Consider the following 71548-nt stretch of genomic DNA (forward strand, 5'->3'; position numbering starts at 1 on the left):
GATGGCAGGGTGAGTGGTAGACAAAAGTTTTGGAGTCTAGTGGCTTGCTCTGTCCCTCAGCATCTGTCTGAACAACTCACCAGATCAAAGAAAAATTTAAAAAGCCATTTCTGTCTCTGGTGGTTTTGATTCTTATGTATTAATTTTTTTTTTTTTGCTGAAGCCAGTGCATGCATTGCAAAAACACTGTGGCTGTTCACCGGATGTGTGTGTGTACAGCTCAGTAAATTAAACAGGGAGAGTGTTAATGCTGGTGTAAGTACTGTGATTCTCATCACACCCACTGCCACTCCTAAATGTGTAATTTGACTGATAAAGAAGCAAGCAGACGGAGAGCAGGCAGAGGAAGTGCTGTCGTCAGTGCAGATGGGTAAATGTGATGCACAAGTACACTCACCTTGGCAGAACCCTAAACCTGCTCTTTTCATTACTCTTCAGGTCTCTTGTTACAGGGATTTCCAGCAGGTTTCTTTTCTGACTCACTCATACAAGACGCTGAACATGACAGAAGAGCTGGTGAGAATGGGGATGGTGAAGAAGATGTTGGGAAAACAGTCATACATGTCTGAATCAGAGACCAATAATCTGTCTGTTGGCAAGTCATGTTTTTGTTCACTTGTTATTATGAAGCTAGAAGTTTGTTTTCTGATATTCAATTTTTATTTTATTGGTGGCTTTTGTGTTTTTTTACAAACAAGCCAGGCAATCAGGAGAACAAAGCAAGATTGTGATGAAGAAAGAGCTGAAATGCAAAACACCCTTGTTTTGCTGGGGTCAGACCCCACTCAGGTCACTTCACCTGTGCCTTAGCTCAGCTGTGCCTAAAATGCAATAAAAGCTTTCCTTGTGGAAGTGGCTTGATGTGTTATTGCTGTAAAGCAACTTCATCTTAGGGCTCATATAGGACTTACAGCTAATAACTGCACAGGGAGTTATTTAACAACATTAACAGCAACGACAGCATTAACAAATCAGTGATGTGTTCCACAGAATTCAACATTTTTCAAAGGAGGAGAATAGTGAAGCTGCTTTGGGATCAGCCTTGTTTTCCCCCCATCCCCTGCCCTCTCTGGCCTAAGATCCTGGAACCAAACTTTCCAAGCAAAGTTGCTTTTCTCGTTACTTTAAAGACATCTGAGAGCATACCTATTTTTCTGCTTATGTTTGTCCAACGTGCTTGTTGTTTAAGCAAGAGGACCTTTTCCTACAGCTTAGTGTGTTCAGAAGGGAGAACTTTCTGCCAAATTGCATTTCCTCCCTTCTATTTAAGTTTGTAAAGTTGTTGGTGTAACCATTAATAACTGGTCAATGGTTTCCTTGGGGAAAGGAGCCCTGATCACTTTCAGTGCAGAGGTGCTGTATGAAACCTACCTCGGACTTGCAGGTTTTGGGGTGCTCCTGCCCCCATCTGTAGGCTGTGGTGAGTGCTGGTCAGAGCTTGGCATCCCTCTGAATGACTGAGGTTTTCCACTTTCTGAGATCCTCCAGCGAAGTGCGCTGGTGGCCTGAAAATCCAGGTGCCTCCTCCCTATAAAAGCAACCTTCATGTCCTAGTTTCTCTCAACCCTGCACTTGGGTCACAACAACCCCTTGCAGGGCTACAGGCTGGGGGCAGAGTGTCTGGAAAGGTGCCCAGCAGAAAATGACCTGGGGGTGCTGCTTGACAGCAGCTGAACGTGAACCAGAGTGTGCCCAGGGGGCCAAGAAGGCCAGTGACATCCTGGCCTGGATCAGCAATGGTGTGTCCAGCAGGACCAGGGCAGGGATTGTCCCCTCATACTCAGCACTGGTGAAGCCACACCTCAAATTTTGTGTCTAGTTCTGGGCCCCTCACTACAAGAAGGACATTGAGGTGCTGGAGCATGTCCAGAGAGGAGCTTACACCTCACCTTACACACACGGACTTTCTCAGCCTACCTTTTCCACCTGTAGGTACGTGCACCAGCAGAGGCATCTTCCACCCAAACCACCTCCAGCTTCTTATGAGCTGCAATTTTAAATTTGCCCTTCGTAATGTGGCCTTGGCCAGAGTAGTGTTGGCCAGGTCCTCTTTAAAGCCCAAATTTGCCTCCCCCATGGACATGAAGACAGCAGCACACTACCCAAATGCCTTGCCTACCTCTTGTTCATCCCTAAGATGATGATACACTTAAAAAGCTCTGTGGTCTGTAGAGAGAATGATCAAACAAAAGCTTCTGAGTAAGTTAGTTGTGGCGCAAATATATTGGCAGATGTATGAGGTTTTTAAATCCTCCTGCCGTAGTGAGAGGATAAAACTCCCAACACAAATGGCAACTCTGCAGCAAGATTCTGACATAATTACTGTAATTATATTGTCTCTGCACTCTCTTATAAATCAGTGACAGTATGTATTTAATGAGCCCTTTCCTGTTCAGCAGGTTGCTCCCAGCCGCTCAGATTTGCAACTGCAATGCAGAGGTATCTTAAAATAAAATTAACCCTTTCTGCAAGGATTCTGGAGAGTCTCTCAGAGACTGGCACTGCAACTGGCACTGTTCCATGGCTGGAACACACAGACAGGTGAGTAAAATTTTGCCAGTGCTGCCGGAGTGAGTTGGGTGTGGTGGAGGTGAGCGCTGTCGGAGTGCAACCTGCTGCATCCTGCTCGTGGGTGACACGTGCCTCAGCCCACAGATGTTGATGCTGCAGGAAAGCCAAGGGGTGCTGTGACTTCCCCTAAGGTCTACTTAAAACACAACCCCACCAACCAAGCAGTCTTGCCCCCTCAGCTCCCCTAAATTGGGGAGTTCAAACTCGCACCACAAGGTGCAGGTTTGTCCTGAGGAATGCTGGCACCTTGCTTTGGCTTCCTGCAGCATGGCTTTTCTCCTTGCATCTCAGCTTGTCAAAGGAAAAAGGAAGCAATTTCAGCAGACACATCTGGGCAACTCAAGACTTACTTAAGCATCAAAGTACCAATTCAGAGTTCAAGGCAAACACACACTAGCCTAAAATCTCTTCCTGGACTATATTATATTGTCAGACCAAAATTTTAGACATGAATTAAACTATCCCTTAATATTTTTCCCCTTGCTAGTAACCAGATGTTCAGACGCTTTGCAGATTAAGGGGTTTCTGAGGCTTGTACTGGACGTGCAGTGACATCTCCTGGTGCCCCACGAGGTGAGGTCTGGCTGCTGAGTGGCACAGCCCCAGACCCAGACCTCCCTCCGGAGCACAGAACTGCTCAGCACTGACCAGCACACACCTCCCTGGGGACACAGCTCCACCTGGGGGGAAAACAACACACACCTCCCCCTGCCACATCCCTGCACCTTCGCCTGCAGCACCAGGGGAGACTTCAGAAATCATCATTTTAAGCATGAAGGTAAATCAGTCATGAAAACCAGATCATTGCACGGAGAGCCTGTGGGTGTGCTGTACTTGCCTGCAAAGCCTTGGTGCTTTTAACTCGAGACAAGGAGAGGAGTTAATCTGTCTCCTCCTGTGTCTGTGTCTGTCTGGGACTCACATGTGAGCAGGATGTTTTGTGCTTCACCACTTCTTTTGTTGTGACTCTCAAACCATTCCCCACTGAAAACCAACAGGCTTGCTGTTGGCATCTTAGTAGAGGATATTAAATCCGACATTTCAGTGTTATCTGATTTCACATCCCTGCACACCACTGTATAATTTCACCACCTACTCATTCTTTTTCTTCACACACAAGTGCATTTAGAGAAAATATAATTGTTGAACGAGTACTTAGTCAGAGAAAGGTTGTAATCAGCTCAGATAGAAATCAGACAGCTTATTTGCTTGAAAAAAAGGGGAAAGGAGGAGGAAATTAAATGGAATAATTTCTTTCCTGTGAACTTAGGGCACCAAAAAATTGTGTGGCAAACTATAACAAGAGAAGAAAAACAACTGAAAAACTTAACAGGTAACAGTATTCCTGAGCTATTGCACTAAAAATAACAGGGAAGTCAAAGATCTGATTCATTTGATGTCTTCTGTGCTCATTTAAAAAGAATTTAAAAGTTACAACAAAAGACTCACAAAGTTTTCCCAGGGCAAAATAACTGGATGTCCCCTGTAAATCATCAGGTGTATCAACACTTACCATCAGAGAGGAAGCAACTGAGTCGTGCTGGGAGAACATGCACAATGCAGACACCTAAGAACAAAACTGGGATTTGAAAAGTTGCTCCATATTGTATTATCCATAAAAATACTCAGTCCTAGGAAAGAGGACAAGTGTGGCACACTGCTAGCACCTCGGGCACTGAGCTTAGGGAGTCCACAAGTCCATCCTCTCAGGCACCTTCCTGCAGCTCTTTTGCCGCAGGGCCAGCACAGGCAGCAGTGCGGGGCAGGACCTCACCCTGCTGGGGCTGCAGGCACTGGGCCCGGTGGGGACAAGGACAGTTTGCAATCACATTGCATGCAGACATGCAAACACTGAGCTCCACCTCATACATCCCCCAAACTGAGACTGGGTGTGCACCAGGAGCTCAAGTTTAACAAAGGCACATGACCACAAGTGTTAGGACTGTCACCTCTATTTCTTTTTCTTGACTATGTATAACTATTCTAACTTTCTCATAGACATTTTTGCCTTGGAGGTGTTGGTTGATGAGAAGTTTAACATGACCCAGCAATGTGTGCTTGCAGCCCAGAAAGGCAACAATATCCTGGGCTGCATCCGGAGCAGCATGACCAGAAGGGGAAAGGAAATTCTGCCTCTCTGCCCCACTCTGAGACCTCTCCTGGAGTGCTATATCCAGCTCTGGGGCCCCCAGCACAAGAAGGACATGGACCTGCTGGAACAGCTACAGAGGAGGGCATGAAGCTGATCAGAGGGCTGGAGAGCCTCTGCCATAAAGGCAGGCTGAGAGAGTTGGGGCTGTTCAGCCTGGAGAAAAGAAGGTTCCAAGGAGACCTTAGAGCTCCTTCCAGGGCCTAAATGGGGCTATGAGAGAGCTGGAGAAGGACTTTTGACAAGGGCATGTAGTGATTAGACAAGGGGGAATGGCTTCAAACTGACAGAGAGTAGGTTTACATTAAATATTAGGAAGAAATTCTTTACTGTGAGGGTGGTGAGGCACAGCAGAGGCTGCCCAGAGAAGTTGTGGATGCCCCCATCCCTGTTCAAAGACAGGTTGGATGGAGCTCTGAGTAACCCAGTCTAGTGGGAAATGTCCCTGGAAAGTTGGAGAGCTGGACTAGATGAATTCTAAGAACCATTTCAACCCTCACCATTCTATGATTCCAGGATTTATGCAAGTTTCACAGCCATTTAAAGCCTAAGACATTATGCAAATATAATGAGCAAAACTTATCCAGTTCATTTCAAGTATGAAATAAGTCAGGTTCTTCAGCACTTCTTGAAAACAGGATAGTGTGGTCAGTCCTCCACTCCAATAATTTTTGGTTCATACTACTTTCACAGAAATAAGAGAAAGCCCATCTGGGGAGAAGGTCAGGAGCTGGTGTAGGGCAGCTGCCTGCCCCACGGGAGGATTCACCTCTGACTAACACATTATCACCAAATATGTGCCTGATTGCCATCTGAAGAGACCCTCTCTGAAACATCTTCCAGTGCTCCACGATCTTTCCTGTTACATAGTTCCTCCCTAGTGACTAATCTAAATATTCTTTGGTTAAATAAGCCTATTATTTTCTTGTTCTATTCACCATGAACATAAAAGACACTGAAAAGATGAAAGGAACAAATTGTTCTCTTTCTATCTTGACACTTGTATTTCCTTATGGTATTCTGTAAGCAAAATTACTCAAATTCCATCAATCTTCTTCTATTTCTCATTCTCATATACTTACATTCTCACATTTTCTAGATTTCTGTTAAATCTCATTGCTCTTCTCTGAACTGTTTTTTCCTAACAAGCATGACATATAAAACTAGACCTGCTATTTCAGCTGATGCCTCTCCAGAGCAGAACAGAATGAGGTATTTTGTCATATGGGTGATTCAATCTTTATACCTTTCTATGTTTATCTCCCTTTTGCAGGATCACTGTGTTGTTAGATTGGGTCACAAAATGAATGCCAGACAAATACCTGACCTTTTTCAGATGTGTTGGCCTTTAATTCCTCTCTGTTCTGTTTTCAAAGTTTCCTGGTTCTGTCCAATTCCCCAAGATGATTTTGAATCCTATTTCCACCCTTTAACATATTGGCAACCTCACCTGTCTCAACATGAAACAACACTGCCTCTTTTTCCCTCCTAAATATCCTGCCTAAAACAGATCACAAAGCAGTCACAAAACCTTGTGCATATGTACCCTGCAATCCAACAATCTCTCTTTATGCCCTTTTTATTCTGAGCCCCTCAATTAAAAAAAAAAAAAAAAAAAAAAAAAAAAAAAAAAAAAAAGAAAAAAAAGATACACAGTCATCTGTTTAATTTTTTCTTTAAAAAAACCAAAGCACATTTTTACTGTAAGGACTGGTAAGAAAATACAGAACAGTAAAACTTCAGACCCTCTTTCCAACGGGGACAGGCACCTAAGGCATGTTTGCAAAGTGTATGTGCTGTGAAAGTAATCTCTACTTATAGAGAGTTTTAAAACTGTTTTGTAATTATATTTAAGACAGTGCTGAGAAAATGGGAAGACTCATCCAATGTTTTAAGAACAATTCTTTTTCTCTCTGACTTTTTTTTCATTTTTACATTAGGAGAAGCAGGATTTGAACCCGTGTTAGAAACAGCTCTATATTTCAATCAATGAAAAGAAGTAATTATTTCATGTTGTTTAGCAAAGTATTTCCTCTTCTTTCAGTTTTTAAATTTGACTATAAAACTCTGCTTACATCAGAGTCCCACAGCTGGACAACACAGTGCTCTCGAACTGTGCATCAAAGCTGTTGATTCCTACTGTCCTGACTCTAAAAAGTGTTAAAGGGTGAATCTGACATCCACAGGGATGAAGTTACTGCAAGCTTTGGTAAAGATGTTAAAGCAAAAAAGCGGGTGTCCAGTACTTTGATTTCTCATTGAAGTAAAGAGGGGAACTAAAACCAATGCAAAAAATAAATACAAATTTAAATTACAAATTTTCTTAGTTCAGGTCCTGTCATTTATTCATATGATTCATAGGGCCATTTTCCCACCTTTATAATTTAACTTCCAGCTGCATTTTAAGCAACCAGCAAGCTGGGGTTAAGTTATGCAATAATCTCACCCTGTTCAGCTACACTGGAGTCACACCAGTGCTAGTTCTGCTCAGTCATGCCAAGGTAAATACCACCTTTGCTCACACTGGCATAAATTCTTCACTCTGTCAGAGGAAAGAGACAGACAACTGCCCAACTCTGAGGAGCTCCCTGGGGTCCAGCAAGGTATCTTGGATAACTGGGACCAGGAACTGTTCTGCTTTATGGATTTCAATTGGAATGGAAAGGTTCCTGGTGACTTAAAGGAGTTTGTCCCAAACAGGAATATCTGTAAACATAATGATAACTCATAGAAGATCTCTTGTGCAAGAAAAAGGGGAAAGGGGCTCATATGGAGCAAAAGAGAAAATCAAAGAGAGCAGTAGAAATGTACATCAAAAGTATGCAATACCTCAAAGCAGTGAAAATCTTTGATAAAGACCTTTCAGAGAGTTGAAGCAGGTGAGATAAACAAAGCATTTTTGGTCCCAGGAGATTCCATGAATCCTAAATACAAAGTGTTCTCACAGTGACATGATTAGTTAGAATTCTGTGTAAAAATTCAAATTCTGACCACAGAGTTCTTTATGCCATTGCTAATTTCATTTAGACACAAATTAATATTTGGCAGCTCTGAAAATACTCTGTATTGTGTTGAAGTAATAAAGTTTGAAAGAGTGAAAAGTATGAAATTTGGTTCCTAGCAAAGAGTCACAGAGAAACTCTTTCAGACTCTGCAAATTACAATTTTACATTATTTCACTAAATGCTGTGTGCAAACAAGCCAGTTCATTACAGTGGCACAGATTATTTCCATAACCAGAAATAACTGGTGACCTGAAAAAATCCACAATCCGTAGAACCCAACGCTGAGCTGAGCTGCAATTGCCTGACGAGCTGAAGGAATACTTCACTTACAACACTGAAGCTGCTGATGAAATAAGTCAGTGCCTTCCCTGGCTGGGGAGGAGGAACATTTCCCCCTGCACTCAGAGTCCTTCAGATGTACTGCTCCTCATCCGCCCCGTTTATGAGCAATGACCACTTGCCCCCTTCCTCCTGGATGAAGCCATTGCATCTGGGCAGCCTGTCTGAAGCCAAGGAGGAGAGGGACACTTGGCTTGTCTGGTCCCAAGGAGATGGCTTGGAAGAGTCCCTCCTCCTATCGTCCATTCCAATGTGAACACTGATTTGAGAAGGAGTGAGTGGCTTCATGTGGCCTTGAGCTTGTGCTTCGTAACTTTCTGTGTCTGGCTTCTTGTAACTGAGAAAGAGAAAGAGAAAAGATATTTACAACATGAGGTCAATGTGTAGAAGCATCTGGCACTGGAACAAATCAGAAACTTCTGATAACCTAAATGTATTGAAAGTGTTTATATAGAAAAAATAACTTTATAGATTAATTATATATGTTTAAATTAAATTTCCTATCTAATAGCTCACAATTAATTTAAAATGTGTGGTGCCTAGAGGTGTAAGGGTCTCAAAAATCAGTTACAGAATAGTAATTTTTATTACTACTTGAATTTTGAGCCTGCCAATTCTCTCAAGCCAAGACAAGCACAGAAGGATAGGGGAGGATGATGGGGAAATGCAGAACACTCCTCAAGATGTTTCTGATCTGAATTTTCAGTCATTCAAGACCACATACCACTGATTGAGCACTCTTCTGTTGCATTTAGGGACACGGTTTAGTGGTGGACTTGGTGGTTCCAGGTTAAAGGGTGGACTTAATGATCTTAAAGGTCTTTTCCAACCCAGATTATTCTATGATTCCATGCACTTCAGGCACAGTGTTATATAGCTAAGAGTACTCATCACATGGATTTAAAACATTTAAATAATAAAAGAGAGGGACTCTCAAGGTGAGGTTCTTTAATAAACATCATGAGTTTACTGAATTATTAGAATGTTCTATACCTTCTAAGACAATTGCAGGTAAATGGACTCAATGACACAAAAATCACTTTCTGATTCAATGCATACTAAGTCAAATCCCAGAAATGGCAAGGATGTGTGGTCTTCTTCACATATATATATGTGCACCATTGTGTTCCTTGGAACATGAAGCTCTATTCACCTCATCTGAGGCTTCAAGAAAGATTATTGTCCTAAAATGTATACTGTAAGAGAGCTTCCATAAGTCTGAAGCCAAATATTATTAGGGGGTTCTCAATATCTACCTAAAATGGTGTGTGACACTTAATTAAATTGGCACAAGGTCAAAAGAAATGGGAGAAATTAAGGAATCCTGTTATAGAAATGTCTCATCCTTTGGATAACTATACACTGAAACCTTTTAGGATGAAAATCCTGTAGTGGTAGGGCTGACTCTGCAAACAGACTTTTATGTATGTCATTTGTATTTATATTGTGATCTCATTGAGCATTTGCAGGATTAGAAACATGATGTAGGAACAGATTTGCCATATTTGGAACATTAGTTTATACTATACTGTACTGTACTATACTGTAACATACAGGAGACCCCAGCTACAGTAAAAATATGTGAAGGTTTGGATCAATTTCTGACACCATAAAAAGTCTTATTCTTGGAAGGTGTTTGCTTTCTACGCTGTTAAGAAGAAGACGTCCACTGTAACTGCCAAAAAGGGTACCCAAAAAATGTAGCGTTAAAATGAATTAAACTTGAAAAATCTTGTTGTAGATCAGAAACTGGTTTGCTTCCAAAAGAATAGAGAGATGCCTTATCTACAGCAAGGTGCAAAAGAATAAATACACTGCTTCCCTGTTTCTCTCTGGCTAACTTAAATAGACAAAAATAATAACCAAACAGGTACAAATATTTTTTTTCAAAAATCTATTGTTACCTTATGGAGAATTATCTTTCCAACTAGTTGTTCACTTGATATTCACAGCAAAACCTCCTGATCATTACTTTACTTGGTATTGAACCAGATCTCCACCACATGGTCCCAGGTGACATCCAGTCACACTTTTAGCTGCTAGTTAAAGCACACTGCATACTGTCTTAGTCCAGGTAAGTTCATAATAGTGACACCTGTCTCTTTTGGAGCCAAGGATCAGACAGAGCAATCCCAAGCCAATGGAGTTCCAGGGACTTTTAGATGTAGAAAGCCCAAAGGGTGTCTCACTTGAGCCCCAGCCTCAGTACTGCCACAGCTCCCCAGCTGATAAACACAAGACAACTTGCCATTTCAGCTGCAATGAAGACAGCAGGACAGACACAGAAGAAGCTGCCATTGCAGCTGACCCCATCCAAGGCTGAAGCACGAGACCAACAGGCATGAACACACCTAGGGAAAAAATACATGGACATGAGCCAGAGCTGCTCATCCCAGCACAGGCATTTCCACCCCTGCATAGCACAGAACAGATCAGCAGGTCTACAACACAACTGCTGAGACCTCCAGAAACACAACTGGATCATTATATGTATTTACTCACTCACTACTAAACATGTCCCTTCCATTGCAAGGGATGACCATTGCACCCATACAGGTACAAGACTGCAGCCACAGGGCAAGACTATTTGTCCTTTCCAGGTATTCTGCACATATGAAACACAGCAAAGGAAACAGAAAGACATGGCAGTAGTACAGGAAAAGGAGGGAGAAGTTACTCATAAACAAAACAAGGAATACTTGAAGGAAGTTTTAAGTGGGAATTTAGAGCATGAGAAAATGTCTGACAGAGGCATAAAGACTACAAGCAGTAGGAGAGAATATGTGTGATTAAGGGCAAATAAAAGAGGGAGCACCCAAAAGTAAGATGGCACATCTGATTAGAGCTGGGTTTGAATATACAGGAACTAATCCCCAAGTATCACTATATAAAGTAAGAAAGTAAGAGCATAGTTTTAATTTCATCTAGAAGTATTTCTTCCTTAGAGGCAAGCAAAAAAAAAAAAAAAAAGAATGTATTGTGTATCAATTTCACCCTCCTCCTACCAAATTTTAAATAATCTAGAAACCTGGTTTTGGTTCCTTGAGCAGGTAAGCAAATCCTGTAAGAGGCACCACAGAGACCAACTGTGCTGCTGTCTGACAAGCTGAGCTCTTGCAGTCACATACCTGCTGCTATGGGTATTCCAAGAAGATTATAAATTAAGGCAAGAATCAGATTTATTCGTATTCTTCGAACTGTTCTCTTGGATAAGTGAATACTGGCAACTACATCCAGCAAATCATTCTGCAAGACAGAAGAGCACTGAAAGTTTTCCACATGCAGTCTTCAGAAAACTAAACCAAAATGAGGAGTGTGAGTGATAAAAGCGGACAGGCCAAAACTGTAGTGCTCACTCGGATAAGAACAACATCTGCAGCTTCAATGGCAACATCGGTGCCCGTTCCAATTGCAATTCCAACATCAGCCTTGGCTAGTGCAGGGGAATCGTTGACTCCATCACCAACCATTGCAACCTTCTTCTTTCCATTTTGGAGCTCCTGGACCTTTGCAACCTTGTGAGAAGGAAGAACCTCTGCAAAGACTTTTTTGATCCCAACCTACGTACAAAGAAAGACAGCCCATGTTGGTGACATGCTTCATGCTGGAAGGAAGAAAACTGACTCTGGTGAAGTCAACATTTGCAGGCTACACAGAAAACTGAAGAGCAACATACCTTTGGCATAAGAACAGGATTGATAACAGCACCCTCCTATAGCAGAGATGCTGGCAAACCATACTCTGCCCTTCACATCAAGCCCTGCTTGGCTTCTGGAGCTCCACTGCCCCAGCAATAAAGATTTGTCTTTTAAATACCTTCAGGAGAGGTGACTCCACCACTTCCCTTGCTCCTGCTGGCCACACTATTGCTGATCCAGGCCAGGATGCCATTGGCCTTCTTGGCCCCCTGGGCACACTCTGGCTCGTGTTCAGCTGCTGCTGACCAGCACCACCAGGTCCTTTTGTGCTGAGCAGCTTTTCAGCCCCTCTGCCCCCACCCAGCCTGCAGGGCTGCAGGGGCTGTTGTGACCCAAGTGCAGGACTTGATACTTCACCTTTTTGAACCTCACACACCTGGCCTCAGCCCATCAATCCAGGCTGTGCAGATCCCTCTGCAGGGCCTTCAAGCAGATAATGCAACACACGAACCATGTATGATCAAGCAGTTACAGCAGAGGAAACGCAGAGACAAGAAGTAAGTGCAGGTCTCAGGGAAATTATAAAAATGAAGCAAATGGCTGGCTAAGTGCTTCTACCCATCCACATGGTAACTTGTGTGGAGTTGCTAGCAATGGCTCTACTGTTGTAGTAGAAAAACAGATGAGTATATTAAATAGTGCTGGGATAATGCCCTTTGTTTGGCTGCCTCACCAGGCAGAAACAGCTTTTCAACATATGAAATACAAGCTCTCTTTTAACCTTTTAAAAAGTAACATTTTAAAACGTTTCAAAAACTGTTTATAATTTTTTTCCATTGTAAAGAATGTTCCAAAAATTCAATGAAAATGTAGGTTGACACAAAATAAGCTTGTTTAGAACATTCATCTCTGTTCCTGGAACCATAAATTCAAGCTTGTTTCTGAAAACTTTTTTCCTTTGATGAAGAAAATTGGGTGGGAAAGCACTTTATCATAACTGAACACAAAAGCAAAAGTGTAAAAGCCAGAAGGAGGAGGATTAAAGCATCACATGGAGAAACAAAACAGACCTCAGAGCACAGAAGAGCATGCATAGCACAGTGGTGGCTGAGTCAGCTGTGTGGTGGGATACCTGAGGAAAGTAAAGTGGCACATGGTAAGAGGTTAGAAGTAGACCAATGCAAAGGGAAAGAAGGAAAGGAAGATTGAGAGGGTGGAAACATAGCAAGGTAGAGTAAGAATCTGACTTTTCATTTATAGTTTGCCATGGGGAAAAATATGAACCCAACCTCCTTTAGACTGCTATGCTTCTTAGCAATAATTCATATTGTTATGTTACCCTTTAAGATAATGAAAAATCCACACTGTGGACTCCCTGACTGACCAGGACTGGATCTTCAAGGATCACTAACCAAAGAGGCCTGCCTTTCAATGAAGGGAAACAGAAGACTTCAGTTCAGCAACCAATTACTGCAAGAAACTTCATTACTCTGGAGAAGTACTGACTGCATGTCTACAGTGGGATCTTAACATAGCCACTGCCCTCTACTGTGCCATAGCACTTGACCTGATTTTCAATCCAGTTCAAGAAAAAATTGTCTTCATTTAATATATCCAGGGAAACCACAGTTTCAGGGAAACTGAAGCTCCTGCTTCAAATTCACTGGGGCAAGCAGGAGTTCCAGAACGTCATCATGTAGCTTTTTGAACCACAGAGAAGCAGATACCTGAGTAGCAATGGCTTTTGCAGTTTTCCTGTTGTCCCCCGTTATGAGCACCACGTCTATTCCCATGCTCTGCAGCGTGTGCACAGCAAGGGCTGCCTCCTGCTTGACAGTGTCTGCTATGGCGATCATTCCACACAACGCACCTGCACCAATGGAAACGCCCTCCGTCAGAGAGAGCTGCGGGAGGCAAAGTGGCACCAAGGGAACAGAGCTCCCCCTCCATCCCACTGTGGCAGTTTGTGAAATAGCACATTCTGAGCCACATTGTGTCTGCAGCTCTCTCACTTATGGTCTCTTCTTCTTATCATTTCCCTGTTTCAGATATTTAGGGATTAGGAAGATGAGGAGGAAAGTAGCTTTTAAACAAGCCTGACTTTTATGCTTTATGGCATGGATAAATATGATAGTTGGTCAGAGAAAATGTTGGTATTTTTGCTCAGGTCAGATGTTAAAGCCACTCCTCCAAGAGGAAGCATATAGAGTCTGGTTTTATGTCTCCTAGTCTTTCAGGGTGGAATCTCTACTAGAATTAATTACTTTCATTGAGAAGTCTTGCATCTGCCTTCCAGTACATTGGCTCAAAGGTGCATCCATACTTCCTTCACAGGTAAATGCCTTTCAAAACTGCTCTCTAGGGGCACCAAGAATGTTTGTTCAGTAAATGAATCATTAGCCTCATTTCAAGATCACAGGTGTGCTGGCAATCTGTCACCATCGTAATGATTTCTCATATCAAGGTATTGTCTGGGATCTCTTTTTGCATGGTAAAGAACAGAACCCCACTGGCAAAACTCATTTGACTGATCTAATGAGCCACCATGTTTATTCATGCATGTTTATTTATGCATGTTTTGAAACCAGTGATGTGATAGGTTGGTAAATGATCCTTAACTGATATAAATTAAGAATTGGACATGGCACCATATTGGCACTGCTTGTTTGAACAATGATCCTAGACAACAGTGGGTACAGAAATTAATTCTTAAATAAAAACCTACACAACAAAACCTCATAAACACCGTTCAGTGGTAAAAGCTTCTTTTAAGAACACCTTGATACTTCACAGTATACAAGCAGTTCTGCACTAAAAGATTAGTAGTTTCTTAACACTAAGCCAGTGATCAACTGCTTCAGATTGTTTTCATCTGTTCTGCAGTAGGATTGACTCATACTTGCTAAGTCACTCAAAGCAAGAGCAGTTACCATCTATAGCCACTAGTATGGCAGTCTGTCCTTTCATTTCATGGTTTGTCATTGCATCATTCACATCATTTGCAATATTCAAGCCATTGCGTCGCATCCACTCACGATTTCCGATCAACACCGAGTATTTCTGAGAAGCTGATGGACCTTTGTGCACAGACAAAAAGAAAAATGAGCATCTCAAAAGCAGTGTACACAAGCAGAGATGTTTGAGGAAGACAAGTTCGGTGGAGGCACTGCCTGAAGACAGCCTGATAAAAGTTTTCTCTGTCAAGACTCAGTCTGTGCCTCTTTACACACAAAACTGTGTCATGTTAATGGAAGCACTTGCTCGTGTTTGCCTTTGTCAGCTGGCATTGTTTCTCTGAAGAAGCACAGTACACACATTTAGTTAATGCCATCCTGCTTTGTTCTCACAACTAATGACTTTCAAATATAAAAGCTATTTCTGACAAGAAAAAAGTAGTGTAGTTCTAACAAACAATGCACCTCATTATGAATCCAATCCAACTTCACAAGAACCATATAAGCAGGTGAGAAAATATTACATTAGCACCATTCACAAATGGCACAGTTCTGATGATTGAAGTTCTCATTCTATTTAATTCTTCTAAGAGCTTTCTCAAAAAGGTCAAGAGCACCACAGCCTTCTGAAGAGAACTGATGAGCTTCTTAAGGAAGGCTTTAAATACCTTTTCTTTCTCTCCTACACTACAAAATAGCAAATTGGCATCCAGAGAATCTGAAACACACCTGAATTTTATTGGCCTAATCAAAACTATCAGGCACTAAAATAAGTTTTCAGATATAGCACATTTTGTTTTGCATCTGCTGAATAGGTTTGAGTTTGTTTGTTTTTTTTTAATTAAGTGCTTTGAGAGGTATATGAATAGGAGACAAAAGGTCCAAGTTAATATGGAACTTAAGAGTAGGATGTAAAAGTTGCAGTAAGATAATATATGTTAAAAGCAACTGCTTTAAATGGGAAGATAATGCAAACTTTGCTGTCTGCTGGACCATTTTTCTGTCCAAAAGGAACATTACTGGGTATGCCTTTATTGTCCATGTATTGTATGGAATTTTCAAGTACTCATCACTATATCTAATTCTCAATTAAGTTTCTGAATTGCAGAGAGAGATCAAGAGTTGTGGAGAGAGCTTCAATTTTCATTAAAGCACATTTTTGTCCCTCCTGTTCTTTGCCTTCTTCTGCCCCATGTCCACCTTTCTTTTGCACATAGCCTGGTAGGTGGTCAGTGCTGTTGGTTCATTGCAGCTGGCACAGGGGCAGCACAGGGCAGATAATCACTTACCTTGTGGTTCCAAGAGTGGGATAACTCCATCATCTCCCAGAGGAGCACTGCTGTCCCCAGTCCTGTTAGCATCCAGCTTATTGGGAGCTTCCTCAGCTGTGCCAAGGACGGCCTCAACTCCTCCGACCTTGCAGCTGATACCACAGCCTGGGACTGCCTGGAAGTCGGTGCAGTACCCCAGGCTCTCAGTGCCAAGCTCCTGAAGATGTAACCAGAGGCCACCATCAATCTGTGCTGCCCATGTGGGGTACAAACATTAGATAACTCTTGCCAAAAAGAGGCCTCATTCCTCCCCTTGGCAATGACTGACCAACTGAAAACTAGCCTGGAGTATCAGTAGCACAGAACTAAAAATAAGGATGCTCTGGGTGTGCTGTGGCTTAGACTTCTAGAAAGGGGCAGCCATACAGATCACAGCCAGGCCTCAGCCCTAGCAGCAGCAAACCACAAAGAACAGCTTTTTCTGGTAGTTCAAGGATGAAAAAATTAGATTGGTGGTTCATTACTTTAGCCAAGACTAGGAATGAAAAAGAAATATTTCAACATTAAGCCACTCAGCTTACAAATGAGGCAACTTCTAATTAACCTCACAGACATCTGCCTGTGGTGGATCAGACCTTTTTGTAGATATGTAAGAGTACAGTGAAAAACTGTATCTGATTCCTGGAGGGATCTGTCTGGATGTTAGGGAAACTAGGTTTTTCTGTTGACTTAGGGAGAGATACCAGTGAGTACCTTCAAGATGAGATAAAGGGATTATCAGGACCCTACAAGCTACAAAAAATTTGAGAAAATATTAATTTGTAAATAAGTTATTCTTGGTTGTCTCTGAAAGCTGGAACTACATGTACCTCTCAGTGATCTTAAAACACAGGGATGACAAGGCAGGAGGTAAGAACATCAGCCAACATTATAGCATTACAATTCATATAAGCCATGATCCAGTAATAACTTCTTCATGGGATGACTACAAAACAGTCAGGGTACTAAAACAAATTTTAAATTAAAAATGTAAAACACTGGAAAGGAATTGGTTTGTTGCTTAAATTCTCTTTTTCCTTCTAAATTTATGTTTTTACTTCTAAATTTTATCACTGAAAGATCTAGCAAATTTGATATATTTTTAAAACTATTTTTCCCTAAATCAATTAATGATTTTTCTTAGCAGACATAAATTGTTTATTTACATAGGCTTCCTATTTTCACTGTGACTCGTGTTTTACTTCTCCCTGAAGCTTGAGGCACATATGACATATATAAATGACCTCTGAGGACATGTAAAATTTACAAAGACTTGAGTCATTGATCAATTCATTTGTGAAACTCGCAAATATTACAGTTTAATATTCAAGCTTCAAAGCCTTTTGAAGCTAATTTATTCAGATGAGCAAGTGACTAATAGAAGTGACTATTGTCAGATAATATAAATGTCATCACACACATTTGCTTCATGATGTTATTTTAAGTATAAGTATTCCTCCTGCATATATTCCTTATTTTCTCTTTAGTTCAAGATAAACTTAGCAAGATCTTCCTTCAGAACTCCACGTTGTTCCCAGAAAAGCACAGCTTAGATAAACACTGTCTGGTAATGTCCAGAGCAAGCTGCACCACCATGCAATCTCCCAGATTTCCAGTCTGTTACTGTTCAGGCAGGCTCTTTCCTCTGGAACCTGATCATTTTAAACAACATTGCTGCATTTTCACTGATGCCTTCAGGCCCTGGATGAAATAGGAAGGCTAAGTACCTCTTTGCAGTATTTAGTGACAGCCATTCCTAAAGGATGCTCGCTGCTGGCCTCTGCTGTACCAACAACAGCCAGCACCTTCTTCAGGGGCAGCACAGCTGTGTCTCCCATCAAAAGCACCCTCATGACTTTAGGAACTCCATAGGTGATGGTCCCAGTTTTATCAAACATCACAGTCTTGATCTGCAAGAAAGAAACACAGTTACTGCCTAAACCCTGCAAGTGCAGGGGTGCTGGTATGTTTATGGCACAAAAATACAGTCAAGACTTTAATGAACAGTTGACTATAGCCACACAAAGACAGAATAAATCTACAGAAGCAGGGATTCCTCTAGGTACCTTGAATTATCTGTACAGCAGGTCTCCTTATGCTTTCTTATTAATTCCTCATAAAGCTACAAGATCATCCTGTGTCCATATCAGGATTCCAGGCAACAGTGTAGGACTGAGATGCATACACAAAGGACAGAACATGCATTCACGTGCAGGAGTCACATAATGGCACCTTAATCACTTTTACCACAAGGTATGTGATGCAAAGAGGGCTTTTTGAATGCAGTTCTAATCAACAATGACACTGAGGAAAGGGTACTCCGGAAGTGTTTTGGTCATAAAGAAGATGTAAAGGGTGCAAGAAGTTCAAGAAACAATAACCTAAGCAAAATTGATGTCATGCTATTCACCAAATTCAGCCATCAATTGTCAGCCAGGCCAATGGGTCTTGAGGAATCAGAAATGAAGCAAAAAACACAGCCCCACATAGACTGGAACTCAAAGATAAAATAAATCCTAATCATAAACACAGCAGAAAGAAACACAAACTCCACAAACTTAGCAAAGTAGGCACTTATTCCATATCCAACTAACCAACACACCAACCTTGCAGAATCACAGAGGTCACCTAATTTTCAAAGCCCTGACCATAGCCTTGCTTGGATCCAAAAAGTAAAAACTTCCAGCCTTAATTAGCAGTCTTTTTTATATTTTCCGAGAGACTTGGAAAAACTTATGATCCTTGGAAAAACTTGTGATCAAGTAATAACAAGAATTATCAGTCTGATTAACTTGCTGTTACCATCCTCCTTCCTTAAAGTGTTCTGCATATGTCTAATATAGCCCATCACAGTGTGGTTTTGATTCATTTTCTTTTCAGTGGCTGTGGACATGTCAAACCTCTTTCTGCTTCAACCTCTTCCTCCTCTTTGCATAATTTTTGTGTCTTTGAAGGTTTTTTTCTGCCTCCCTTCTGTCTTTTTTGTCTATACACTAAAACAACTTCAAATAATTATTTTTTTTCCTTCATTTAAAATTTTTAACTACAGATCATTAACAATATGCATTTCATGAAAGATCTCAGAGGAAAGAAAAAACTCACTGGATTATTGGCTCTTTTGCAGAAGAGGATTAGCATGAAGAAGATTGCCATGAAGAGGATTATCAAACCCACAGTCATGAGATTGTAAGGTATGTTGGCTCTCAACACTTTGCTATGACTACTTTGAAGAAGGTTCATTTTATCTTCTTAATCTCAATGAGCAGCAATCAATTAAAGAAAAAAAAAAAGACCAAAAAAAAAAAAAAAGAAGGAACAACTTTCCACCATCTTTCTTTGAACATGCAGAATTTCCTGGGGAATTATTATATTTCATATAGCAATATCTGGGTAAGCTACAAAAGTACAGAATGAACTGTACTAACCTGATGTGCCATTTCCAGGGGTTTTCCACCTTTGATGAGAATTCCATTCTGCGCAGCCACTCCTGTGCCCACCATTACAGCTGTGGGGGTAGCCAGGCCTAAAGAGCAAGGGCATGCAATGCTCAGCACAGTGATTGAGGTTTGAAATGCAAACCTCAGTATTATTTCAGCTTTTGAAATGTTTTTGCTCTGATTCTGCAAGAAGAGGGAAGAGACGGGGGGAAAATGAAAGAAAGATATGTAAGAATGCCGACAGCAGATAACATAGGTGTACAATCAATCACAGTCATTTCAGGAAACACATTTATCTGGAAAACTTCAGTACAGGAAATCAATCTATTATTGTTACTGTAATGCTAAAGAAAGGTCAATGTTATGAATTGTTTATTTTCTAGATTTTTTGCTGCTCAAGCATACAAATGTTTGTTTCTGCTCTGAGTCTCCCGGATGTCACATAACTTGTGGGAATTTCCTTTAAAGTTTAGCAAAGGAGAATGCTATTTCCAGATACACAGACTCCCCCCCAGTTGCTGAGCATAGAAAATACACATCCTAAAGATAACAGAAGCTCAGCTTCTTTCTCAAGCCAAAACCACTATCTGCCATCAGAAACAGGAATGCCCACAAAAATTTCAGACATAACAGGAATGGCTCAGCTCCTTGCAATGCAGCTATAGATAATGTTTAGTCCAGAAATGCTGTGAATAATTTCCATTTGTAAGAACCCCACACAGAACTAAAGGGTAAATGCAAAAATATATTTATACCTGAAGAGAGATTTTAAATAGCATCATTATCTGCTCTGTGTAGAAAACACCATGTTTAACAGAAGTATTTACAGAATATTCTGGGTTGGAAGGGACTCACAAGGATCATCAAGTCCAACTCTTAAAGTAAAAGGCCCATAGAACCCACAACCTTGGCGTTATTATCTAACCAACTGAGCTCCTCTCAGGGTGATTATAACATCAAACCCCACATAGAAAAAGCATCTTAATTATATTGGAAGATATCCCAACACAAAAATCCAGTTATAATAATAAAACTACTTACAGGAAAATATTTTTTAATAATATCAAAGTTTACAAAACCAATTGTGATCCATGCTATCAATGTCACAGTTGAAATGATGATGATAAATGGAACAAAGTATCCACTAAATTTATCTGCCAGTTGCTGGATAGGTGCCTATAAAAAATAAACCCGGTTATTTGCATGTTTGTGGTTGAAACACATAAATATGCAGAGTTGATGAAAATACACAATAGTTCTGGAAAAACACAGTTTGCTGAAGTATACAAGTATCAAAACATATAATCTTTTTATTATTCAATCAAAAGCTGGGATCAAGGTTTTCTTCTCCATTATTTTTACCTTTGACATTTGAGCTTCTTCCACCAATTTCACAATCTGTGCCAGAGTGGTATCACTACCAACATGAGTTGCATTAACAAGAAGTGAGCCATATGTATTTATAGAACCAGCAATCACTGTGCTCCCAGGCTTTTTTATGACTGGCATCGGTTCCCCTGGAAAGAAAAGGTAAGAATAAATGAGCCAATACCCCTAAAAGCATAATCCATTAGCACACAGCTCATTCTATGTTAGCAAAATCAGTAGGCTATGCAATAATGACCAGAAATCACATACTGGCTATCTCTGACTGGTGAAGACAGAGATAGGTAGTGTTATATTTTTATAAACCTTTTTATAGGATTAATTTCAAAGGAAATGCTGTTTCCTTGATCATAACTTTTCAGTAAACCATCCCCCAAAAGGGCAAGGAACACATTGGTTGGAAAAAGTCCTTCTAGGAATTTCTCCAGTAACACCTTGTATAGCAAGGGGAGTTTGAGAAATCTGTTTTTATCTCCATGACCCTGAGTTTTCAAAGACCAGAAAGTTTTTCTGTGGAAAAGCTCCTGTTCTCCTGCTACCTCTGCATGAATACTAGCTCTAGAACATCTTTATTTTCTCTATTTTTAGTGGTAGTGATAACAACTGATTCCCTGAAGCTAAAAGAGTCCCTGTTCCCAACTACAACAAGTAATCCAATGCCAATGCAAATTTTTATATCTTTTACTTTATTTATAAGAATTGTACAATGCATTGAATCCTTACTATATTTACAAAATGAAATTAAAATTTCAGAAGATGTAAAAATGTCCTGTGACCCTTAATAAACATGAAATTTCAAGGCTTTCTTTCTCCCTCCTTGCTCATTGAGAGAGCCCTGTCATACAAACTCCAGCATCTCATCAAGACTTCCACATCATCCTTTAGAACTTATTTCTGAGAAGGTATCACCTCTACAAATACATTCCAGGAGAAACTCCAGCCAGATCACTGGAATAAGGACAACAGTGTTATGACTCTACCTATCCTATCAGTAGGTTAGTAAGTGGCCAGACTGAGTGGAAAACCTTCCATTTTTTAGGGTGTGCACAGATGCAGGATTTTAATTCAAGCTTACAAAGCCACAGCATCCATTAAGACACAGCATCCTGTGGCTGTGGGAGGCATTCAGACAGCAGTGTTTGGGTTGGGTCTGCTCTCTTTTCTTGTAATAAAGAGTTCCAGAAGATTTCACTTCTTTGTGTAAGGCAAGGGAAGTTACCAGTAATGAGAGACTCATCTGCCATAGAACTGCCGTCAATGACCTTTCCGTCCACTGGGAACTTTCCACCAGGAACAACTTTAATAATATCACCCCTTTGAACCAGTTCAACAGGTACTTGGTCCTCCCTGCAAAAGACACGTGCAGAACAGGCAGGTTACTTATGCTATCAGCTTTCAGGTTAACTGCACCAAGCCTAGTCTGTGACCCAGGCAGGCTAAAGGGAATTTGATTAATAAATACTTACCTGACAATAGAGTGGCCAGGTCCAAGAGTCACCACAGTGGCTTCTGTGGCTTGAAGAGACATAAGCTTAGCAAGAGCTTCTGAGGTCTTGCCCTAAAAAACAGAGATTAATGCTTAAGATACGTTGAGATATATAAATCCCGATATGTACTTAACACAATGAGCTCTAAACAACCTTTCATCTTACAGACTACACCAGAAACAGCTGAATTCAAAATTCCTCTGAATAGTTTACTCTACTCCTGTCATAAATAGACAACATTTGTGTGAAGATGAGTTACCTTGGCTATGTGTTCCAGCCATCTGCCGAGCGCAATGAACACAAACAACATGGGAGGAGTGTCGAAGAAAGTGACGGGGCTTTTCTCTGCCTTTTCAAGGATTGCTACTATCAGGATCATGCAGGAATACACATAAGCAATCGTCGTGGCCAGCACGATGAGCACATCCATATTGGCTGTCTTGTGCCTCAGGGACTTGTAAGCTTGTACATAAAAATACCATCCACCAAGGAACTGTTGGTGTGAGCAGGGACAGACTCACATTGAGATCAGTAACCACAGAGTACATAATACTGCCAGAGCAGAATTAAAACCATGCAGTACATAAGGGAAGGCATTGCTGACCCAAGAAAATTTTATACTGATACAACTTCAGGTCTACTAGGAGACTCCATTGACTCCATTGACATCCTCTCATTCACACTTCCTGGTTCTCAAAACCAGCAAATATCATCCTTTTCCTCAGCCATGCAAAGTACACAAGGCAGAGAAAATGAAAGGATTTACCTACAGCTAGCCAATTAGTTTGCAGATGATCAGGCATCTCTTTATTTTAATATTACCTTCTCCACTTGGTAATTATCTGATGCAACTTTGACAGGAGGAAGAGCTATGAATTGAATAAATACAAAAAGGATAAAAAAGAAAAGTGCCAGTTTGTTCTGCTTAGGTGGTACAGACAAGAGGGCAGGCCTAATCCACTCAATCTTTCCATTTCTGTCTTTATCACATCAGATCACATAAATGGGAGATGAATAGAAAGCAGACCCCTGGGAAGCAGTATGGACATACCTGAACAAAAGTGCACAGGATAAAAAAGAGAAGATTCAAAATAGATAATCCAGGAATGAGGTTCTGTTCCAGCACCTTAGACCCATGGTCTTCACCATTGGGTATTTGCATATAAATCATTAAGACTACAACTGGGATACCAAACGCTAGGCTGTACAAGAAAGATTTCCTCCACCTGAAAAAGAAAAACTGTAAATCCATGGGTTTTTTACACCCCACTCAGGCCCAGCTGTGCTGGTAGTGCAGGGCTGGGGTTATTAGCACTGTACTAACACACAGCTTTGGATATTTGCAAAGATCCAGTATTTTGGAACAACTTCAGGGTCTGCAACATGTTTAACTGTATAGACTTCTGGCAGTTAAATACTAAAACTAATGAAAGCAATAAAAGTACTTGAACCAAATGGCGAATGGTAAAATTAAATATGCTTTACACAAGAATAATCTAATTAACTGGGAAGAGTGCTGGGGGTAGTAGAGCTACAAGATATGATCTAGGCATGTTCTTTAGTGAGAGAGAAAATAAATACTTACTGCTGTATTTCCTTTTTATGACTCAGGTTATGTGCATTTGGAGCTCTTTTAGCCACAGAAGCATGAAAGCCAATTTCCTTTTCATTGAAACGGAAGGGAAGATAAGTTAGTTTCGATGAAGCTAACCATATTACTTAAAACACATTTAAATTACACTATTTTTAGAAGAAATGTCAGAAAAGGACACTGTTCCATGTTTAATAAATTCCAACCATTCATTTACTTTTTGATTCTGCCAAAATGAGAGGATATTCCAGTCGGTAGTCAAAATTTGGACTGCAAAGGACTTCTGGTGCCTATACATGAACAGTGTATAGATGCAGTAAGTGTCCAAGCTCTTAGGCACAGGGAGCCACTGAGAGGTGGAATTCTACTCCACTCCTCTTAAAGAAAAATATGTGCCCTTTCACCCCCACTGGAATAATCAAGAGATATGGGACATACAACAAAGTAAGTTAAAATGCACAAGCCACTGGGAACTTGACAACCTTATGAGCAAGTCCCTAACACTACAGTTTAATAAATACACCTGAAGTTGAAAATTAAAGTGTCTGAAGTTAGTTTAAGCCCGAGGACAACAAGCTGCAGGGCAAAGCAGCCCAGAAACAAAACCAAGCAAAAATCCATCTTTGAGTCCCTTGGGTGAGTTACTGGAGTAGAACCATGCCTCCTGCCCAAACACACAAAAACCCAAAGCACACTTGCAAGAACACTTAAACTTCCTACCTGCATCATGAAATGCTTCTGTGGCAAAGTATGCTTTAGAGAACTACTCTGCCAGCCTGAACAGTCTACTAGTTAACATTTTAATAACTGCAGCTGCATCAGTTCTGTGGTCTAGCAGCTCTTTTCTGAGTAAATACTCTAGAGCATGGAAGACAAACACTCTCTGCTGTCCTCCTGACTACTCACTGCATGCACCTCATACAGTATGATCTCCTCTCTTCTGGTGGGACAGAAAAGAAAAAGGTTTTGTCCACATCTGGGCCATCATACCAGTACATCTTATGATCTGTGATTACTGGTAAACCAGAATTTTTTCATTTAATATCAGTCTGTTTCCATTCAAAAAGATGCAGGGATGAATGCAAGCGTGTACAGAGATATGTAATGCTTGTGGCATGAGCTGTGGTAAAACTTCTTTTACAGCTTTTTTCACTGTCAAGAGAAAGAAGTACTTTTTTTCTAAATTATCAACGCCTCACTGAATTAACTGTGATTGTACACACAGAATTTCAAGAAATTAATATATGACACTTTTGCCAGGTAAAGATAAAAAAAGGTTCATGTTGTAGTTTCTAGTGTGTGTTTTTAGAGTAACAGCTGGGAGCCTATGCATTCCTGTGGAACACAGCAGCCTCACCACAAGAGCATAAAAACATGGCAATAACTATGGCTTCTACAAAATCAGTGAAACCTCTCAAATATCAACTGCTTTATTTCCTTCGAAGTTTCACCATGTAATTGTCCATATATAAAAACTTTCCAAAGCCTACCTTGATTACTTTTATAATATCTCGAGGTCCAATAATTTCAGGATCGAACTGGATGTGAGCTTTGCTAGTTGCAAGTGCAACTGAGGCAGAGAATATGCCATTTGTTCTCATGAGTTTGGATTCAATATTGTGAACACAAGAAGCACAAGTCATCCCTGTAATCTAAAGAAATACAATTTTAGGTAGTTAGCAATCCCCCACATTCACCCAGTATTTGTGGGTGTACTTGAGACAAAGCCTCAGCATAAAGGTTTTAAAGGTTTTATAGAACTGTCTTAAATGATACAAAGCTGAGAACATAACTATCCACTTTTATTACAAAATTGTGCAAACAGCAGATAAAGTCACAGCCATGTATTTGCATAGTAATACTCAGACATGCTATTAACTGTAGAAGTATAACTAATTTGATTCTATCAAGATTGCCAGAGCCAAATTCTGCATGTGTAACTTCATCTCTCTTGAATTTTCCTGTGGCTTCAATAAGGCATGTTACTACTTTGTGATCTATTAACACAGCAGCAGACTGATGTTCTCTGTCTTGCAGTAAATATCTGTCAGAGAATAAAAATTACTGTTTGAGGAATCCATCCTTCAATAAGAAATTTACTAATTTTACTGATTTTACTCAAAGCTCCTAGACCTCTATGCAAAGCCTTTAACATTAGCAATGCATATTTATTGACAAATTCTCAGTTACACAGAGTCTGTACTGAAGTGCCTTAAAGGAAAACTTCTGTTTCATTTCTGATTGCTAAGAAAAGTCTAATCAGTACATGGAACTATCACTTTTTATTTCAGAGCTTTTGGATAGGTCCTTCTAAGACAAGTTGATTTTGTCTTTTCAGCAATTATATTAAAAAAAAGTGTCACCAGCCAGAACTGAGCTGCGAAGCCACAACTGCTCAAGCAAAGCTATTTGCAAGAAAATCAGTCTTCCAGACCCAACTTTTCCATAATAAACATGTAATTTCAAACACACATGACTTACAAGAAGCTCCACTTGCCCTTCTGTTTCTGCATTATTTTCCATGATGGTAGCTTCAAAACCCAAATTCTGGATCAGCTGTGCTATTTCAAGAGGCTGTATGAGTTCTGGCTTGTATTTTATCTCTGCTTTACCTGCCATCAGTGCTACCAACACTGAAACAATTCCTGCAGTGGCAATAGCAAAAACATTAGGTAATGTAGCTCCTTTGAGGGAAAGAAAAATAAAATATTACAAGTGACTGTCAGTGAGGACTGTAACAACTTAGAGGTATTATAAGCCTAATGATTTCTCTCTGCCTCCTTCTAGTGTTTTTGTCTAGTCACAACAGCAAAGTTTTTACAGAGACCCAGCCACACTGAGTCTCCCTTTAGCAATGAGAGGAATTGCAAGATTTACACAGGGAAGGAGGTGAGTTTTGCTGTGATCTAACAGCAAAAAGGATGTTTGGAAGAAACCTTTACATCCACTGCAGGAAGATCTGCCCTAGACTAGATTGTAGTTTGAAACAAGCCCTGCAGCACAATGCTATACCTTTTATTTTCCTATCCTTCACCCCTCCTCATTTTTTTAATAAATAAAAGCCCACAGAAATCTACATTAAAATTGAAAATCAAAACATAAAGATCACAAGGCAAAAAAAAAAATTGTTTTGAAGAGCTAATGCTTTTTTTGATTTCTAAATCAAGGCAGTGAGACCACCACTGGGAGACTGAGGAGAGAGTAATCAATAATCAAAACTCCCCAAAGGCATGCTGACACAAATGAAATCAGACATTGCTAAGGCTCATCTGTTAATCTTCTACATGGCCAGAGGAAAGGCAGCCCCAGCCTGCAGACTTCTAGACCAGTAAACACCACTGTGCCTAAGCTCACCCTGGCAGTGGAGCCATACATTTGTTTGCACCTGCTTGTGTAAATACGCCCGAGCATGCCCAGCTCTCAACGGCTCTGGAGAAGATGGGTTGCTTTGTAAACCAACAAGGCCCTGAAAACTAAATGATAACAATTTCTCTGTTCTTGTCTTCAGATGTATTTGAATTTTTTTATCGCTTTACAACCTTTTACAAGTATGTTCATGATGTTTGCCCACCAGTGCAATAGGATAGTTAAACAGTGACATAGTTACATTAGCACTAAGACACTATTTAACTTCCAGATGTTGTATGACAGCCTCTTCTTTTAATCTCATAGAACATCTTTTCCATCCCATCATCCCTTATCATTAGACTCATTATAGGAATCTTAAATTTATTACCATCTTCTTTCTGCAAATTTCTTTCAATGGTAGACACACACGATGCACAGGTCATTCCTGTGATCTGTAAAACACACTTTTCTTCTGTGGCTCTACTGAGCTGGTTTGACCCATCAGGGTGAGGAAGAGCATCTGAGGCATTGCCTTGGTGAGGAGGCTCTGGAGCTCGAGGCTGCACAGCAGCTTTGCTGGCATCAGGCTGGCCCCTGTGTTCTCCAGGGGCGGTGTCTGGAATAAATGCACAATACACTGAGCTGTTCACAGTGTGACTGGGTGACGCAAAAGTACAAACAAGTCACATTTATCAACCACACAAACACTCACAGTTGTTTGGAAGGTGACACAATAACCTTGGTCTCTATGTGGAAATAATATAGGCTGTTACCATGCTTACAAAAATACATATTCACCAGTGCCACTTCCATGACCATCTAACTCTACAGAACTAGCTTTCCACATTCCTTCCAATTTCAATGCCTAGAGCTGTCAGCTACCTCCACTTGATAAAGATATATTGGTATCTAGAGGGTCCTTATCCAGCACAGAGAATGGAGTCCAGTCATACCCATTCTGTCATTGTTGCCATCTATGCAGGACTCACATAAATTCATCTCAAACAAGGAAAACAAGTTTCTCAACAGGGTTCTCTTTATGGCACAGTATTCACACTGCAAGTACTGCAAAATGAGTCTTGGAAGCACCCCATAGACCTGAACACAAACAGGCCCCTTGCAAACATTTTTATTCTTTGCCAGATATTGAACAGACACACAACAACTCCAGCTGTGTTCACAAACTACCTCCCATGGGCAGAGGTTTGTGTGAAGGAGCAGGAATTGCTTCCAAACAGGTTAAACACAGGGGGGTCCCTCCTTTTCCAGATGGAGTTGGAACTCTCCCACCAACAAATTATAAACCAAACAAATGATAATTAAACACCACATACAGGGCCCTCCTCATTTGTAGTAGTACCACAGATTCAAAGGGATTGGACCCATGAGAGAAGTGAATAGGATGTAGTTTTTTGTGATCAAACTACTTAGTTTCAGGTAAACTGCATCAGGTATTTCAAAGCAAATATGTTTGGTTGAGGCAGGTGAAAATTGCCACATTCAAAATTTGTGAGAGAGGAGATTCTGCATCAAAACAACTTTTTAAACATTGAGCACATGTACAAAATGCATACACTGATGCAACTGAAATGCAAAAGCAGCTGTTCCCCCCAAAGAGTACCTGTATTTTGCCACTGACCTTGCTTAAAGCAAGGTTTAGTGAAGTAAGGCAGGCAAAAAGAAGAAATAAAGTTCAGTACTGTAGTACTGAACTGTACTGAAGAAATGAACTTCAAAGGCTAAAGACATATAAAGGGGGTTTTAGCTAGGTAAAAAGTGGTTTTAAATGATACTTCATGAAGTTTGTAAGTTTTAGTATTCTGGAACATAAATGTAAACATTTGGTTTGATAGATCTACTTAAAGCAGCCTGTAGACATAGGAGGAAGCCTACTTCAGGGGGGAAGGGGATGAGCTACTTGAAAGGCTTTGTACCTCAAGCCTTTTGGCTTCGTACCTCAGGCCTTTTGGCTTCATAATGTAACTCAGCTCTTACACCCACTGCTGCAGTTATTAAGGGCTGAAACAAGGTGCCTTACAGCTGAAACCTCTCTCCCTTGCTAAGTGAGGTCAGATCAGGCCAGGCATTCAGAAGAGACAATGTCAATGCGATGCTTTAAGTGTTTCTCTCCAGAAAGGAATCTCAATGCAGACCTTGTATGACCCACCCTGGCACGCTACCCACAGAAGAAAAAACACTGTTACCTGTCAGCACAGAAGCATCAAATCCCATGTCTTCTATGGCAGCTCTTAACTCTTCTCCACTAGTGACAGCTGGATCATAGTGTATCGTCCCAGTACTGCCAGCTAGAGAAACTGTTACATTCTTCACTCCCTGCCTCTGTGATATAGCCCCTTCTATGGACTGTACACAAGAATTGCAGGTCATGCCATCAATCTTAATAACAGCCACATGTGTCGTGCCTTGTGGTGGCTGTCTGATGACATTGCATGTGAAAGCACCTGAGGGAGATGCTGCTTTATTTGCTTCTGAACCACTTAGGAGGCTTACTTTAAAGTTTCCAGGTGGAAGGGATTCGATAGCTTGCTGCAAAGCTGACAGGGTGATTAAATCTGGGCTGTATTGTACCACAGCACATTTTTGCTCCAAAGACACTTTAATACTTTTTATGCCAGGAAGATCTGATATATTTCCTTCGATGTTTCTGACACAGGACTTGCAGTGCATGCCCTCTATCTGTACAGTCACTGTTGCTGTGCTACCCATCACGGGGACCAGCGGATCCAGCCCATCACTCTCAAGATTTGCAGGTGTCTCCCTGGGGTTTGCATTCTGCAAGCGCTGGAGATCAAGGGAACCCAGCTTCAAAGGGGCTGATTTACTTTTAATAGTGCAGTCGTAGCCCAGGTCACTGATGTGTCTCTTGAGGTCATCAGGCTGAATGATGTAAGGATGGTAAGCAATAATTGCTTCTTGGTTATCAAGTGACACCTTGATTTTTGCCACACCGTGCAGTTTCCTAATCTTTCCTTCAATGTTGGTGACACAGGACTGGCATGTCATGCCTTCTACCCGAAGCTTAGCTACTGCTTCTTTCAAGGTGGGCAAATTTGCAGTTGCTGTTGCCAACTTCTCTTCTGCTATGCTGGCGTCAAAGCCCATATCCAGAATTTCCTGGCAAATCTCTTCAGGGCTTATTTCTGACTGCCGATACTTGATAACAGCATTGTTCTGTTCAAGGGAGGCTTTGATTCTCAAAATGCCCTTCACCTTGGAAATTCGGCCTTCTATCGACTGTACACATGATTGGCAGGTCATTCCCACAATGTTGACTACCACAGTATGCTCTTGGGAAGGTGGAGAGGGCATGGTTTCAGAGCTTGCCTCATAGCCCATGTTATCGAAAGCAAAATTATGTCTCATTTTAGGCTTCAGCTCACAACCTGGAGGAGAATCGATGTTGGACAAAGCCTAAGGAGAAAGCAGAAAAGTAAAAATAAATACATGTATCCTCAGCTCTGTAAAAGCAAAAACAGTCTTCATATGCTCTCAAGCACATACTAGAAGTGCTCTCAAGTTAGTCTATATGGCAAAAACCTTTTCCAACATTATTTTACACTTTGAATATATCACCAGTGAGTTATGCCCATGATGACGAATCAGGCTTCTGACAGTCTCTTGAGCAGCAATTTAGAAAATCCTGACTAGGGATATAAAAGCAGAATTGACTCAATATTCCTACCCCAACCAAGTAATTTAAAACTTGAGTTCTCTGCAGCCACAGGACACTTCCATCACACAGCCTGAGCTGCTCTTCAGAGCACACTGTCACTGGCACAGGGGGTCACAGCAGAGTGTGCTCACTGCCTCTCCAGAAAGGTCATAAACTGGCCCAGTTTGGCCAACCTGCTATTTCCCACGAGGAGCTCAAACCAAAACAAAGAAAACAAAAAAGCCCAAGAAAACAGAATCATGACTTTTCCAGAAGCCTGAAACAAGTTGGTGCAGGGAGGGTCAGCTGCATGGTATTTGAAAAGATATATGCACACACAAAAATGTCTGGGCTGTCTGCATTTAGTATACAATCCTTTGAACCTGAAATCTGTATCTAACAAAGACCTTGAAAGACACAGAACTGTAAGCAGATATTTTCACTATAGTTTAATTTTATTTACCTACTTGTGAGGCACCTAGGACTATAAATTGTGCTACAGTAACTCACTGAGTTCATCCAAGACTGATTTTCAGGATGGCCAGTACTGAACTAGGCCAGCCAGAAGTGGCCTCTCAGTCAGATCACAGCCTCTGCAATACTGGAACTCTACAGCTGAATGCACTCAATTCAACTGAAAATGAAATATTTAAAAAAAAAAAAAGTGCCAATGCTTCTTACAGAGCAAGTGCTGAGAGCTCCAGTTGCTGAAGCCATGTGATGAGAAAGATTGAAAAGGGCAGGGACAAGTCCTACATGGTCAGATTTCATGGAAAGAACATGAAAATTCATGTCCATGATTTAAGACAACTTTAAATACTAGAGATCTAGATGAAAGCTACTAGGATAAAACTATTCTCTTGCCTGCAAAGCCTTGGGCTCTCTGACATTCAATAAAACAGCTGATGCTGGGCATTACTGCAGGGAGAGCCTGGAGAAGGGCCCACTGGATCACTCTCAGTATTGCAGATCCTGCTCCTATGACCCACAAGAAAACTTCTTTCTCAATACCACAGCATGAATGAGAGGCATTTAGGCTGCTTAGTAACACCAGACTGCATCCAGTTCATTTGATGCAGTATTCAAAATTCATTAACTTGATTTTGTTTCACGCTTAGACAGCTTGGGAATAATGAGGTCTGGGGCCACATAACCAGAAAAAACTTAAGACAAAAAATTTGTTTTCAGAATTTTCTATATTGTATTTGTTAGAACAGGAGGAGGAATGAGCAAGTTCAACTCTTCAAGATGGTGGTGCAGCCCCTCAACTATCCTGACAGCAGACTCTCTCCCCTGCTCCCCCTCTTCTGCTTGGCCTCATGGCTGCACTCCAGGGATGCTGGGGAAGAAGAGTCAGGAATATTTTAGACCTGGCATCCCCTTTTGCCTCCTCCCCCCACCAGCCTGGCAGCACCCAGGACACTGTTCTCCTTGCACTTCCCCTCCCACAAGTTCGTGAAATCCCCAGCATGTAAGGAAATATGCCACAAGCACCTCCTTTCAAAACAAAGCATTAACAGTTAATCAGACTTCCCTGCGAAGGTGGTGCCCTGTTTAAGCACCACACAAAGACAACCAGGACATCCCCATTCTTGTGTCCTCCTATTGTTGTGACTTCCCACAATTAGAAATAATAACCTGGCCTTGTGTATGGGAAAAAAACCCTTCTGAAAACAGTCTCCCATCCACCACATTTCAAACGCGGCCTAAACTCAAACTCGCATTGTTTGTCAGTTCTGCCTGTCACAGAAGATAAGAAGCATTAGGTGAACATTGTCTGTCATCCCCTCTTCCCTGTCCCCAGTCCCCCAAGGACACTGCTCACAGTGGCCTGCTCTTATCAAAAACACTCAGTGCAATCTGCAGTCACAGAAGCTCACTCTGTGTATGTACTTTGGTTTGCAGGACAAAGGTATTTTGCCTTCTGCATCCTTTGGTGAAACAGAGCACAAATGGAGGAGATGAGCATCCTCCACTCTCTGCTTCACTTGTCTGTCTGGCCACCTCTTGCAGATGAAACTCTGGAACCATCACAGGCTTTATGTCCTCCACTGCGTTCCCTCCCCCTGCCATGCTCACTGTCTTAGTTTTACAAGGTACCCTGTGACATAAAAGTAATTCAAATTAATCATGTAAAAAGATTAGAGGGTACTTCTCATTATCCAGTCTTTTGAAAAACATAAAAGAAAGGACTGATTTCACTATTTCAATGCATTGTAAGCCACAGAAACTTCAAAACTTGGACACTGTTTTTTGTTGTGCATAAAAAGCTATCCCAACATTCAGAAGAACTGGCAAAAATATTTTGTTTGCTACTTGTCGAAACCAGATGTTTATGATCTGCAGGAGAAAAATCCTTGCACACAAATTTTTAAATGACAAGGAAAAAATAGAGAGGGGATGTGGATATAAGAAAATTTAAAAGCTTCTTTCCCTTAAAAAACCCACACAAGTGCCAAAACATTGAAGAATCTACCCCCAAAACCAAGAAATGTGCACAGGTACAAACAAAGTATTTACAAAGCCTTTAGTACTGTTTATAATGGATTTTTTAAAAACCCCAGAAACAGTATAGGCAGAAATACATACAGGTGTGTATTTGCAAGAAGAGTGTTTCTACACCAGACAAGAGGAAAACAGCCGATTCATGTAAGGACACAAAGATGAGGCATACAGAAATGTGACCATAGTTTTCCTCAGGCACATGCTGGGTCTCAGAAAATGGTTTCCTCATACCAGTTGACACCCACACATAAAATGGCATCTATGAGGCTGCATGGTAATTCAGGGACACTACCTGCAAGAGGATCAGAAAAACAATCACCACAAAAAATGCCCAAAAAGGTGTTTGGGAGTCTCAGGCATTGCTCCTTCTTCTTTTTTTCTGCCCAGAGAGAAACATGAACAAAATAATGGAAATGCATCTAACTACATCCAGAAGGGAATGTGTGAAAGAACTGGCTGTAGTTACTCTTTTGTCTCCACACCAATAGAGAATGGCTCACTTTTAAGGCCAGGTATACACCAAGTCTGTTTGCTCTACCAGCCTCATGCATATTTTTACAGTATCTGTGTGAAGAATATGCAAATAATTACATGGGAAATGATGCCAATTCTTTCCCTCCTTTGTTCTGCATGTAAAAGTTGGAACTAAAAGCGCAGAGCAGAGCAAGTCTCTACTCTGAAAGCTAAGTAACCTGATACAAAGTTATGAAGCTCATATGACCAACACAAAAAAATTGAAGAAATCTGAGGAATCATTGACAAAGAATCAGTAGTAGATGGAGACAGCTTTAAAGAAAGCACAAGTACTGGCTGGAAAACACTTGCATCAACAGGAGAAGCTCTGAACCAGAACCAAGATGAGTAGCAAATGTGCAGGAGTGTGGCATCTGAAGCCCAAGTCCCAGTATGAGGATTTCAAAGCAAGAAACAAGGCATGAAGAACAACCCTTCATATCCCAGACAGGAGTTGTAGCACTCATGCCTGTCCTGGGCCAGAGCAGGGCTTGGGAACAGCTGGAAGAGGCAGAAGCTCATGCTCTCCTTTCACACTCCCTCCAGACAGCAGGAAGAAGACCATCCAAAAGGAATATGCCCTGGGGATGAACTAACTTTTTGTGAAAGCATGGAGGTGGATCAGGGCAGGGAGATGCTGCTGGATTGGAAGCACCAAGTCTCAAGCCCTGGTTTGGCACAGAGCTCATGGCATCACAGCATCCAGAGCTCATGGCAGGTTCATTTGGGAAAGGTAGTCCTAGCCCATGGTCTGTATGGCTGGTGGGGCAAACTCGCCCCATTGAGGGCTGCCCTTAGAGGCATCATGCTGACCCATGGTGCCCCAAAGCAGGCTCCTTCTTTAGGATATTCCCATTCAAAAATGAAAAGGCTGAGAGTTCAAGCAGTGAAGGGATACATAATAAATCTGAGTAAAACAACTGAACTCAGAAAAAACCCCAAAGACATGGAAACCATGGCACTGAGTAAGACCCCCACAAATGCACGCATGGTGACCCATGTCTTGAGAATGGATGCAACATCATGGCTGTGAACTCAACAAGGTTTGTGCCTGCCTTGGCTGTGAAACCACCAGCCACCCCTGGCTGAGTCCCCATGCTGCCTCCATTGCTGTGTTTCATGGTCACCTTGTGGGGTGGCCTGTCACCAGGAAAGACATCCCTCTACCCATTTCCCTTTCCCAAGAGGTGCAGCCACCTCCAAAATGCCAGTATAACACTCCTGGCCTCTGCAGCACAAGGCTGAGGTTGTGACAAGCACACTCCACAGCCCCCTGAGCATCCAAGATCCAGCACAGCACTGCTCCTCTCAGCTCATCCAGCAAGGCTCTCCCCCCTTCTCTGGCACTGCTCTCCTGCCCTCCGTTGCCTGGCCTGCAGGGATGGCAACTTTCACATCCTAAACCTCGAGCACCAGGCTCCTCAAAGTGATGCCAGGCAATCAGCGGGGAGGAGATGGGGCCCGGCGCACTCAGCACCTCCCCCTCTGCCTCTCCCTGCCTGCTCATCCACAAATGCTGGAGGTCACTGCACCTCTCATCCACTACGTCCTCAAGTTTTGGGCTGCTCTTTTCCCTGTACCTCTGTGGGCTGAAATCAATTATTGCCCTCTTACCTTTGAGCGCCCAACTGCTGAAGAATTATCTTATCTGTGTTTTACCTTCCCTACTTCCTTCTTTCACAACTGCCTGATTCATGGCTTTGGATTCAGGCAGCAGCAGCACACAACTGAAAAGCCACACACTAATAATTAAACGCTTCAGAAGTTTCCCAGTTTATTACAGGCAGACAGTGAACAACAAAATGAGGGCAGAGAAGCCACAAAAACATCAAAGGTCACGAGTCTTCAATTTTTTGCCAGTAACAGCAGCACTCTGGCACACAGAGTAGCCAGAAATTCAATCCTCATCCTCCTTAACATTTTTCAGCACATCTCATTAGAGCATATTGTTTAAATGTATTAGATCATAACCATTGTTCTTTCTCCCCTCGTCTCCCAAACGAAGATTAACAAATGTCAGTAGCTACTATATCCAGTAACTACTTACAATTTGTTATTTTTCAAACAGTCCCTGAGTCTTAAATGAGGATAAAAACACCTTCTAAACCTGAATATCAAGATTCAATGAGATTATTACTACAAAGCAGCCTTTATAAAGCTTTTGTTTCCAAAATACTAACTTGATTTACTAATGGTTCTGCCAAGGGACTGCCATTTCCCACCTGGGATCAGGCTTCTCTAACAGTACAGATGATAGGGAAAGATTTAGGCAGCTGAAGCCAGTCTTACTGAAATGACACCTACACTGTAGTCAACAAACCTCAGAGACCTTAACAGGCACTTTTAAATTAAAGGGAGCTGTGTAAACCAAGTTTCGTTAATGGGAAAGGGGAAAAGCTTGATGTAAACGAAATGTTTCTAATTTAGAATTAAAACAAGACAAACTTCTTTGTGATGTTCTTCACAGCACCAGTACAAGCAGCATATATACCCCAGTGAACTGAATACAGAGAACAGATCTTTTGGTAGAACGAAGTCCTTTATGTCATGACTGTTTTCTAGCAAACATTTAGAATACAAGAAGTAACTCGAGGCAGAAAAAGCCTTCAGGTACATTTGGTCTCTTCTGGCTGTTATTTCATTCCAGTCTGACACTATTTGAATCATTGTAAGCATACCCAGTTTCAAAGAACATGAACACACGGAATCACAGAACATTCTGAGTTGGAAGGGGACCCACAAGGATCATCAAGTCCAATTCTTCAGCAAATGGCTCACACAGGAAGCAAATCTACCACCTTGGCATTATTAGTACCATGCTCCAACCAACTGAGCTTTGTTCTGAGAGTTTATTTCCTTAAATATTCACATTATTCACTAAGCCAAACTACATTACTCCAGTGTACATACATTTTAAACAGCAAAACTCTTTTAAAAGCATAAACCTCATCATATTTCTTTCAGCATTGATCTTTCTAAGTCTCCTCACCACAGGAGTTAATCTCCAAAAGTACCACAGTTATATACAACACTGAATTTTTTTTAAAAGTTGCAAGATGTATGTATCAAGAGCTTCACTAGCACCCACTTACTAGATACAAATGAACTACTTACCTACAATAAGGAATTTTTAATGTTTCTGCAGTTTCTGTTACTCCAGACTAGTATGAGCTTCTTCAAACTACTGGAGCAATCAGAGTTCAAAAGGAGAAATACTATTATGTTTCCTTCCTAAGAATCACCACTCTGCATTATTAGAGGTGGAGCTAAAGCAATGCTCATTAGCCTCTACAGCATAAGTCATCATTAACAACTTCTTTCAAAGATTGTTTTCAGAGGATCCCCAGAGGATTTGCATTTGTACTCCTTGTTATGGGGCTGGCATCCATGCTGGGGATCGAGAAAATTTAGATAAAGAAGGTTTAACCTCCTTAAATATACAACCCATGCTACAACATGCTTTGTTTTAAATTCACCAGTTCAGAAACACCACTTCCCTCCCAACATGCACACAAACATACACACACTGACCTGCCTTTCATTTGTATTGACTTCTGTCATTCCCATGGAGTAACTCTGCAAAAGTTTCTCTTCTTTCTGCAAGTTACTGCTTGCTTTCACCAGCGATGCCGTCTTGGACTTTTCACCAATAATCAGTAGTTCAGGCACATCACGAGCTGCCTGCTGCTTACGAATAGACACCAAGGATATGTTTCTGTCATTTAAAGTAGCTAAGTAGGACAGTTCCTTTTTCATTTTGTTGTCCAGTTTTCTCTCCATTATTTTTCTGGACTTTAAATATTGCAACACCAAAAAAAAGTTTCACGAGAGCAGTTATTTGTTGTCCTCCAAGCCGCGCTTCTTTCAGCTACATTTACAACAGCTTGAAGAGCTCTGCCCTTCTAATCCATGGGCTTATTAGGCATTCATCAGGAAATCCCAGATGCAACCTGTGATCCTTATGTAGGCTGCTTGCTGCACTCAGCTACCTGCTCTCCCTGCCAGTTCAAATGTTTCCCACCAATTGGCATCCCTGGTGCTTTCCCAACTGCGTCCGGCACTGCTGATCTCTGCACACGGCGCTGCAGCAGGCTCAGCCAAGGCTGCCTTTCACAAGCTGCTCAAACATGACCTGTGTGCAGCAGCCAGCGTGTAACCAGCCCACACAGACAGGCATCCTGGCGGCCATGTGCACAATCACAGCTCCTGCACAGGGAAAACGCTGTTCCAGTTCCTCCTTCCATGAAATTATCGGGGGTTTCTTGGATAAAATGAAGTCCCTTCTAACATGGAAAACATGCCCACGATTACTTAATTAGATAAGGCTCCTAGACCAAAGGTCTTTCATTAATTCAGGGCACAAGAACATTCATTCTTTGTACCAAGAGGGAAAACAAAAGAGTGAGTACAATATTTACACTTTCTAAAATGTGCCTCTTCACCATCAGCAAGCTTTACTAAAAGCAGTGAACCAAACAAAATTAAATGAGCAATTAATGCCAGAAAGGCAAGAAATAAAATATATTCTCCTAAAATTCTCAGGGCAACACCAGGAACATCTAATTTAGATAGCTAGGCATACAAGAGGCACCACCACTAGAAGTGCCTTGAGCCAAGCCTGAATTTATTTCTCTGGGATTGCCCAGAGCAAATTCACAGCACAATGCTAATGCAGTAAGGGGGATCTCCTGTTCCCAAGTCCACAGTAGTGCAGTCCACTTCTGAAGGCACTGCTGAACAGGGCCATGCATTTATGCATTCATAAGATTTACAAAATATAACAGATGTTATTATTTATTTATTAGCAATTTCCACCCTCCCTGCCTGTGCAGTGACATCACTGCACATGCAAGCCTTAAAACAATTGTTTTAAATTTAATCAGAATCTCTTGGACTTGCTGGAAAAAGTAACAAATTTACTCCTATGCATAGGTAAGCACATGGGGTCAAAACCTTGGCATATCTCTGTCGTGTCATGAAAACCTGAGGGATAAATTACAGACACTCCATCTGACAAAATAATTAGTATAATATTTATAATTTCTATAATGTGCCTCTTTACCATCAGCTAGCTTTACCAAAAACCAATGATAGGACAAGTTCAGATTCTTCTTACTTCCGAAGGCAGAGGTACACCCCTCACACCCCTGTCACACAGAGACTGGTCCAGAAAGCCACCATGCAGGACATAAGCATCCTAGCTTGTCTGCCTGTCATAACTTCCCCACAACTATGGATCCTCAGTTCTTGGGAAAAGAAGGTCTTCTGCCAGGGAAGTGAAACTCCAAATACTACTGCACTATTCTGCATCATTGTCTTAATATAAAAAAATAAGTGATACTACTAAACTTTTTTAAAGGGCTATTTTGAAAACATTTTGAGAAATGGCCCTTCTAAAGAGAATTACTACCAAGTGTCTATGTTTGTTCTGCATTTATCAAACCAATTAGAGCCACATCTGATTTCAGTTCAAACACTTTACTGAAAAAGAAAATTGTGCTAAAGATGAAATAATTTCAGGAATTTCTGATTTTAACTGGGTTCAAAATAAGCGATTGAAAATTATACAATTTCACTTATGTGAAAAATTTCAGTAAAACATGTTTAAATACCAAAGCTAAGTCTACATAATAAATACATATATAAAGTTAAAAACTAATATTCATCCTTCTGAAACAAAGCAGGCCTCCCTTTCCAAATCAAAGATATTTAGAAAGTCAGCTCTGTGTTCTAATTCCAAACAATGGCAATTTCAAATTCTTGATTTTCTAAGGGAACAGGAACTCCAGTTTCTGATCATCAATAAAGCATATATTTGATCCGCTCATCTCTGACAGTATCTTTGCTATTATAAAATATCCCAAACCCTACTGAGCATGTTTCTGCAGGTAACTAATATGCAAAAATATACTGTGATGAAAAAGAATGTAAAAACAACCTAGGGTTTTTTTTTTCCCTTCATTTGAGGTTCACTAGCTAAGCTCAGCTTAGACTGACAGAATAACAAGATGTTGAATAAGTATCTTCTCTCCAATTCCCTTCAATCAACATTTCTCCCCCCCAGCTTCTGAGCAACCCTAAGATAAAAAGCTGTTTCTTTCTAATAGCATGGAGAGAAATTCATGCTTAGCACCCTACAGTCCCTTTGCCTTCAGCAAAGTCCTGAATACTGATTTGGAGATAAAGAAGAAACACATGAAGTTGTGCTTTGAGCACATTCAGTTTACAAGATATTTATCCACTTTAAAAAAAAGGATTTGGCTGGGGGAAAAAAAAAGCTTGCTATAGTACTTCAGGCTAAAGGGACTTAAGATAAATTTTAACCATTTTAAGTACCTAATGTAGCTGTGGGCTGGAGCAGAGCAGGGGCAAAAGAAAGCTGTGCAGCTGACAGAGTCTTGAACAGCTCTTGGAGAAGAGGCACCAGTCACAAAGCAGAAACCACTGAAAATCTTTCAATCCTAAGTAATTCCTATTTACATTAATACACAGCACTGAAAGTTCAGAGATTCTGCCCCAGCTCAATCACGTCACAACTCTCTAATGGTTCAGGAGACACTTTAGGAAGGGATCCAGTATTGGCATCTCAAGGCTGGCAATGTCTGCCAGGGAAGTGGGGCAGATGCTTGGAATTAACCTCTGTGATTGGCTGCTGCTGCTGCAATCCAACACACTGCTACTGGTTTCCAAATTATTTTCTCCATTCTATCTCAATTAATTGCCCCTTTGGAGTCTAAGCTAATTGTGTCAGCTGCAGAGTGAGGATGAGCATTTTACTTTAGGCTGGAATGGGAAAGGCAATATTGCCCTTCTCATCTGATAGCAGTACCACTCTGATTTAAGGCTGGACATGGCAGAGCTTAGGATTTTCACGAGGAGGAATCATTCTGGCTTGGTAGTATGAAATTCAGATGGCAAACAGAAAAATGCCTGCTGCCTTCACAGCTTTCTGCTAGTGTTTGGCAACGGTGTTTGCATTTTCAAGCCAGAAAACACAGGACATTCCAAGAAAATTAAATCCCTTTGATTTAAAGGCTCAAAGCTGATCAAACATGGGGTTTCCCCTTTATTTTACCTGCATTATCAGCCTACGTGATAAACATACAAGAACAATGCATTCTCATATAAATTTTGTTTCCCAGGTGAATTCATCCTTGGCTTTACAGGATACCCTGGCCTGCATCTAATCCCTCTGCTTCTGTAACCAAAGAAAGCATCTTAAATAGTCCTAACAATGCCTTGAAAGATGAGATGCTTGGGTTGAAGGAAAAAAATGGGGACTGGGAGGTTAGGGGGTCATATTTCTTTAATCTGTGTGGGGAAAAAGAATGAAAAACAAAGTTCAGTGAGAAGGAGCACATGTGCTGGCTGTAGTTCACCAGGCACGAAGTGCTGCACACCTTAGGAGCAGAAACATTGAAGGAGCTTGAAGTATCACTAAGAGAGGCACAAAACAAAGGGTGGAGCAGCACAGAGGTGTGGTCATTCCTTGTTTAAGACAGTTCAGCTAACAGGAACTAACCCACAAGAATGACCCAAATGGTCAGCAAAAGCTGACCTTTGTTTCACTAACTCAAAATACATATTACTTTTCATGCCTCTGCACATGCTAATGGACTAAAACCTGCTTTAAACATGAAATGACATCAACTTTAATTTTTCCCTTTTTCCCCACCTTGAAAGAAAACAAGATAGATATAGATATAGATTAAGTGGGGCAGGAGGCTAAAGGAGACTGCACCTTTGTGAATGCCTAAGAAGTAGGATTCAAGCACTCAGCTATACTGAGTCCTTTTGGAAATTTAAAAAACAATCTTGTATTTGTGATCATACTTTAGGCCTGAAGAGTCATCTGGCAATTTATTGTCTTTGTCACCAGCTGTATTATTCATATTTTATGTTTTCACATATGCTTCTCAGATGGTGTATTTATCTCCAGCAGTCCAATAACAATCAGCATTTCTGTTGCTCAATAAATGACACTATCTTGTACTTGGCCATGAGATTTATTGAATGTCACCAGACTTCAGATCTGGCTGCAAAAGCTCACTGGGCACAACCAGACTTAGGGTGAATTGCACTGTTTGTGCATCTGTAACCACAATGCTTCTCACTGGGCACACCTGGACTGCAGAGCCACATTGGCTCTGCATTTCTGATGCTTACAGCTGAATTGGCTGTCACTCAGCTGCCCGAAGTCCCTGTGATACCTCAGATCCAGCTGGACTGAAAGGGGGTTATTTTTGTGCCAAATCTCCTTCCTCTTAACCCAACAGAAAAGTTAGCCTTACTCTTAAGGCAACAATCCATCAGACAGACAAGAGGAACCAGTTCAGTCATATGCACTTCATGTCAGTGCAAAGAGGGATGTATTGATGTTAATACATCACCCTAGAAAGCCAGTCGCCTCTGAATGTTAATCATTTTCCCGCTCTCCTCTTCAGACATCATTTTAAATCACCAAAATACAATCATGTAATCATCACAAAATTCAATCATACAGTCATCACCAAAATACAATGAAGCATGCAAACAATGATATGATGCTAAACCACAAGTCATTTCATATTTGACAGTATTTTGAGTTTATTTATTTTACTCTTAATTTGTCTTATATTTTATTTTATATTTATATTACTCTTAATTTGTCTTCAGGATGCAGTCATCTAAAATGTTTTAATTCCTCCGCCCTTTCCCAGTCTTAGCAGAGTTAGATTGTATTTGGTTTTAACATATACAATTCAACTGCAGGAAATGAAGCATTTAGTTTAAAAAAAAAAGGGAGAAGGGGGAAGTAAAGTAAAAACTCATAGTAATATCACAAACAACAGTGCTGGCAACTCACGGGTATCAACAAATTGCTTAAACATTGCTTGAGAGTGAACCTGGGAAAAATCCAGCTCTTGTGTGAAACAACTATTTCTCCTTTGTCAGGGCCCTCTTTACAGGAAAAGGGAAGTAGATAGTATCCACTTTCTCTTAAAACAAATCCCTGTGCTTGCTCCACAATCCTTTTTCAGTCGTACTAAGCAACTCAAGCCTCCCATTTCCCCCATTAATCAATCAGTCACACCTGAAAGTTCAGTGGAAGCTCGGTCATATTCATATGGTACAGAACTATGTCCTTTATTCTCCTAACTGACATACTTCTTAATGAACACAAAAAAAGGGCCATACCTCATTTTTATTGAAGAAGCAACAAAGCCATCTCTTTACCTACATTTGCACCTAGTTTTGGGCTGCAAAATCAGAAAGAACTCTTTGGCCACAGACATAAAACTGGCAGCAACCAGATACACAAGTGTTTGTATAGCATAAATGGTATAGATATTTCTTTTAACAGATGAAGAAGCATGATCATTATTTCTTACATTATAAGAAAAAAAGGAAACTACAGAAATCTGAAACACAAGGAAACAAATTCCTACCTGCTATGATTAAAATTGCTTAAGAGTTGATGACCTAATTTCAAATCAAATCTGCTCAGACTTTGGCTTCAGTTTTTCAGGAAGCAGACTCAATCTTCTCCAAATATTTAAAAAACGTTTGTTTGCTCGAAACCAGAAAAACTCAACGAAGTCCTTGTAACAGGGCCCCAAAACGCGTATTGATCTTTTTCACTCCACAGCCCTTCGTATGATCGCAAATTGTGTGGACTTGGTACTTTGTCTGCTTTTAGAAGTGTTGCTTTCATTATGATAATTTCTGTTATCTGTTTATACTGCAGACATTTGTTTTCAAGACCTGGAAACTATAAGGCTGATCTTATTATCACACAAAAAGGCACACCTTTTGGGTCAAGGTTTAAGTGCAAAGAACAATTGCAATCTGCATGAATTAATTGGAGTCAAGATTTCCACTACTGCTTATGTACCAAGCAGTTTAAGAGGGCTGGCAGAACTTGTCAGGCAGTGCCACAACAAACCCAGGATTTTTACTTCTGTGTTTCTAACTTAACTTTTTGATCTTGTCCACGATTTGCTCTTGCTCAGAGCTGGTTATGTGTCATGAAGTTTGTGCAAAAGCTTTTTAGAATTCCATGTAGAGAAAAGGGACGTGCATTTTACCCATTCTAACTGCAATTTTTGAAATACAACTTGAGAATGAGAAATATTACAAAAGTAACTATTTTAAAAGGCTAATTTGAGAAAACAGAAAGAGCTATTACTTGTAAACTAACATTTTCTGTCCACATTTAGAAATAAGAAATAATTAGTGCTACTTCTGCATAAAATTTGTAAATTTCTCAGTATTTGTTGTAGCATTTAAAGAATATCTCCTACACTTACTTTGATTTTATAAAGTCTCCGAATTGTGATTTAAGTAAATAAGAGGATTGATTTTTTTAATGATTATTTTTTTCCCAAAGTAAGCAGCCATTCACCCTGTAGCAAGCAAACTAATACAATGTGGCACCTGGGACTATGTAAACAGCATAAAGCACATCATATTTGTAAACTATACCAAAAAGAAAAGAAAAAAAAACAACCAAAAAAACCAAAACCAAACAAAACACAAACCCGGAAGCTGGTAACTCTGATTTAAGCTTGTATTTCAGGTTCTATGGCCTCTGAATTAAAGAAATAAAAAGACAAAACAGTATCTTGTGTTTGCATTACAGATGCCACATCTAAAATACAAACATACTGTCTTTGTTAGGGCAGGCTAGATATGTAAAGGCAAGACCAAATTCAGTTTCTCCGAACAATGATTTCTGTTTACCTCAGACTGGCAGGAACCACCTCCATACACAGAGAGGAGTTTCCAGAAACTCCCAAATCCCTAAGCAAGCTTTGCAAGCTGCACTCCTCACCACAGCACCTGGGCTCTTCCAACACAGTGCCGTGAGCAAAGTCCTGTCTGCTTTCTCGGTGGTCCAGGCAAAATTCTGTCTGGGAAGAAGGGTTTCCACTTTTTATTTGGTTATTTTACTTCCTTTTCCCCTGCTCTCTCTGTGGACTGGTTGCAATTATTGGGTAGAAAAAGGCAAGATGGCTGGCATGAGAGCCCTTCTCACCTGCCTTCCACCTCCTGCCCTTTTGGACTGTGCCACGTGCTCCCAAGACAGGGTGACTGTCCAAGACAGGGTGACTGTCCTTCCACGAGCGAGCAAACCACAGCGCTGCTCACACATCTCTGAGCTCAGCATCACCACACTCATGGTGGGACTGAAGGGACACAAGGGGCAGCAGCCAGGGCCTCCCCAAATACAGAGCTGCCCTTGTGTGCATTTTTCTTCCCAATTTAGAGAGGGAAGATGTGCCAGTTCTCTGGCTGACCTGCTCTGCCACAGCAGGCAAGAAGCGAGGAGGGGAACCTCTGCTGAGAACATGGAATAGAGGCTTTTCTGTTTCCATTTGTCAGAGTTCAAAATTGTAACATATGTCAGCTGCTGTTTAACTAACTTACATTTCTACAAAAGTCCTGTCAATTATTTGCTATCTAGGGCTAAGAACTATACAACAGTGACCTGTCCGGGTCTAATATCTCCCATTAAGTTACAGTTAACTCTCAGCAAGAGCCAGTTTCTATTAGTGGAAAAAACATACTTCAAATAACCATGAAAGTTAAGCAGAACTTGCCTGGATACAGACATACCAATTCACTGCAGAGCCTTACAGAAACTAAGAAGAGAAATAAAAATGAAAACATATATTTGCTGTCATTGTTTTTTTATTTTATGGGGTTTTTTTGTTTTTTCTGCTGGAACACCTGATAATTCCCTATTGAATAATGTCACTGGCAGCCTACACTAATTCAGTAAAAATTCAGGTACAAATGTCAGAACTAAAGCCACAGTCAGGGATGAAAGTATCAACACAGGAAACTGCTGCTAATTTTATGTAATCCCTTCCATACAAACAATTGCTTTGAAGAACATCTAAGGGAAATGGCAATACAGAGTAAACCCATTTCTGTTTACAAGTGTAAAAATACTGTAATATAAATAAATAATAAATAAAATATCTGAACTATTTAACACCTGGATTGAAATACAGTTAAAATCCTGGTTTCAAATGCAGACATGTTGTCTCGGGCTGTTTCCTGTGACATATATGATGGCTCATCACAACTCAAACTCCCTGTAAAACCAGCATTCATTTATTGCATGAGGACACAGGGGAAATTGGAGACATCTGACTCCTAAAGAAAGAGTTCCTGGGAGCCTGAGGCTGTGAGAAGAGGAAAACACAAAAAAGCTTTCTAACTCTGAAACTCAGCTTATTCAGCTCTCAGAAATACTCTCATTTCCAGAGGTCACGTCAGTCTGTTCTCTAGGCAAAGAAAGTTTCTTCCAAGGACACATTTAGCTAAAACCAATGCATTCCACAGCTCAGCATAAAAAAAGGTACCAACTGTGGGAGTTGCTGAGCAACCATCTGAGATTTATTAACTCAATTCCTGGAAAGCATAGATGTTAGCTATGGAAATTCAGGCTTGATTCATTTACCATTCCCTCCTGGTACCTCAGCTTATTGAAAGAAAAGGTAGTGCAGCAGGAAACTACTTTTAAGCAGCTCTGGTTTGCCCCCTGAAAGAGAATCTTTGATTGAATCTACTTTATGGGAAAATCACCAACCTTTCAAGCCTTCTTCATCCTTGAAATAGAAATAAGTCAGAGGAGGTGATGAGACACAGTATCCACAACTCTCATGCCTGGACTAGCCAAACAGTCTCCTTCAACTCCCTTCTGTCCTGCTCTGCAGGCGGTTTCTGTCTCCTTTCTGCTTCCTAATCAGTGCCAAGGAGCCAGATACGAGCACAGAATGCAAATCCTCCTTCGTCCTGGCTCCATGTGAAACAAGTTGGATTTTCATTTGAATAGCACTCTTCCTTGCTTCCTGAAACAGGCAGAGAGGCACACACAAACACATGTGGCAAAATGCACTTTGGACAAGCCAGTGGAGTGATCAGGTTATGTGAACCTTTTAAAGTTTGAAAAGGGAAGCACCTCACTCTGTAAAAAAAAATCCCAGTAAAGTTTTACAGCTCCCTGAGGACTTTCATAGCAGGTGTTAAGGTATGACAGTGAAAGAGGTGGTCTTTCTGATCCCTTTCATGTTCTCATTAGGCACAGACAGCAACAGATATATTACTATCTATCAGCAGAAAGGAGAATGAAAAGCAAAAAGGGCTTGGGTCTGCTATCACAGCCCTCAAAAATGGTCCCTAGCTCTTCAGGAATCAAAAGCTTCCACCTGAAAAAGCAGCGACTTAAGATGAGTGCAAATGTTCTTTTGCAAGCTCAGTGATGTTATCATTAGGGGCACATCATTTGCCATCTCATTTCTGCCAGAGCTCCAAATTGCTTGAAAATGTTTCCTTCAGCCACCCTTAAAAAATGGCAGATGTTTAGAAACCATGGGAGTTTAAAACACTGTCACAATCTACAGGAACTGATTTGTTTTCCTTCATGGTCCTTACCCAACAGGGACAATTTGTGTGCAAATAATCTTCTGTTAATCAAAATATATGGGTTCAACCTGTATAAATTGCCTGGTGATACAAATAAACATGCTTTATGGGCTCTCCTGCAAATATCATTTGTAGATCCAGGCTGCTTAATTCTTCATTGCTTCTGCCAAAAAAAAACCAGAGCAGCTTTTCGCTCACAGATACGTGGCATGAACACCTATGCCCTAGAACATGTAACTCAGAATTAAGAATGACAGTGGAAAAGAAATTACTAGAATTGCTTACATATAACAACTTCAATATTACAAGATATCAGTAAAAACAACCCCATAGTGTTTTTCCCTAAGTATATCAATGCCACAATTTCTTGCCAATGCTTGGGTTTTGCTTCACAAATAGTTAGCAAAGAACTGGTGCAACTTTATTTCTGCTCCTGTTACTATGCAATGAAGAGTAAATGTACTGTAATGTTCAACAGCCTCTCACAAGACACATAGGAAAATGAAAAAACTTACTCTGTATATGAATGATCTGAGATTCCGCCTACTAAAAACAGTCCCAGGCATTTTCACAGCTCAGACAGCAGCCCTGAACAAGAGACTTGGTACTTCACAGTGAATATTTCTGAAAGTAACTAACTGTACAAGAAAGTATAACAGACCACATGACTGTCATATGAATATCCTTGCACAATATTAATCCAGTTTCTTTCTATTATTACTTGCCAGCGGTTTTATCTTACTAAGTTACTCATACATGGACTACTCAGCAAGAGTGAGAGTTACAAAAAGATACTTTAAAACTGCCTCAAATGCATTGCAGGCATGGGGAGAACACACAGTGAGTGGATTCTGCTACTTATTCTAAATACTCTGCACTGTAAAAGGTCCATTTGCATGGGCTTCCTTTAGAGTAAGGAGCTTAAAAAGGAAAGCAATTAAAACAGGACCAAAAAAAAACTTACAGAGGCAACAAAAGATTAAAAACTTGGTACATCTCTGGGAAGGTGAAAGCAAAACTGACTTCATAACAAGGCTAGTTCACTTTTGCTGGCATGTCAGCCTTGTGCAATTTCTACAGAAGAGGTTTTGAATAGCATTCTCACTGCTGGAGTGGGAGCACCACAGAGAGCTCATCATTGCTCCTGCTGAAGTTCTCGTCAGTACCCTAAATGCATGCATGCAAGATCCTCTGCTACATATGGATGAAGGTGGGGAAGTCGTGGAGTGCTGATGACTCAATTAATTAGCCTGTGCTGGACGTTCACACATTAAAGGTAAGCTTTGCAGTCTGCTAGTCTGTCAGCACACAGGTTTCATATTGCTCACATCATCAGCTGAAAACTCTGTGAATAATGAAAAGGTAACAGAAGAACTTTCAAAGTATTAATACATCTGGTTTTAATTACCACTAGAGGGACTAAGAAAAAAAATAAAACATCTAAGATGATTAAGAGCATGGGGCAATTTTTCTGTGAGGAAAGGCTGAGGGAACTGGGATTGTTCAAGCCTTGACAAAGCTTGACAAGGCCTTCAGTGTGTGAAGGGAGGGTGGAAAGAGGAGCTAGGCTCTTTTCACTGAGGTCCAGTGACAGGACCAGAGGCGATGGGCACAAAGTAAAATATGGAAAGTTCCCTCTGAACATCAGAAAACATTTCTTTGTTGTGAGGGTGACCAAGCACTGGCACAGGGAGGTTGTGCAGTGTCCATCCTTGGAGGTATTAAAAACTCATCTGGACTCAGTCCTAGACAATCTACTCTAGGTACTCACTTTGGGCAGGGGGGCTGGAGAAGACGGCCTCCAGAGGCCACAGAATCATAGAAAGGTTTGGGTTGGAAGGGCATTAAAGATCATTTAACTCCAATATCCCCAGTAATGTGCAGGGGATGCTACCCACTAGATCAGGTTGTTCAGGGTCCCATCCAACCTGGCCTGGAAAACTTCCAGGGATGGGAAACCCAGAACTTCTCTGGGTAGCCTGTTGCACCCTCACAGTAAAGAATTTCTTCTTAACATGTAATCTAAATCTCTCCTCTTTTAATTTAACACTGTTTCCCCTTGTCCTATTTACATCTGTCCATGTAAAAAGTCAACCTCCCTCTTTTATTTATAAGCTCTCTTTAAGTGCTGGAAGGCTGCAATGAGGTCTCCCTGAAGTCTTCTCTTCTTCAGCAAGAACAGCCCCAACATTCTTAGCCTGTCTTCATAGCGGAGATGTTCCAGACCTCTGACCATCTCCATGGCCCTCCACTGGACTTGCTCCAACAGGTCCCTGTCTTTTCTGTGTTGGAGACCCCAGAGCAGGATGCAGCACTCCAGGTGGGGTCTCACCAGAGTGGAGCAGAGCAGAATTCCCTCCCTCGCTCTGCTGGCCACAGTGTTTTTGATGCAGCCCAGGATGCTCTTGGCCCTCTGCACTGCAATGGTCAGCTCCTCTCCAGCTTTTTGTCCATGAGAACCCCTAAGTCCTTCTCTGCAGGGCTTATCTCAATGAGTTCTTCTACTCTGTACTCATGTCTGGGACTACCCCAATCCAGGTGCAGCACCTAGACATTGAGCCTTTGACCACAACTCTCAGGCTGCATCCATCCCACCAATTCCTCCCCACCTCAGACATTCTGTGATTCCATGACCCATAAATTATTAGAGGTGAGAAAACTGACACTCCCACCATCATGCAAATTTCTCCCTAAATGAGCAAGTGAAACTCAAAACCCAAGTGTGTAGGTATCTCCCTCATTAATTAGTCTTCTTGCTTCCAGGAGCTCCTGACCATTATTACTTAAGTCTCATCTTAATTAAAACTGTGATCTTAATTAAGCAGGCTGTGACCTGCTGTCCTTCAGCTTCTTCAAGACTTGGTGTAAAATTCATACCTTCCAAGGGAGTGACCATGGACTCCTATCCAAGTCAGTGGGGAGAAGCATAAATTTCATCATCTAAAACAGTATGGACTTCCTGTTCCCTGGAATAACTCACCTGCTCCTCTGAACTCTGAACTCAGACAGTAATCTTAAAATGTAGAAGAAAGAAAGGTGGTTTGAGTTAAGAAATGTAATTCCAGCAGAGATCTATTCTGTAAACATTCCACCTGCTTTTAAGGGAACTGCTCTGTCAGGGAAGAGGAAAAAGATTAAGGGAGAGAAACCAATACCTGTTGCATCCTCTTTATGAGAGCTGTTGGTTCAGAAATAAAATGTTAGGCCATGCTTGCTGCACGTCCCACAGACCTCTTCCAAATTACCTGCTTACATAGAGACATCCTTGTAAACCTACAGTCAGTGGTACTTAGGACAGCTAAAATATTTTTTTAAAAAATCAGTAAAACAACCAATAAATTTCTGAGTTTCCACATTTCCAGTTTCACCCCCCAGACAGAGTCCTGCTAAACGGAAAACTCAATCCAGGCAGGTCAGAACCAAATAACCATCATTTAAGCTGGACTTTTCTCACTCCCATTAGAGCAGAGCCTTTGTCTCTCTGCTTCTGGTTATAGCAGTGGCCACATAAATTAATGATTCATCATCTTCCAACCTGCACTCTTCTCATGCAGAAGACATAGAATGACTTTCACAAACATCCCTAACACCTACAAGACCTCAAAATGCACAGGTGACTAGAACATGAATTACATCATGCTGATCTCAAAGAGGCTGAAGGATCACAAATTGTGGAAATTTCTTGTTTAAAGAAACAAGATTTGAAACTCCCTCAAATTTTGGACAACCTCAACTCTACAAGAGACTGAAGAATGAATTATCTGGATCAAACTTCCCACATAAAGCATTTTATTATTTTAAAATGGAGAATGTAGTAGGGGGAAAAGAAGCATGTAGCAATGTGACAGGAGATCAGAAATATTTCGGATTGTTCTGTCAAAGTCTCTCCTGATCTAGAGATAGTAGTTTCACCCAACGCTTCCCAGGACCCTGGAGATCAGGGTGAGTTCCTTATGTTTTTCCAAGTATGACATTTTAGGAACATGAAGTCTGATGTGGACTGACACATCATTAGTAGAAAAAGCAGCACCATTCAGTCTTATTGCTACACTGACCCTCTGGTCTGTGCATATACTCTCCAATCAAGACAAAATAGGCCAAAAAAGCATGTAAGGCAGAGATAACCTCGGTGGTAGCTGTCCCCATGATCGTGTTCATGGGATCCTTTTGGAGACGGTGTCAGGCGCAGCCTGTGTTGGACACCCTGCCCTCGGCCTCACAGTGACCTGCACACAGGCGCTGGCAGCTCCCTCTCCTTAATGAGGGAAAGCAGGAGGTTACGGCAGGGCTGCAAGCCAAGACATCGGGCTCATCGAGGACATGCTCTCCTGGCCAGCGAGAAGAGCCAGCACTTACACAGGCAAAACCTGGGGGAGTGTGGGACACAGAAGGAACCCCGTGTCCCCGGGAGGCCTCCGCCTCCTCACAGCGCCCTCCCTTCCATCCTGCCCAAGGAATCTGAGGACGGCACTTGAAGAGGACGCGACGCAATGCAATGCAAGGAGCAGCACGCGTTATGCCTGACTGAACAGTGCCGGGAATGTGCTGCTGTTCAGTCTCTTCCGGCATCTCTGGGAAAAACGCTTCCCGCAGCAGCACACAGCCCTTCCCACAACCCACTGCACTCCGCGCCTTCCACGGGCTGCGGGCTCTGTGTCTGCTGGGTGGGGCCAGGGCGAGCAGGAGGCGGACAAGGAGGTGAAGGAGGAGGAGGAGGAGGAGGAGGGGAAGGCAGCAGGAGAAGGCAGCGGCGGCGCCGCTCCCGCCCCTCCAGAACGCTGCCAGCCGGGAGCCGCTGCCCGGCGGGTCCCGCCCCGCCGGCCGGGAACCTCCCTTTCCGCCGGGAAGGCGACGCGGCGCTGCCCAAGATGGTGGCGGGAGGGCTGTGTCTCTGTGGGCTCTTCAGGTACCGGGGCGCGGGGGCGGCGCGTCCTGGCGGCGGGCAGGGCGGGCGGGAGGCGGCCCCGGCCCGGCCCGGCCGCGCTCCTCCGGCCCCCGGGGCGGGCCCTGCCCGGCTCCGCGCTGTGCCGCGGGCTCGGATGGGTTAATGTGCTTTTCCGCCGCTGCCGGCCCAAAATGAAAGTGCTTCCTTAGGTGTCGATCGTGAGGCGCGGGTGGCCCCTTCGGTAAACGGGAGCGGCTGAGTGAACGCTGTTTGTCGCAAGGCTTAGCGGCACCGCGGGAGGAACCAGGCGCTGTCCCTGCGAGGCTCTCCGCTGTCCCGGGAAAGCTCCCGCTACTGAGCTGTCAGGGAGGCGGCGCAGAGCGAAGGGAGCATCCCTGGCAGTGACCGGGAGAGCAGAGCGAACAGCTCTCTGCACAGAGACTGCTCTGAGCTGCTCGGGACAGCTGGCATCGCTGTTCTGCCTCCGGACGCTGGGAAGTGTAGGATGGAATAGGAGATGCCTGCCCCCAGTAACCCGGCGCCAAAGCAGTTCACAGTAGGGCAAGCCAAACAAGAGATTGGGTGGGGAAAAAACTCTAAAAATCCGTTTGGAAGTCGCTCTGCTGGTTGTGTATTGCCAGGTTGCTAAGGGCATGCAACTTTTACAAAGGGCACGTGGAGATAGATAACACATGTAGGGCATGAATAAACAATAATAAATGATTGCAAGGTCACAGCAGGGGAAAAAGACATCTTTGGATAAACAAAGCAGAGTAGCGATTTCATGTCTGTAATTGTCAGTCATACACAGTGATGGTTTCTGAGAAGAATTCCAGAAGTTGTCAAACTCCCTGTAGCTCTGCTTTCAAGCCCTTCTCGCTCAATGCATACACAGTAATTCTTTGAAGCAATTACGTATTTTAAAATTTCTGGCTTGTTTCAGATTGCTGTGCTCATTGTTACTCCCTGCATTATTTCTGAGTGGAATTTTGTGCATCTCCTTGGTGGTACTGCTGTGGGGAGTACGGCTCTGGATACAAAGGAAGAAACAGTTGAGGTGTGCAGGAAGAGATGGGAAGCGGCCGCTGCTGGTGGCCTTTTTTCACCCGTACTGCAATGCAGGAGGTGGAGGGGAGAGAGTCTTGTGGTGTGCCATAAGAACGCTCCAGAAGAAGTAAGCATATGTGTTTATCAAACACACCACATTTCATTCTCAGCTTCTGTTGCTATTCTTTATGCATATGTTGGCATTTTACATATTGAAGTAGGTGTCGTTAATCTACTGGTCTTACACTGTATTTTACATCTAAGTTTCATGTGCTTGCATTTTACTTCATCCCTTTAGATTTTGATATTCCTGCTGTGGCACCTCTCACTTTTTTCCTTTCTTTCCTTGAGAAAACCTCTTCTTCATCACTTTTCCACTACTGCTATAGAACTTTGTACAGTCATAACTCTTCAGTAGATAACTGTTCATCTTTATACTTGCCTCTTGTTGCAGGGGGCAAAACAAATTAATACCTAAAGTGGATTTAACATCGGCACATACATTGATCTGCCATCATTTGTATTTTGCTCATGCTGTGCACTAGACAGATATCTCCAAATGTAGAGCAAGGAGTTCTGAGATCTGTAGAATAATACTGAGCTTCTTTTATGTTTTACTCAAATTAAAATATTTCCCAAGTTCTCACCCATATGTTTTTCTGCAGATCAGAAGAAACTTGTGGAAGTATAAGGAAAAGTATTACTTAGTTAAAATGATTTCTGGGCCAAACATTTATTCTCACATTCTTCTTGAGTACTTTTAAGTGGACTGTATTTTAGTTTCTTGCTGAAAAATAGGAAGAGAGGAATATATGAAATTCTTTTTCTTTGTTCTTGCAGGTACAGAAATGTAACATGTGTTGTTTACACTGGTGATAGAGATGCCACTGGAGAAGAAATAGTAGAAGGCGCTTTCAGAAGATTTAATATTAAATTAATCCATCCTGTGAAGTTTGTATTTCTAGAAAAACGCTTCCTTGTGGAAGCTTCTCTTTATCCTCACTTCACTTTGCTGGGACAAAGTTTAGGATCAGTGTTCCTTGGCTGGGAAGCTCTTCTAAAGTGTGCTCCTGATATTTATATTGACTCAATGGGTTATGCCTTCACAATTCCCCTCTTCAAGTACCTGGGAGGTTGCCGCGTTGGATGCTACGTCCATTATCCCACTATCAGCACGGATATGCTCTCAGTCGTGAGGAACCAGGATACCAGGTTTAACAATGCTGCCTTCATTACAAGCAGCCCTCTCTTCAGCAAATTTAAACTTGTCTACTACTACTTCTTTGCTTTCATGTACGGCTTGGTTGGTTCCTGCAGTGATGTGGTCATGGTGAATTCTTCTTGGACACTGAATCACATCCTGTCCCTCTGGAGAGTCGGGGCTTGCACTAGTGTCGTGTATCCACCATGCGATGTTCAGGCTTTCCTGGATATTCCACTGGAAGTGGAAAAGAGCAGCAGTGAATATTCCATTGTTTCTGTCAGCCAGTTCAGGCCTGAAAAAGATCACCCTCTGCAAATCAGAGCCTTTGCTAAATTGCTGAAAGAGAAGAGAGTGGGGCAGCAGCCATCGCTGAAGCTGATCCTAATCGGCGGCTGTCGGAACCAGCAGGACGAGGAGCGTGTCAATAAGCTGAAACATCTGTGTGAAGAGCTGGGAGTCAGTGATGATGTGGTGTTCAGGATTAACATTCCCTTTGAGGAGCTGAAGAGACACCTGGCTGAGGCCACCATCGGCCTGCACACCATGTGGAATGAGCACTTTGGCATAGGTCAGTACATTTCCTGAGTGTTCAGCTGCTTGTCCCTAGGTGTCCAAGCACGGAGGTCTGCATGCCAAGCAGGTGTCCAGCTCCTGTTCCCGTTGGAGGCAGTGTAGCTGCCTGCAGGACCAGTGCAGATGATGCACCACTAGATGCTACTGTAGTGCAGGCTGAAGTGCTGTAGTCATAGGCTGTTAATTTTGTGCATCCTCTGGGCACCTGAGCACAGAGCTAGTCCTGTCTGTGCTGCCCAGGATGTCCTGCTGACCTCCAGCTATTGCCCTGCAAGCTCATGGGTCACCCTGTTGTCCTTGGGTTAGGTTTGCCAACCTTCCAGAGCTTCAAGAGGCTGCAGGTGCTTCCCTTCCAGCACCTTAAATTGTGCCCTGATTGTGCTCCACTGACTGCAGGGGAGCTTAGACACAGTTCATGTGTAGATATCCATGTTAGAGATTTTGGTTTGTTTCACCTGCCTCAAATGCCACTTGAAATTTCCAGGGTATGTCATGGGGCTCCAGCTGCTGTTTCAGGACAGGATGTGTGAGTCTCCCACAGATCCTGTCTGGTACAAATAAGCCCTGTGTAGATGCCACCAGATACCTGTGGTCATCTCATTGCATAAGGCATCTCTGCTGAGGCAAATGTATGAAGCCCTTAAATTGATAGGTGTAGCATGGAGCAGAATGTCAGAGAGGAGCTGGGACCCAGAATTAAGGTATGGGTCTCAGTTTATTTGGATTAGATTAGTCCTGACCTTGAAAGACAGTGCCAGCTTGCCCATCTCTTATAAATCTACAGCAACCAGGTAAGTTAGTAGCCAAGCAGATGGATGCCATACTCTGCTATAATGTGACTAAACTGAAGTTAATGTCTTCTGACTTCAGTAGAAAACAGGTCAAGTATCAGGAGTAGTAGTTTATGGTCTGTAGGAGCTTTATATAAAAAACATTGACACTGAAGTGTGAATTGATATAAAAAAAATTGACACTGAAGTGTCTCTCAGAAGCAACAGCAAAATATTGGAAATTATGTCTTCTCTTTTTTTTCTTTCTCCTACAAAACAGTTTAGTTAATTTTTTTTCAAGGGATATAATCACACTATGATTTTGAATTTGAGCAGGATTCAACCTTCATCTAACAGGCTTCTTTTTTTTTTCTGTAAAAAATCATATTCCAAAACTTCGGAGTACTGTTTATAGTAGGCAATGTTTGAGCTGAGGGAATTGATAACAATCAAATCAGAACTCAGAAGAATCAGCATTTTTGAGGTCTGTTCTGGAACCATGGAGGAGAATTGAAGTACATTATACTTTGTTCATATCCCACAGCTTTTGGCTGAGGAAAGCTTACTGATTCCCATTTCATTAAAATTTCTTCCATCAAAAATACAGATAACAATTTTTACTAGTGTCTTGCTGAGTTGTCAGAAACTATTAAGATTTGTTCATCTGCAAAATACTGAACTTTGGAATATTTTCTGATTGAAATGTGCAGCCAACTTTTTTCCCAGTATCTTTCCAGACATTTAAATTCAGGTAGGTTCCAAGACCCACAAATTAACCAGGTATATCTGATTTCTAATTTCAATTTTATGTGTTTAAGAGAAAGTGTCATTTCAGTCCTTAGAACTGAAAAAATTAAATTTGTGTTTCTTATGGGACCATTTTCACTGTATTTTTTCTAGCTGATTTGGAATGGCAGTCTGTAGTGAACTTCACTGTTGGTTTAACTTTCCAGTGTTAACTTCTGCCTTTTACAGAAGGTCAAAGCACATGATGTGCAGACTCATATCAGCATTTTCTGTCTCTTTCAGGAGTAGTTGAATGTATGGCAGCTGGCACAGTTGTCCTGGCTCACAATTCTGGTGGCCCCAAACTGGACATCGTGGTACGCCACGAAGGACGTGTTACAGGCTTCCTGGCAGAAGATGAGGACAGTTATGCTGAGACAATGGCTTACATCTTTTCTCTGCCTCCTGAGAAAAGACTGGAGATCAGAGAAAGTGCTCGTCACTCTGTGCACAGGTTTTCTGACCAGCACTTTGAAGACACATTCCTGTTATCTGTGGAGCCGTTATTTAAATAAGTGTATAGAAGTCAAAATGAACTTGAGTAAAATTACCTTTTTATATTTGATTGTGTGGCACATGTAAATATATCTAAGCTATGATCCCTTGGTTCCGTTCAATAAAAAGGTTGTTTTTCTTTCTGTCAAGCTGTCTGCTTTATGTAACAGAGACTTTTCTTTTTCTGGGAAAGAAATGCTTCTGTGTTAACTACATGAGAGTTTGGTGCACTTAAAAACCATCTGGATTCACAACCATGATAGTGCTTTGGTAACAGAACTACATCAAAAAGTTCTTTTATTCATCAGCAACCTCTTTTATTTATTGAATATTTTCAGTCTTCACCTGTTCCATGACTTTCTACCTTTCTAGCCTTTGCACCCAGAATTTTTTTTCCCCAGAATCTACAGAATGCCTGTATTTGGCATTGGTGAAGCTGCACCTCAAATCCGGTGATGAGTTTTGGGCCCCTCAGTTCAGGAGGGGTGTTGAGGTGCTGGATCATGTCCAGACAAGGGCAGTGGAGCTAGGGAAGGGTCTGGAGCACAAGTCCTGTGAGGAGCATCTGAGGGAGCTGGAGGTGTTTAGCCTGGAGAAAGGGAGGCTCAGGGGGGACCTTATCACTTTCTACACCTGCCTGAAAGGGGGGTGGAACCAGGTGGGGCCAGTCTCTTCTCCCAGGTAACAAGTGATAGGAGAAAATGGCCTCAAGTTGCACCAGGGGAGGTTTATACTGGAAATGAGGAAAAATTTTGACATAGAAAAGGTTGTCAAGCATTGGAACACACTGCCCTGGGAAGGGGTAGACTCACCATCCTTGGAGGTCCTTAAAAGATATGGTACATGGGGACATGGTTTAGTGGTGGACTTGGCAGTCTTAACAGTTGGACTCTAAGATATTTTCCAAAATAAATGATTCTTTGAAAAAAACCTGCTAAAATCAGACTACAGACTGTAGTTTTCCCTTTATTTAAGATTCAGTTGGGTTGCATGAAATTTTTTATGTGGAAAAATACGGTTGGAAGAACCTACATACCTACAAGTTTTATTAGGAACTGGGGAATGCACAATTCTCATGGCACTAATAAACCCTTTTACTGCTGCTATATAAAACTCCTGAGCAGCTGCTGTTTCTACATAGGGTCAGTACTGTGTAATGAAACTGTAGATTACAAAGTTGTACTGGCAGTACACATTGATTATGAAAAGCTGGAAGAGATACTTAAAACAAGGAGTTGATTTATCTAGGGCAATAAAATACACAAACTAGGAGACTCACATGATACAAAAGTGGTTCAACAGAGGACACAATCAGAAATATGCTCAAGCAAGACTTGTCAGGTATGTCCAGGTTAAGAATAATGTCCAGTTAGGAATAATAGATGAAACAGCATTTCAGTGTGGAGGAGGATTTTTCAATGTGCAGACATCTGAAAAGTACCCTGCTTTGTTTTTCCTTTAAAGAAAAAGAATGACAACCTTCTTTTTCATGTGATTCAACATCTAATTACCCATGATTACTTTCTAAATCATCATCAGATTTTCCAAGTTTGTCAGGTAAACTCATCTTCTCTTCATCTGTTTCACCTTTATTTATTGAAAAGATGTGAGACTCTTCTGCTGGAGAAGTTGACAATTTTTCCAGAGATTCCTCCAGCTCGTGTCTGAGTTCATCTTCAGAATCTTCAAAATTTCTGCACAGTAAAACAAGAGAATTATATTAATTAAATAAATATAATTTCATAGCAAACCTTTCTCCATTCAAGGCCTCCTAGAGTTGTTTTAAACACTTTATAAATAATATACAAGTAACACACCTAATGTGAACTGTCTCTGTCAGATTGTTTACCTATTTTTAAAAGGCAAGAGAAAGGAGCTGCAAGGCCATGTTAATATTTCTGCAGTAATTTTTAATGATAGCATTGCCTGTGACAAATTCCAGAATTAAAAGTTAAATCAGCAGACTCTCTAAGTTTTCTTTATTTATGAATTTTTAAGAACACAGTAAAACTTTAGGCAATGCAACCTAAAAGACTGTCCAGTTCTGGATTTTTCTCCTGATGTGCTTGACTTACGTGTCTTCACCATCTGATCTTGACTCAAGTCTACCTTCATCAACATCAACAGCAGAGTATGTTTCTGAATCATCTTCCTTGTTTTCTTCTGGAGGCAACAGAGTTACTCTCCCTTCTGTAAAGAAAAAGAAACTTTCCTTCAGCTGTATAGTAGAAAACTATAAAAGTATGTGTAAAGGAATAGCAAATAAATAAATGCTTGAAGTGTTTTGTTGTTGTTCAAATTACAACAATGTAAATGTCTCACTTCTGTTGATGCAAAGTAAATGTAATTTTTAAGAGGAAAGTGGGCTGCAGTGTAGGTGAGTTTGAATCAATTGCAGTGACAGCTGTCTCAGCATGGACCCTGTTGTAAAGTCACCACTGTCATTTAAGTCGCCATGTATGTATTTGAATAAATGCTTTCTACAGGGTTCTTCAACCTCAGCAGTTGCAGGTGCTAGCTCCAGGTTTGTGGTACCTACCAGCCTGCTGGCAGTAGTGGCTTTCCTTTGTCCACCCAAGCAAAGGTAAGAATTATATATGAAGGTAATAGCCCGTGAGCAGGGCTTGCCCCTTTCCCTGCTTTTGAAAAGAGCAATGCTCTGGAAGAGGCCTCTCAGTGCTTCAGGTACAGAGCAGAGGTTCTATCCCTGCTTTTCTAGGTTTCTAGCCAACTGCTTCAGAATGTTGTTTCTCATCACAGACACTCTGCCAGGGGTAGAAGAAATATTACACTAAAGAAAAGCATGCAGAATTTACAGGAAAAATATCCTACCTTGGTCTTCCTCAAAACAGATAAAAGAATCATCAGATAGCTCTGCTTTTGCTAAGATGCTCAGGAGTGTCTCTGGTGGTGTCTGTGTCCACTGCTTCCTGTTTTCTGGGATGTCTTCAGGCAGAATAACATGGTGAGCTGAAGAACAAACAGCAAGGTTCTCAGGTCACTAAAGCATTAGTGTAGCTCGGCACTGTCTTTTGTCAGATTCCGACTTTCTAGTCTCAACACTGATTTCTTCCTTTTGTGTAATTCTGGAATATTTATGGAATACTCCTGATTTTTTTATACGTACTTGATCTGATGGATAGGTGGAAATGGTCTGGACTACTCATCACTAAAAATGTTTAACGCTGGTTTTAATGCTTAAGTAACTTCTTATTAAACCTGGAATAGGCAGGTGCAGCTTCCCTAAGCAGTCCTAGCTCTGAAACTTGTCTTCTTGGTTTGAAAGAGCTTAAAAAAAGTTCCTGTTTCTTTTCTGCCTGGTGGTCTTTCATCTAAGGCAGCATGAGCAAAAGGTGGTGTATTAATAATATTCTGCTTTGTCTTTACTATCCATGGAAACTCTTCCGGTTATTTTTTGCCTATCTCAGTGTGTGGAGTGTGCTGGAATGCTGGAAGAGCTCCTGTTTGCAGAAATCAGTCACTGGAGATACTTGTCTGCCTGGCAATGTACTCAGTGGTACTGTAAGAAGCCCAGGGACTTTTCTCAAGTGGAGCATACCACAGCCAAGGCAGGGTGAGGTGGCACTTGTGACAGTGGTGGCACCACCACTGTGTGCAGAGGGAAAACAGAACTCCACTGTTGCCATGGTATTTTCTGAAGAAATCCCTTTGCCACGATTTTTCTCCTGAGAAGCCTCAGAGGAAAAGAAAAACAAGAATTATCTGCTGCTGTGGAATGCAACAGGTGCATCTTTGATTGGTCCCATGGTTGTTTTTAATCATTGGCCAATCACACTCCAGCTGTCTTGGATTCTCTAGTCAGTCACAAGATTTTATTATTCATTCCTTTCTATTCTTTGCAAGCCTTCTGATGAAATCCTTTCTTCTATTCTTTTAGTAGAGTTTTAGTTTATCATTTTCTTTAATATAATATATATCATAAAATAATAAATCAGCCTTCTGAAACATGGAGTCAAGATTCCCATCTCTTCCCTCATCCTGGGACCCCTGCAAACACCACCACACTCCACGACGCTCCAGAATGGCACTGGCACTCACTGCCCTGTTCCTGTGTGGCATCAGCTCAAGGCCTGAGAAAGTGCTGATGATTAATTGAATAGATTGGCATTTTGAGTCAGGCCACAGAGTGATTGATAAAACACAGTGCTCTCGATGCGTATGACCAACACAACATGATTGCAGTGTGAGAGGGAAAATGCAATTAAAAGCCTGCTGGATCATGTGAATCCATACCATTCAGGTATGGATGAATGCAGTCTGAATTTCAGGTGCTCACTGAAAGCCAAAACTTTCTCACCGAGTTCATTTCCAGCCATAGTAGGACATGCAGATGTGACATCGGCACCAGCTAAAAAATTCAGTAGTGTCTGAGGGGCTCCAGGTTGCCAATGTTTTCTGGGTTTTTTCATATCATGTATGGACTCTAAGGGGAAGAAAAAGAAGAAGCAAAATTCTTTGGATTTTTTTTGTAAAGTAGACATCCATATGATTATAATGATTATGATTATAATATTATGTGATATAAAGAAAGAGCTCCTGAGATAAACTTGCTATAGCCTGAGTTACTGAATTTACCTAACTCCTATGTAATTTTCAGGATTAATACTCAGCATTGCATTTCCCCAATAAATACCTGTTGGACAGTCAGACAGTTTTTCCAAAGCTCTGTCTGTATCATTTTCATAAACTTCCACCAATTTCTCCTTAAGATTCTCAGCATCCACAAAAGTTAAAGTCTCATTGAGTTTATCTAGTACCTGAAAAAACAGTAAGTTACTCTGGAAACAGTAAACAAATACAGTACAATAGCTAATCCCTTCTCATTTTACTGTGTTTGCCAGCGAACCTCAGGTATGCACAGGAAAATTGTGTAACAAAAAGTGAAGTAACAGGATTCAGAAGCTACAAATTGTGATTTGTGCTGCATGGGAGCTGCATGGGGCTCCACAGAGATGTGAAACAACAGAATGACAAAATAGTGCTTTATAAATTAAAAATATATATACTAAAAATAATCCTTTTGTTGCTGTAAGGAACTTTTAAAATAAATGCTAATACACTACTAAAGATCTTAATAGGTAGCTATTAAGTGCTGATAAGCCACAAATATAATTTTACTAAATGAAAACATAATATTGTCTGTAGTTGTTCTTGCTTTGTGATACAATACAATACTGGTTCATTTCTAAAAAGAAACAGAAATGCACTAAAACAATCTACAAATTAAATTTAGCATTTGCAGAATGACTCAGTTTTGAGATATTTCCATTTTAGGAAATTTAAATATCTGCACTCCTTCATATTTTACCACGTGAAAGACTGCCCCAAGTATCACCCAATTTTCTTCCCAGCAATTATCCTCTTGTAGAAGGGCAGGCATATGCAACACGAAAACAAATCCTCAATAGGAAGCTTCATTATAACAAAGGCAGAGGATGATGGTAATGGAAATAAATCTTAGATTATGGAGCTGTCATGGTTCCAGATTTCTAATGTAAATGCTGTGAATATAACTAAAACATACCTCTGCTTCTTGAATGCTGTCTTCCTCAGGAAAACATACATCTAAATTAATTTCAAATTTTACTCCTCCCTAAAGAAAATTCACATGTTATTAATCTGTTCTAATTAATAGAAGCATTTAAATAAAAGTACACAAATTATATGGAACTACAAATTTGAAAATTATTCTTCTATTGAAAATAACTTTTATTTTACAAAATTTTTCTTCTGCTTAAGAAGATCAAAGTTGAACACATTGGACAAAAGTAGACTTCCTTAAATATAATCCTTTTCCTTTAGTGATATTTTAAAATTACTGCATCCACTTTTGATTTTAAGGGCCTTTGATAAACATTTAATTGAAATTGTTGCAATACACCAAGTTTTGTTTTTTTAGCTGGTTGTCAACCAGAAGTAAAATTGAATACAGTACTGCTTCCATGCAATATTTCATAAAAGACTTTTAGCCCACAGTCTTTCTGATCTTTTGCTCAGAAACATTCCTGGTATCTTATGTGCATTTCTAATTCAATTCCCATCTCCTTCTATGATTTAAAAAGTATAGGGAATCACATTTTATAACAAAATATTTTAAAATTAGCATTCTGACTTGACTTTACTTAGAATTTGAATAAACATGAGTTCCCATGCACTACTAATGCAGTTTGATATAAGGAGGAGGAGGTAGAGATTAGTTACTAGGTGGGAATATCTAAGGGGAATGTCCCTCAAATGGTTGGAAAAGTTCATTTCTTTTCTTCTGATATAAACTTTTAACAAATAGAAAACCAGTACTATTAACTCTCAAATAACTTAATTTCCAGACCTACCACAGTAATACAGTAATTTGAAATGTACAGATATAATAAGAAAATTTTAAAAAAATACAACAGTAAAGATGGATACTTTTGTGTTATGTCTCTTTTCTAATATTATTTGGTCTTGCCTATCCTGGAGTCTGACTTGTTTAAAGTTTTCCTCCATATCCTGGAAGGAGAGAAAAAATACAGTTTGAATTACACTCTTTGTAACTGAATATATGTATACCACATAAAGAAAGAGACTTCTTTAAGTAGCAAATATAGTCATGAATTTCCTTTACAAAGATCTTTAAGATTATTCCATCCTTCATTACCAATTCTGGCTTCTCTGGCAAAAAGAAAACCAGAAATTCTTGCATGAATTGCAAGCTTCTGATTTTTCAAAAACCCATGTTAGCAAGATACAGTACTGTGTCAAGATATAAATAATATAGATTTTTATTTTTTATGATTACATGCCAGATGACTCAGACTCATTTCATTCTGGAAAACTTTGGAAGTGATTAAAATCAAGATTTCAATGGAAAACTGTGCCTGTAAAAAGTACAGCCCTGTTTTGCAACATCTTGTTTTCTGCCAACACCTAAAAATATTTAATTACTCCTTTTCATATTATAATGACTCCTATAGGAATGCGTCAGAGAACAGCAAAGTCCTCTGTGATCTGTAGCAATCAGGGCATGCCTTCAGCCTCAGGAGAAACCACAACAATTTACAGATTTTACTTTTATTCAGTTTCTCCAAAAGATGGAGAGCCCATGAAATATAGTGACACTAGGCAGGCCCAAAATCTAATGTTTCTTTATCATTATCATGCATTTCCCATTACATCAATGGGAATCTAAATTCTCTCCTAATTTGGCTGCCTATAACCCACTTAATTTCATCAAGTGCTGTGGATTCATTTCATTAAAACTCAGATCCAGGATCACTGAGGAGGATGCTACTGATATTGACAGATTTGTCCCAGAGAATGAATCAAAGAGAGTGTGGGACTCGCTCAGAAAGATCTATTTAGATGGAGATGGTACTGATACCTGAAGTGACTCTTCTCCTGTTCCAGATATATCTTTGCTTTCAGACTGGTGCTCAGCCTTTCCTTGCCTCACAAGATAGGTTTTATCTTGTATTTTCTGGTTCTCCTAAGGAATGTTTTTTTTAAAAGTTCATTTCAATTCCTAATAAAGTATTCTAGCATAAAAAAGTAAATATGAGTACCCACATGTCTGAGCTTTGTTACCTGGAGTACTCCTGCTCTAACTCTGAATTCTTTTATATCACTGTGGTATTCTTCTCGAATTTTCTGCAATTGTTTCAAATACTCCTGTTAAAGAACAGCAGGGTAGAATATGTTTTTAATAAACTAAAGATAGAAATTTATATATGTTCACATAAGATAGAAGTATCTGTTTTCTCTGTCATCCAAAAGCAAAACTATAGAAGTATATTGTTTCTCCATTAAAAGATGGGAAAAGAACGGAAAAGAATCGATGGTGGTAAAGAGAATCTGATGAAAAAGGATTCTTATGCCAGGAACATTACTGTCAAGAGTATAAGAAGAGAGTTTTAGGCAATTAAGGAAGAGATTAATTTACCCGTTCTTTCATTTCATTCTTTCTAGACATGTTTTGCTGATGGTTTTTGAGATGCTCTCCCTTTGTTTTCTGCTGCTGTATTTGGTCATGATACGGGTCAGCAGAGGATGGTCGCAGTCCCTACGGATGTACAAGGGAATCCCAGAGCAAATGAGTTTTCATTTAGAATCCTCCCCTTCAGTGCTCACTCAATTCACTCTCCCTGTTCCACTGAAGAATGCAGTAAAGGCAAGTGTACGTTCTTGGAGGAAAAAGCCACAGTAGAATTTTACATTGTTACAGTTTTGTATGAGGAAATAAAACCTCAGATGAACATTGCAGAGCAGATCAGGGAATTTGCTAGAGCAAAACCTTCCACCTGACAGTGTTACAGTTTACTATTCAAAATACATCAATTCATCTTTGGATTTCCATTCTTCTTTTATAGATTTTTTTTCAGTGGTTCAGCATTTACCTACCATCTGTTTTTCCACTTTAATCTTGTACTGCTGGGCTTCAAACCGCCTTTGAAGAAATTCTGCAGTCCTGAAAGAAAATGATGTACATACCCTATGTTTTATTTCACAAACTCTGCTACCTTTGCACAAATTATTCTCTATAATTCTACCACATATGACAAACAGAGCTTTGTTTGTACTACATGAATATATAAATATGGTTTAAATATGTATAAATATGGCACAACAGTAAAATAAGGAAACATTCTTTCCAGGCATTCCCTTTCCTATTACTTCGGTTACTTAAGCCTTTTTGAACAGTGCAGCAAAGCCCTTCCACCTTTTATTTGATAAATGGTATTGAAAGCATTAATTAAAATAAAATTGATTTTCCTGGTCCTCAAAATGAGTGAAAATTGTCAGAATGGAGGTTGTATATTCAGCAACCTTTTTACTGTCTTTCTCCTCTGTGCCTAATTCTATCAGTCAAACTTTGTGTAGTTTGTAAACTTTTCCTTTGCTTTTTGATATAAAATAACCATCAGTCACTTGTAAGCTCCCTGTTTCCCATTTATTTCATTTCCTACCTCAGGAATCCACTTGTGCCACAGGGAGGCAAAACTGAATTGACTCTGTCCTTAAATAAGGCACCAGAAATTCAGGTCAGGAAAGATGTTCTAAATCTGAAGATCTGTAACTGAAACATTCTAAACACTGTTGTTGTTGAATGAAAATTAATGATTCTGTCAACTTTAAAGAAAAGCTTTGGAAGCATTCAAAATTTCTTTCTCAACATTTTCAATGTTCATCCACACCTACAGTGGCCAGTCACAGAATGGACAGGAGATCTCCTAAGGTTGTACCTCTGCTTAGTAACAGAAAAGCTTTGAAGTAAATAAACTGCTAGAGAAAGGGTCTTTATATCTGAAACAGAAATATAAGCACTGCATGGGAAAGAAAACTTTCATGGCCTGCTCTCACTCAGTTCCCTTCAGTGCAGAACTGCTTCTGATCTTTGTGTTATTCTCATCCTGGTGTGAAAGATAGGCAGTGTTTATCCTTGGCATAATCAGAGATTGTACAGAAAGCTTATTTTTTACTTTTTACCCAGTCAAAGACTGGGCTGAGACTTGGGAGACATTTTGACAATGAAATGTCAAACACTAGGCCAGTCCAGATGGACTTTCTAGATGAACAGGAATTGTGTTGTTGTGTAACAAATTTATTTTTTAAAAAAAAGAGAAAAATTATCCAAAAGCAGAGGAGGCATTCCACTAAATCAGCTATGCCAATGTTACTTACTCAGGAAGGCTGATAGCTCAGAATACACAAGACAGACATAAATAGAGTGATGTGTTTACCAGTCAGGTGGTGGAGGTGCAACTCGTCCTTTTAGTCCATAGTAATCTTCAACTCTTTGGCTGATATGAGAAAGGTCATAATGTGCATTAGCTTTCCTTTCCAAGCTGTCAAGCTTCTCATAGTAGTGACCATAATGACCATGTACTCTAATGCTTCCTGGCCTTTCTGCCATATTAAATCTGGAGGACTGTGGCTGAAAATATAGTAAAGGATGTTATTTTACCTGTACTCCTTTGTATCAGCACAAGTTTGAATTAACTTCCTGTACTTCTCCCCAGTCTGAGTTGCACAGTAATATGACTGACTGTTAAATAGTTAGTATAAGTTTTCCAAATCCTTTAAAATATAACCCAGAAACTTCCAAACTTCTCAGGGCTTATGTGATCTCACCACTGCCTTTTCCCCTGTTCCATCAGCTCCTGTCATTAAGCAGCAGCTCACATTGTTTTGAGTGAGTCAGCTCAGGGCTTTGTACTCTGTAGTGTCCTGGCCCTAGAGTCACTTCATTGTTCTGGAGTCTAAAGCACTGAATTATTTCCAGGAGAGCCTCATTTTGACATGTGATAGCAAGGGGAAGCTGGGATGTAGCTCTGGACAGTACAGGCATTGATGGCTGCTTTCAGGGGAACACTGTGCTGCTTCATTTCTCATCTCTTTGATTACGTGCATGTGGGAGTTGGGCTTTCACTTCTCAAAGCCCTTCCTGTGATAAAACATCCCTGTATTCCTCCTTTGAGACAAGACTGTCATTTCCATTTCTCATAAGAACAACGGAGACAAGATGATCACCTAGCTGCCACTGCATGATATAACTGTGGTCAGGAATCCACAAACTTTTCCATTGTGGGAGACTATACAGTGCATGACAAAAATGCCAAGTTTTGCTTACTTTCTTACATAAATGTAAATGCATCTAAGTATCACTTTCACAGTTAAATACATTCACTATTCCTCCCCCATTTTCCTTCATAGATACTCTGAAAATAGACTCATGTACCTGTGGTACAGTCCATATTACAGTTGAATAAAAATTCCTATCTGTATAAGAAGAAAGTTTCCAACCGTCAGCAAAGTTCCCAAGGAAGAAGTAACCCCAAGAAGTGTTTACCTCATTACTCAGTGAAGTAGGTTTTACAGTATGGTTTCCAGAAATATGGCAATCCCAAGCAGTAGGGAAAACAAATTAGGCTATCCAAATAAATGCCAGGGCACTGAGAAGTGTGACTAGTGAAGCAGGCATGCTTGACCAACTCACTAACATTCTACAATTAAATGACTGGCTTGACAGACAAGGGGAGAGCAAGGGGACATTCCCTATCAGGCAACTGCCTTCGTGCAGGCTTTTGACACTGCCATAAAATCCTCATAGGCAAGCTGACGAATTGAGGGTGGGATGAGCAGGCAGTGAAATTGCTTGAAAAGTGGCCCAGAGGGTAGTGATCACAGGGTGAAGCACAGCTGAAGGCCAGAAACTAGAGTTCAACATCTTCACTGATGATTCAGATCACGGGGGAGAGGGGGGCAGAGTGCACCCTCAGCAGGTTTGCTGATAACCCAAAAGGGGAGGAGCAGCTGATACACCAGAGGGTCATGCTGCCAGCCAAAAGGACTATAAAAGGTCTGGAGAAATGTGATGACAGAAACTTCATGGAGCTCAGCAATGGAAGTGCGAAGTCCTACGCTCTGCACCAGTATATGCTGGGAGCCATCCAACTGGGAAGCAGCTTGGCAGAGAAAGGGGGCCTGGTGGACAACAAGTTGACCATTAGCCAACAATGTGCCCTTGCTGAAAAGGTGAATGACATCCTGGCCTGCATTAGTAAAATTACTCCCAGCAGGTCAAGGTCGGTGATCTTTTTGCACTACTCAGCACTTGCGAGGTCACACATGAAGTGCTGTGTCTAATTCTGAGCCCTCCAGAACAAAAGAGAGAGTTACAAGCTTGATAAAGTCCAGTGAAAGGCCTGGAGCATTATTCCTATGAGGAAAGGCTAAAACAGCTCAGACTGTTTAGCCTGAAGATGGGATTTTATCAATGGCTATAGCTACCTGAAGAGAGGGTGCAAAGAGAATGGAGCCAGACTTTCCACTGGTACCTAGCGACAGAACCAGAGGCAATGGGCACAAATTGAAACACAGAAGGTTCCCTCTGAACATCACAAAACATTTCACTGTGGGGGAGAGTAACTTGGGGTGAGGCACAGGTTGCCCAAATAGGATTTAGAGCCTATTAAACATCCAACTGGACATAGTCCTGGACAACTGGGTTTGGAGGACCCTGCCTGAGCAGGGGTGTGGACAAGGTGATGATGACCAGAAGTCATTTTCAGCCTCAACCATTCTGTGATTCTGTGAATCCTGAAGCAACATCTTCAAAGCACGGCACTATGCAAGTGTCCCTGAAACCCTGCACAGTGTTTATTTGGATGTTGAAAGAATGTGGAAACATTCTGGGAATGTGTTCCCGGGGTAGGTCAAAACACAATGGACAAAATTCTGCCTTTGATTATAACAGTGCACAGTGAAAAGAAACCACCTTTCCAACTTAATCCATCTCAGGACTTGCATTGGCACGAATGTAACTGTGAAGAAAACCAAGTCCTATATTCCACATAGGGCCAGTATTAGTCACAGTTAGTGTTAGTGACTGCATGATGGATGCAGTTCTGGGAATTGCACGTTCCCTATCACCAGTTAAGCTCATGTAACTGCAGTGTGCACATCTGGGGGCTCCCAGATCCTAAATGTGCTGTGCTTATGGTCACCAGCATTCAAGGTACTACTGCATGCTCTTAAAGATAAACAAAAGTGTGTGCAGTGATGCCAAGAAAGCAGCTGGGCACAGCATACAGCTGATACCCTGCCTGAGGAAACGAGGGGGTGGAAAACAAGAAAGAGACAAAGTGATTGTGAAAAACTGGGCTTGCATTTGGCAGAAGACTGTCAGTAACAAGTGTCTGAGGCAATGGCAGTGAGCGCTGGTGATTTTGCCCATGAATGAGCTGTCAGAAGGGCTGAAGTAACAGGATCAGTTTATTTGCTTCTATAGCAAAAAATGCAAACGCAGAGCTTATTTGCCCTTTGTGCAAACATAAATGAAAAGCATGCCTCAATCCTTTTGTTACAAAGGACCATAGCAAAGCAGCCTAGATTCAGTATTTCCCATTTAGGCTTTCAAAACATCTCTTCTGAGGATTCAGGCACATTTAACTGTCTCTACTGTCTCAGCACAGACATTAAGCTAAATACTTATTTTATATATATTTATATATATATTGCTAAACACATACTATGTCTTAAGCCTTTTAAAGTAACTTTTTCAAGTGCAGGCATTTGCTTTCTGAAGATTATATGTACATATATATGTGTGCATGTGTGTAATAATGCATAATTCTGAAGATGATTTTGTGTGTGTGTCTGTGTATAAATATATATATATATATATGAGAAAGTGGATACACAGTACCTGAATAATAGGCTGTTGCACTCTTGAAGGAGGCTTCCATTCATTTCTTTGAAATAATTCTTGTTTCTTGAAAGGCAACACTATTCCAGATTCTAGAGAAACTGGGTCCTGGACTCTTGTTTTCTGAAGTTTATGTGCTTTTTAACAATAAGAGATCAAAACATTGCATTCTGTGCAAACCATAGTAAGATGCCCACATCTAACATTGACAGGTTGGGTTAATAAACATTCTTTATATCCTTTCACCATCATCACCATACCTCACACCTCCTAGGCATTCTGCTTTTCATTCTGAGAATGACCTGCTTTGAAAACATGGTTTGTCACATTCATGTAAAGAGGATCTTATTGATTAGTTTCACACAGCACACTCAATAAGAGGGAGACTTTTATAAACTGGAGCGTTGATTTCATGCTTGTTCCAAGAACATAAAACAGGAGGTCTAATTCACAGGCTCCGAGTGCCCGCTGCTTAGGCATTCCCTTTCTAAACCAGCCCTCCGTACTCTACAAATCACTAGGCAATGTTGTAGTTCCTGTGAAATTTGAAAAGAAAGGCTGAAAAGTGAAAAATCTACCTTATTAGTTTCCCATGCAGGAGAATACAAGTACAGACCATTCCAATTTGATCAGTAAGTATTTTGCAAATATCTTAGATACTTACTGTACTGCAATGAAAAGCAGTGTCCTTTCTTGGGTTAAGTAGTTTCTAAGTGAGTTTTAAATCTTTCATGAGTATTGACTGTTAAGAGTATCGTGTTTGGGAGATAAAATGTATTAAAACTATGATTAAATGATCAGATTTTTTTTTTCTAAGTGCCTAAGCTGTTTAGTTGTTTGGCTTCTGTCCAAATCACATTGGTTGTGCAGGCAGATAAACCTCATTTAAAGTCATTTTCAAAATAACATGGGTTCCTACACTACTGATGAATATTTTTGGGGGGGAGAAGGGGAGTCCAAAGTGTTGTTCAGTAATTACATAGGATATTTTCACAGAACTATGTTAACTGTTTTGATATTTCAAAGATAAATTTGAGGACTCATTGTGATAGAATGAAGAACATAGAATTAGAACAAAGTTATACTGCTAGAAACATGCCAGATATTCAACAGTTCATAGACATATATTTAGTCTCATTCATGTTTTCTTAGAAACTGCATACATAATCTGGTCTATCAATGGGCACTTAATCATAATAGAGTTCACTGTCTCACAATTTAATAAAATTTCTAAGACTTTGTAAAATTGTTTCATATTGTTT

The 71548-nt window shown here is 40.9% G+C and overlaps 3 protein-coding genes across 8 annotated transcripts in view; 1 reads left to right on the top strand and 2 right to left on the bottom strand.

The window, feature by feature from the left end:
* Positions 1 to 7097: 7097 nt before the first annotated feature.
* ATP7B (ATPase copper transporting beta) lies at positions 7098 to 37763 on the bottom strand. Its single transcript, XM_058044942.1, has 21 exons — positions 37438 to 37763; positions 29420 to 30647; positions 27604 to 27831; positions 26349 to 26512; positions 25358 to 25519; positions 23862 to 23938; positions 23328 to 23502; positions 22536 to 22769; positions 22256 to 22347; positions 22009 to 22136; positions 20766 to 20920; positions 20445 to 20579; positions 19392 to 19586; positions 17694 to 17876; positions 15946 to 16144; positions 14633 to 14779; positions 13430 to 13572; positions 11421 to 11624; positions 11193 to 11310; positions 10313 to 10415; positions 7098 to 8401 (listed from the first exon to the last, which is right to left on the bottom strand). Exons 1-21 carry the CDS (start codon positions 37684 to 37686, stop codon positions 8137 to 8139), a joined length of 4584 nt encoding a protein of 1527 aa, XP_057900925.1. The 5' UTR covers positions 37687 to 37763; the 3' UTR covers positions 7098 to 8136.
* A 14361-nt stretch (positions 37764 to 52124) lies between these two features.
* Positions 52125 to 57225, top strand: ALG11 (ALG11 alpha-1,2-mannosyltransferase). Its single transcript, XM_058045166.1, has 4 exons — positions 52125 to 52228; positions 53151 to 53381; positions 54095 to 55026; positions 56831 to 57225. The coding sequence occupies exons 1-4, from the start codon at positions 52191 to 52193 to the stop codon at positions 57100 to 57102; spliced, it is 1473 nt and encodes a 490-aa protein (XP_057901149.1). The 5' UTR covers positions 52125 to 52190; the 3' UTR covers positions 57103 to 57225.
* A 73-nt stretch (positions 57226 to 57298) lies between these two features.
* NEK5 (NIMA related kinase 5) overlaps positions 57299 to 71548 on the bottom strand; it is a 26213-nt gene continuing 11963 nt past the window's right edge. For 4 of the 6 annotated variants that reach the window (XM_058045161.1, XM_058045159.1, XM_058045162.1 and 1 more), the window contains 13 exons: positions 70287 to 70423; positions 66820 to 67013; positions 65480 to 65546; positions 65022 to 65141; positions 64667 to 64750; positions 64464 to 64568; positions 63512 to 63592; positions 62628 to 62696; positions 61737 to 61860; positions 61401 to 61526; positions 59915 to 60052; positions 59158 to 59272; positions 57299 to 58776 (listed from right to left, as the gene is read on the bottom strand). In XM_058045161.1, the coding sequence (XP_057901144.1) occupies positions 58590 to 58776; positions 59158 to 59272; positions 59915 to 60052; positions 61401 to 61526; positions 61737 to 61860; positions 62628 to 62696; positions 63512 to 63592; positions 64464 to 64568; positions 64667 to 64750; positions 65022 to 65141; positions 65480 to 65546; positions 66820 to 67013; positions 70287 to 70423 (1547 nt within the window). In that variant the 3' untranslated portion in view covers positions 57299 to 58589. The remainder of the gene's footprint in view (positions 58777 to 59157; positions 59273 to 59914; positions 60053 to 61400; positions 61527 to 61736; positions 61861 to 62627; positions 62697 to 63511; positions 63593 to 64463; positions 64569 to 64666; positions 64751 to 65021; positions 65142 to 65479; positions 65547 to 66819; positions 67014 to 70286; positions 70424 to 71548) is intronic. The other 2 variants (XM_058045160.1, XM_058045165.1) reach the window with 2 other exon arrangements.

This window comes from Melospiza georgiana, chromosome 2, assembly GCF_028018845.1.
Source record: "Melospiza georgiana isolate bMelGeo1 chromosome 2, bMelGeo1.pri, whole genome shotgun sequence".
In the NCBI taxonomy this organism is placed as follows: Eukaryota; Metazoa; Chordata; class Aves; order Passeriformes; family Passerellidae; genus Melospiza; species Melospiza georgiana.

Bases quoted from the DNA above. Each gene is read 5' to 3' on its own strand.
- ATP7B (XM_058044942.1), bottom strand. From the start codon at position 37,686: ATGGAGAGAAAACTGGACAACAAAATGAAAAAGGAACTGTCCTACTTA. The intron at 27,832-29,419 runs GTAACAGTGTTT...CATTTATTCCAG, and splicing joins TGATGCTTCTGTGCTGACAG to ACACCGCCCCTGGAGAACAC. The intron at 25,520-26,348 runs GTAAGTCATGTG...GTATTTCTTTAG, and splicing joins AAGGGCAAGTGGAGCTTCTT to ATTACAGGGATGACTTGTGC.
- ALG11 (XM_058045166.1), top strand. From the start codon at position 52,191: ATGGTGGCGGGAGGGCTGTGTCTCTGTGGGCTCTTCAG. The intron at 53,382-54,094 runs GTAAGCATATGT...TTGTTCTTGCAG, and splicing joins ATAAGAACGCTCCAGAAGAA to GTACAGAAATGTAACATGTG. The intron at 55,027-56,830 runs GTCAGTACATTT...TGTCTCTTTCAG, and splicing joins GAATGAGCACTTTGGCATAG to GAGTAGTTGAATGTATGGCA.